This window comes from Pinus tabuliformis, chromosome 3_2 (genome assembly GCF_031772625.1).
Source record: "Pinus tabuliformis cultivar Carrire ecotype Pingquan chromosome 3_2, CPIR1, whole genome shotgun sequence".
NCBI classification, from domain to species: domain Eukaryota; kingdom Viridiplantae; phylum Streptophyta; class Pinopsida; order Pinales; family Pinaceae; genus Pinus; species Pinus tabuliformis.
The window spans coordinates 315,212,553-315,284,641 of record NC_142302.1 but is presented as its reverse complement, the minus strand read 5'-3'; the positions used below and the strand labels follow the sequence as shown (position 1 = coordinate 315,284,641).

Sequence of the window (72,089 nt, the reverse complement as noted above, 5' to 3'; positions counted from 1 at the left end):
GTTTCCTGAGAAATAAGATGCATTATCAAAGATGAGTGCATTAGGTAATCCAAATATGGTAATAATAAATTGATCAATGAATTCGATAATGTTATCAGAATTAGCTACCTTTAGTGGAATTGATTCTACCCCCTTTGTGAAATAATATGTGGTATTTAAGATGAACTTATGCTACTTAAAAGAGTGAGGAAAGATCTCACCTATTATACCCAGTCCCCATTGTTCGAAAGGTTTTTCAATGTTAACTGGCTGAAGTGGTAGGGTTGGTTTCCTTTGTCTTCCTGTAGCGGTTTAACAAATTTTTCATTTTCTCACATAGGCATGTGTATATCTGAACAACATTGGCCAATAATATACGACATGAAGGATTTTATGTGTAGTGGTATCTCCTCCAAAATGTCCTCTAGCTAGTCCATCATGGACGTCCTGCAAAAAAAATTATGCTTCAGATTTTTGTACGCATCTAAATAAAACAAAGTCATAATTTCTTTGGAATAACACACCATCAATGATCTCATACTATTTTGATTCAAGTCTTAGAGCCCTTTTTCTTTTATAATTAAAGACTCAAAAAATTATAAAGTTATGGCCAACTAGGAGAAAATAGCACAATCTAACAAAGTCCCTAGAAGATACAGTCAATCAAGAAACTTCCAAGTATTTCCGTTCTGAGTGATGAGGACCAAACACCAAAATACAAGAAAGTGAAATCAAGGACCTTCCGAAGATATTTTGGGATAATGCTGGCCCAAGCCTACCAATGAAGGTGACATAAATAGTTACGCTGACCCCCAGACAAAAGCCTTTGCCGGTGCAAGTACCAAAGCTTCATAAGGGTACCCTCTAGAAGTAATATTGAAATTTATGCAATGCTTGTATCAGGTGCCATGGGATTCCGCTCCGCAGCGACCTATGTGGTCCCTAGGAATAGAAACTATGGACACCAGTTTGTATCAAAAGCAGGTCGAAACAATCTCGGGGCGAGATCCAACAAGTAGTAGATGGGGTATCTCTCTTTCCTTGTCTTCACTCTCCCTCGTGCTTGACTCCCAGTCATGGAGCTTTCCCAGTATTTCTAACGATACTGGATTTCATTCATTATTCAGCATCTATGTTTAGCAGTTTGAGTGGCCTTGGAGAGTTAACTCTCCACTCACCTATTCCAAGGCCCTAAAGAGCTAGACTTCCTGATGTAATTAATGAAAAATCAAAAAAATGTTCTAGTTCTTTTAAATTATGCACTTGATTTTAAAAGGTTGTTCTTTAGGTCACGGGTAAAATGAGAGTGAAACTTATAAAATATTTTTTCTTTTCTTTTTTAGAAAACACACTCCAAACACTCAAAATCTAACAAAAAGACTAAAATGCCTACAATGCAAACTATAATGATGGAGCAAGATTCTACAGATGCTCATACGATAAGAAAATGTGTTCTTTCACAAGATCAATAGGCCAACTTGACTACAAGGAGGGCACAAATTCAATGACAAACTTCCCTCGAAACCAAGCAATACCAATCGAAAAAAAGTTCATAATTGCTAAAAAATAATGAAGAAACCAAAAACAAAACTGAAAAGAAAAAGAAAGGCAAGAACGATGTTTTTGTCTTTTTATTTTTTAAACAACTCAAAGAAGTTTTTGAGAACACAAAGACTACTAAAATTCAAAGACCAGAAACAAGCATAAAGAGTCCCAAGATTCACAAGTTATGCACATCATTAATATAATAAAACTTGAAATGACAAGGACTACAAAATTGCATAGATGGATCTGAACAACAGTATAAACGACTTCATCAAACCAAAAGAACATCAAGAAATACTTTCAAGATTGCCAAAGAGGCACTAAAAAACCATGAAAAACAAAATAGGCCAACCAAAAAAGGTAAGCAAGGCAAAGCAATCCGAAAGTTGGGCTATAAACAAAACTGCAAGCAGTTTCTTGTTCCGCAAAGTCAAAACAACTAAGAACTTATACAAGAAGCCTTGAAACAAAGCCAAAACTGAAACTTTACTCAAAAATAAAACCCTAGGTTAACTAGTTTTATCAACATGAAGAAGATTAGAAACTGAAAACTTACAAGAAAGTAGAGCTTTACTGACAGTGAACGGCCAAAAAACAACAATAACCACCAGGCAACAATCTTAACTGAGTCCAATATTATGAAAAATTTATTCAAAACAAGGTATACACGACTGTGTAAAGACACAAAAGCGTGTATACATGACTAAAACATAGGAAACTCGTGTATACGCAAGTCTGTTTGAAGAAACTAGCATGCATACGCTTCTGTATCCTCTGAAAAGCACGTATATAAAGCTCAATAAAGAAAAAAAAATCCAGGCCTGATCCAAAAGATCAGACTTGATGCCTAGGAAGCAAACATGTCACAGACACTGTAAAAGAAAGAAATAAATCAAGCAGGCCATGATCAAGAAGAAACAACGCAATATAGGAAAAACAAGAATGCTTTCCCCAGCGAAGTCGCCAATTATGTTTTGGGTAGAATCACCCTAGGGTCTTGGGTTGAGAACCCCAACAAAGTGGAGGGCATACGACATAAAGAGACACGCAAAAAAGCAGTCCTAATACTTAAACTACCGAAGTAGGAAGAAGAAGTATTATCCGTAGGTCCTACATTTGAGGTCGTTCCCGTAGGTCCAAACCCTCCACTTCTTCCAATGCCTTAAAACTTGTAACTCATTCAAGAAAGAATAGACAACAACAATAATAGTAAGCATTTTCATGATATAAGTGTTAGGCCATATAATCATGTAAGCAAATAAGCATTAACGTGAGATTTTATAAGAAAATCATGACATAAATTAATGCATAAAGACCATAATCACTAGGAACAAGACAATGCCTCTTTATTAATGTAATCTAAAGAAAATACGAAATAACTACAACATGAGTCATCCGTCGGCTCCAAGCAAAACAGTCCTCCGAATTCGTCCTACCTAGGCCTCAGCAATCCTCCTCCATAAGTATACGCAAGGATGTCATGAAGGGACGATGGACATCTCAAGAAGGAAACAGGGGTTTCCTATGACTTGGGAGTGCAGAAGGAACAGGGATATATTCAGTCTTGATCAAGGATGTAATCAACTATAATATCAATATCTAATTTTTTCTCCTCCTTTAGGCCTTCCCATAGAGGTTTATTTATACTTCTCCAAATTAGTTTTTCCAGTTGGGAAACAGTTGGGCCACGGGCTATAGTACATGGGTAACAGGTAAAACCCATAAACCCTGCCTGAATTAAAGGATATTATATATTTTTTTAATGTTTTACCACATATATGTGGGTTGGGTATAGACTAACCCGCGTGTACACGCATTTTAGATAGGGAAAAATCACGTATGGGATTTAAAACATTGTTTTTTAGAAAATGGACCAAGTCTGGTAGGGAAGGGTTGTCCCGGGCCATATCATTGAGCATCAAATCTACCAAGGGTGGTAAATGGTGTTATAACAATGCTTTAACTTGTTCATTTGATCTAAGATCACTCTTTGCCTTCAACCTAGTTTCTTCAATCTTACATAATGACCAAAGTTCATTGAATGGAGTGACTTCCTTCTTTCTATAGATACTTGATACAAAGTTGCCCCATTAACCAGATAGTGCATTGATCCCAACGGTGGTCATTTCTATATCGAACATTATTTCTCCTAATTCTTGTAGTTGATCTCTTATTTGAGATACCCTCATAAGGTATGAGGCTACCCTTTCATCCATAGATACCTTCATTTTGTATAATCCAATTATCAATGATATAACTTCTTCTGTAGTGCTTACGAAAAACAATTCTACCAACTTTTCATAGATATCCTTTGATTTCTCCAACTTTGCTACATAAGGGATGAGAGAATCCTTGATTGATTATATGAGGATTCTTTGAGCCCTTATTTTCCCTTTCATATACTTGATAATGTTTGAGCTGTTGTTGATATGGTTTGGAGATTGAACCCTTAACATATTCAATAACTTCATTCTCTATGACGATAAAAACTATCCTCTTTTTCCATGCAATGAAATTTGATGACCCAACCAGTTTGTTTCTCTCGTTTAAAAATGAAGTCATGTTGATAGTAGATTCAGAAATAAATATAAATGTACTTACTTGTCAAGTGAAGATGCTCCTAGATGATGGTATCTTCAACTTGATGCCTTGATGATGATGTTGATTTCTTGATGATTTTCTTCAAGGATGTTTGAGATTTGATCTTTGCTTTAATGTGAGGGAGATCACCTTGATTTCTTTGATGATGATGGAAATTCTTATTCTTCCTTCCTGGGATGATAATGTAGAATGTGGAGGCTTCCCAAGGTGCTTCAAATATAGAGTCCTTCTTTTAATTGAGGTAGAGTTTTTGAGGTCTTTTTATTCTTTTAAGAGTTGTGATGATGTGATCCTTGTGATGTGATAGATGGTCCTCCTTGATTCTCCTTAGTTCTATCGGTCCTTATGTATCCTTATTTCAAGTGGATTATCTTCAAGTTTCCACTTATTGTCTTGTCACCTTAGCTTTGATACCATGTTGAGAAATCTAGGGGCAACTAGATTAGGTGATTTATCTTACTTTGATAATTACTTGTGATTTATTTTTACTGAACTGGATTAACTTCTTCTTTTACTTGATTATTATTAGGTTCTTATCATCAAACAAATACCAAACTATGAAGATAAAATAGACAAGAGGACAAAAAATGTAGGTTGCGTGCCAGGGCCAAAACCTCCCCTCTTGAGAGGAAAACCCACAATAATTCTTCTCTTCTTATAGTATGTTTAGATGATGAATTCCAATACCTAAGTCCCTTATCAAATACACCTCCAAAACCAAGTAAATCCTTCCTTCTTGATAAGCTTCATGCCAACAACTTCTTTAGCAACTTCGATCGCAACAACTTGTCCAACAACTTCAACCCCAATAATTTCTCCAACAACTTCGACCCCAACAATTTCTCTAACAAATTTGACCCCAACAACAACTTTTGCAACTTTGAATACTACAGAAACACTAACTCTTGCACATGTGGGAAAATATGGTGATTTCTTCCCTCTTATTCCTTCACTTGAATTGGTTCTTCCTTATTGAGAATTCAGCGTACAAGGTAGACCTTTTGGTGCTCTATCTCAATGTCTTTCTGGAATTCGGTATATTTATAGTAATGTCACCCTAATATTTTCACGTGTGAGGATATGATATCCTAAAAACAATAATAAAAGACTTTGTTTCTTTCCTTCTTCTAGTCCTCTTCTTCTTCACTCTTTTAGGTCTCTTTATCTTCCTTGATCGAACTTATTGTGTGATAATTAGATGATCTTCAAGTGAGGTCAACATCTCTTACATATAGGCTTCTCTTCTAGGTTGAATAGCCCTACATGAGGCTGACTTGTCATCTTATGAAGGTTGACTTGTTGTTTCTTGTTTGACAAGGTCTTGGAGGGTCTTTATGACACTTTTGACTATAGATTTTTTTTTTTTACAAGATACAACATGCCTAAAGGGGTCTTACATTATGACAATGACTCTTTTAACTTCCTAACTCTATGAAAAACCTGTAAGCACTCAATGGGTGTTTGATCTACAAATAAATTTATCTTGAGCATGAAACCCATGCCTCAAGAATGATAATAATAAATTTCCCTTTTTTTTTTAATATCAAATATATAAATCGTGATTACAATAGACATTATGAATACCGAACCTAGTTACACATTTCAACAATATCTTAAATGAGTGACAGATTAAAATTAGTATCTTCAAGTCCTTGGGCTTCCATTGCCTTCATTTTCATTTTAATTTCCTAAATTGTCTGTTTGGAGGCCCCCGTTTTTCCCTTTTTACACATTTTTAAATAACCTGTAAAAATAGTAGAAAAGAAATTAGAAACAAGATTTGCCAAGATAGTTGAGCAATTTTAAACTGAATTTTTTAAAATAAGCTTAATACCAACCAATACAAATTAAACTTTAATGGAGTTTTACTATTGTTTTCATAGAAAATGAGGAGTTTTTTTCATACAGAGCTTGAGAAATTTTAATGTGGAAAACTCAAGTTTTGGGCATTTAACAACTTCTTAGGAGAAATAATGGCGAATTAATCACAAATAATTTAGAATCGATAAAATTAGAAAAAATATGTACTAGTTCATTCATACTCATTAAACTTGAAATGAAAACCAATTGTTTAAATCTGCTCCAAAACGAGGTCGTACTCAGTCAGAGGTCGGAGATTGGGACTTTATTTGTATTTCAAAACTTAATTAAATTTGATTATTGACTTCAAGACCTCATATGTTATTTCATTAAAACAAAATGAAACAAAGAAATAACGAAAAATTGAGAAAAAATGAAAAGAAACACTTAAGCTAGTCGAAGGTTGGGAGTTGGGATTATTGCAAAAGTCGGGAAGTTACGAGTCAGAGGTTCAAAACCATCAAAAATTGCTATAGAACTCACGCGATCCAAAGGTCAGGACGTTCAAGATAGTCAGAGGTCAGGACAAATTTCAAAATTTTTAAAATGTTGATGACCTCCGACCTTAACATTTATTAATGAATTATTATATTTTTAAAGGTTTTAAATATGTACTTTTGAGGTATTTTAAAACTAAAATAGTAAATAAATAAAATTGGAGGGTCCCTAATTTTTAAATGTTAAAAATAGAGGGAGGTTGTTGTAGACCTAACGACAAATGGCGACATATTGGGATAAATGTTAGTGATATTTAAAAAATCCAATAAACAAAGTTTGAGATTTTTTTCTAAATTATGATTAATTTGTAAATGCTTGATGTTTTGTACATAAGGTAAACAATCAAATAGAAATAATTGTGACAAGAAATGAAAACTTTTTTGAAATAAGAGCCAAAAGATGGGGTTCTTTTATTAACTTAAAACTTCAATTAAATCAACTCTGAACTTTTCATGCTATGTTTTAGGTTTTAATACTACCAAAATAATATTCTTTACTTTTTCATCATCTCTCTTAATCCTGACATTGATTCATTGCCAGCTTTTTTTTTCAATACCTCGGCGAATACTACTTTGTCATCATAAGAGAATTTCCTCACTACTAGTAGGCATGTTCAGTAACTCGACAGATTTTCCGACACTATTTCCCACATTTCATTTATGAAATTTTTTTCAACTCTTTGAACATTTAATATCCTTTTTTTATAACTTTAAAACATATTTCTTTTAGCAAATTTTGATATCAAAAGAGTGGGATGATACGATAGTTATTTTGATTTAGTAAAATTTTGATGTATTAATGATCCTATCTTTGTACTTATTATTCATTACTGATAAAATTCAACTTGTTTGAAATGTTAAAGTGATGGAGCTCTTATAATAAAAAAATAAATGATCAAGCACTTTCCTACTAATGAAAGTTTTAATAAAAGATAAAGTAATAACACTCATAATAGATTTCTCATAATCTCAGATTACTTTATCCTCATCCTTTGAATTCATTTGATGAATAAATATTTATCCGAAAAATATATAGTTCTTAAAAAATGTAACCATTGCTGAAACTATACAATAGAAATAAAGAAAAAATAATTGTACAACAGTTAAAACAAAAAATAAAACTTAAGAAAAGAAAAATTTAAGGACACCCATGTCCTTTATTAAAGCAAGTTATTTACATATGGTTATACAATTTTCTCATGAAAAGTATCTCTTCAAAATCTACCCATTCACACACAGAGTTTCAACTTCGCCTTCCAATGTTTACATAATGTATGTGGAAGGGCCAACCTTCAAGAGATTTGAGAAGGACCAAGCCAAAGATGCTAAAATTCTGAGTGTCTTCTTTTCTCTTCATGGATTTTATCCCATTTAAGCACCAGATCACCAATGGAAAAACCTCTATCAAATTCTAAATGTTTATCAAACCACCTTTTGATAATTTTACAATGTTCATGAAACTTAGCTTTAGTCTTCTATCTTTCTTCCACCAATTTTAACAATGTATATATTCTCACATCCATGTCCCTAATTGAATTTTGATTTATTGATTGAGCTAATTTCATAGATGGAAGAAAAATATTTGGAGGCAAGATAGCCTCCTTTCCATATACAAGGAAGTAAGGGGAATTTCCCAATACTCGCTTTGCAGTAACTCTGTCAGACCACAAAACATTGGATAGTTGATTATGTGAGTTTCTTTGATGGTTTTGGATTGCTTTGTTTATTATCTGGATTAAGTATTTATTAGTTGATTTTGGTAATAAATTACCCTGAGGGTAGTAATTGTAAGAAAACTTAACTTTAATGTCATTGTCCACAAAAAATTCAATCATCTTAAGAGAATAAAATTAAGAGGAATTTTCGAATACAAAATACATAGGAACACCAAACCTAGAAATTATATGAATTTTGAGAAAATATATCACCTTACCATCATTAACCTTTTTCAATGGGATTGCTTAAGTCCACCTAGTGAAATAGTCAATGGCAATGAGAATATATTTATGCAATTTTGAATAATTTAGATTAATCTCATCAATAATGTCCAGACCCCATTGTTCAAAAGGTCCACCAACTTCCACATGTTATAGAGGAAGACATGATCTTTTTTCTTTTCCAGAAGTTGTTTGACATGCCTTACATTTCCTTGCATAAGCATAAGAATCTCTAAAACGACTTGGCCAATAATAAACTACTTGAATAATATTGTGTGTAGTGGTCTCTCCACCAAAATTCCCACTAGAAGGTCCATCACGTAATTCAGTCAATTCACATAATAAACAATAATATCATCTAAGTACACAACCTTGAAATTATTAATGAGTCCATTGAATGCAATTACCATTGCTCGTTGGAATGTTTCTCATGTGTTTATTAGACCAAAAGGAATATTCTGATAAGCATAAGTGCCCCATTTGGTATGGAAATTTGTTTTGATTTGATCCCCTGGTGCAACCAAAATCTGGTTGTAATCAGAAAATCCATCTAGCAAGGAAAGCATTTCACAACCAACAATAACTTGTAAGATTTTCTCCATAGGGGGAACATGGTAGTTATCGTTTTTTGATGACTTGTTAATATTATGAAAATCAATACAAATCCTAATTTCCCCATTCTTCTTACAAATTGGAACTAAATTTGATACGCATTGAGAGTGTCTAACTGGAAAAATGATTCTGGATTTGAGAATTTTATTTAATTGATATTTGATTTGACCCTCCAATCTAGTATGCATTTTTCTGAGTTTTTTCTTAAATGGTTTAGTGTCATGTTTTATTGGAATAACGTGTTGATAATATTGGTATCATATACCTTTAAGTCATCATATGTCCATGCGAAAACATCTTTGTATTCTTTAAATAACTTGATAAATTTTGTTCGTTCAAAAGGGGTACAATTGGTTCCTAAATTATCATTATGTGGATTCCTATCAGTTCCTAAATTTACAACTTCATATTGTATCGAAGAACTTTTTCTCTTACAATTGGTACTTCCTTTGAACTTATTCTGAAAATCATAAAAAATTTCAAGCTGGACTATTGATTTTGGGATAAACAGTTTGTGATTGAGGTTCATCTGAAAAGTTTGAATTTAATTGAAAAACATGTTGGTCTTCATGTATTATTGGTCCTTTAAAAGTGTCTTCCATAGTTAAGAAATATTTTATTCGATCATCATCATAAAAACTCTCCAATAAGAGATGTTGTCCGAGACAGATGGCCTAAAAAGGATTATTATAGAGATTTTTTTAGATGAAAAGTTCTCAACTGGAAAAATCCTGTAGGAAACATTAGCCAAAAAGGTCAACTTCATTGTTTTGTGAATGAGGAATTGAATTTAAATCAAAACTATCAAAGTTTAGGGCTAAATTCCATATCTCTTGCCTATAATATTTTAAATGATTAGAGACACAATGAATGGTTTTATTACATTGTCTAAGAATTATCTTTGAATCATCGAAACAAATTTATTTTTCTTAACTTCCATTTCAATAGCTTTCTAGAGACCTTGAAGTAAGACTTCGTACTCTGCAGTACATTCAAATTTAAGTCTACATGAGAGAAGAAATTTATTACCTTATGGATCCAATAAAACAAAACTAACACCAATGCCTTTTTCTGATTTGGAACCATCAAAGTATAAATTCCAGATATCAATATCATTAGCTAAAATAGAAGACGAATATGAGATTTTCTTTGAGTCTAAGAAAGGAACTATGAGGAAATTCAAAATTTCAACTTCTGATTATGGAATAAAAGATTCCTTAGATGCATAATTACCCATATGATGTCAAAAGAATAATTTCCTAATGAAGCTTGGGAAAACATAATTGGTTCATTACGTTTTTCAAGATCAGATACAATATGTTTCATGTGTTTTTCTCTTTCCACTTTGATCTTATTAGGTCTACCATTTAATGGCAGCCATAAATGAAACTAATCAGTTGAGAAATATCCATTATGTTTTTCAAACTAGTCTCTGCTAAGTAACAAACCATATGATTCTAGGATGTTTGTAACAATAATATCAATAATTTGAAAAAAAATAGGATTAGAAGCAAGTCTTATAAGCATGTCTTTAATTTCTCCAAGAACCTTAACACTTGGTCTATCAAGCTGTATAATTTGAGTAGAGGATTGTATAGGGGCAAGATTTAATAAGCCATTGACAAAGGCATAGCATTTGATGAGGCCCCTAAATCCACTAGACATTTGTGTACATTTCTATTACAAATCTAAAAGGTTAAGAGAAAATAAGGAGGTTGAGAAGATGATATATCTCCAATGATGGTTGCATTTATATTTGATATTATTTTTAGAGGGGATTTTCAGTGTTATTTGAATTGGAAGTTTGAGTTTGAGGTGAATCAATTCCTAAGGCTTTAAGGAGTTTATTCTTTTGTTGAGTTAGTTTTGATAACTAAAAAAAAGAAATATTTTCCGTAGTTTTCTTCATTTCTTCCACCAAATCATACTCAATGTGTTTGATTTGAGGAGCTACATTAGATGTAGTGGTATCTTTATCATAGGTTGTATTTTTCTAGGAGGACTAGGAGGATTGGTAACAACTAGAGTGGAAGTTTGATTTTGTGCTTGATTTTGAATTCTACTCCTAATTTTGTACATGATTAACGTCTTCCTCATCTTCAACTAATTTTTTATAAATTAATCCTCCATGTGAGAAATCTGATCACAAATTAACATACTTGCTAGATTCAACTTCTTCTTTTTTTATCTTCTTTTGGTTGTTCTGCTTCTTCACTATCTACAAAAACTTTAAACATATTTATAAAAGTTGCACATGTTTTCTTAGAATGATTATCATTATGTGCTCTACATAAGTCATCTTATGCATAATCATCAATATTCAACTCCTCAACATTGGTTTGATTAGGGTTAGGATGTTGATTTATCCTAAATGGTCTCCTTGGTTTATTTGTTGAAGGGGTTTCTAAAAGAATGGATTTGAAATTAGTTATCTCATTAGACATTTTATTTATTACTTTTTGAATAGAATCTAAGTCAACATATCATTTCTCTTTTTTCTCTTGAACATATTTACTAGTTGTTGATTTCTTTAGAATATAAATTGTTTTAGTTCTTTCTTGACTTGCTGCTTGTTTTGAGGCTATTCTAAGAATTTGTTTCTCAACATTCAAATATTCTTCCATATTTTGAGCTAGTGTTTGTTTTTCCACTCTTATAATGGTGAATGCAATTGATGAGGGAAGAATTGTAATATAGAGCTCAATCAAAATGTCATCACCTGGTCTTGAATCAGTTGGAATCCTATTTAAATAGAAAGAAATCTATTAAAATCTTTAATTGATTTCTTATGATTCATTCTAATATTTGAGACTTCTAATAGTAATGATGCTTTGGTTTGATCTTCACCAATTTTTTTAATAAATTGATTCTTAAAAACATCCCAACTTGTAATAGAACCATCTGCTAATTTAAAATACCAAGAGGTTGATTTTCCCTCAAATGCGTAAGGGAAAAGTTTACATACTTGATCTTCATATTCTACAACTCCCAATTTCAAAGATAAGATAAATTATTTAATGTGCTTTTCAACAGAAATAGGCCCATCAGGATTAAACTTATGAAGGTATATTTTATGATGTTTAGGAAGATCATGTTGATCCCCAACAATGTTAATTGGACCTGTTGATAACCAAGGTTGACCAATCATAGTTGAATTTGTGGGAGGAGGACTTGAAGATGGTGAAATTGGAGGTGAAGAACGTGTAGGAGGAGATATAACAGGTGGAGAATATGGGGTTGGAGGAATTGAAGGAGGAGGAGTTACAAGCCAAGTGATAGGTAAGAAAAAACTTTGAAAATAAGTAGTAGGATCTATGGAACTTTGAATAGGTGAATAAATACACCATTGAATAAGTGTGGTTGAAGGATGAGTACTCACTGATGTAACTATTTGTGATGCTACAATATCAGATTCCCAATCAATTTCTTTAAAATGAAATAATGGATTTGTTATTGATGAAAAATATGAAGATGACTCTAGATTAATTTGTGATGAAGAAGCAATTAAAGCTTCAACCTCATGTTGAGGTCTTCTGCTTCCAGATATATTAAATCAAATGGGAGATAAACAAGAGAGTTTTCTCTATGAGAAAGTGTAATCTCTTGAAAATTGTAACCGAGGGTGAATAGGGGTGGGAGAAACTTCAACATATTCCTCTGTAGATGACTATGGAATATGTGTAACTGTTGAAGTATATTGTGGTTTACTTGAATGAACTAAAATAGGAGAGGTACTAGTATGAAATAATGTAATAATAATATTAGATTTAAAAGATTTATCAATCATTCATTGTCTATGGCCCTCCTTCCAACACAAAAAATTTTTATGGGGGGGGGGGTGGGGGCGCGGAGGGGGGGAATTCCCAGCTACAACAAATGAGTATTGGCCTGATCAAGGTCCCAATTAGACCCCTATTCGTTTGGGTTGGTTGTATACTCTTTGGAACAAAGGTCCAACTGCCTCTTCTGCTCTAAAACTAAACTAGATGAATCATGAAATTAAAACTAAGTTAGGAAAATATATGACGTAAGTTAATATTTACAATTATCTATAAACAAAAATACACAAACTGTTGTGTGTGTGAAATTTACCTCGATAATTTAACAATAAGAGAGGGGGGGGATGGGAAATCATTCAAACGTAATATTAATGAAAATACTATTAATGTTTGATTTTAACTGGAATATGGGTCCAATTAGCCACACAAAATAATTTTGGGCTCTTTTTTCAAAAGCTTAGGAACTACTGTCTTATATATTTTTATTGTATGAAATTTAACAAAAATAAATAGCAAAAATAAAACTATCTCATAAACGAGAGAAATTCATATAACTATACTTTGAATATTATAAACCAATGTCGATGAATAAAGAAAAAATAATTAATTTGAAATAATTAATTTCGACAATAATTAATGCTAAGTTAATTCAAAAGAAATAATCACAGACACATCCTAATATTCCATAAAATTTAATATGTAACTAAAAATGGAAGAAAAATATTAGAGGTGTCTATTAAGTAATTAAGTAGATCATAAGATATTAAAGTCATAACTGAAAGAACTGATCAAAATCCGAGTTGGTCTTCAAAACTTGAATAACAAAGTACTTGATTACATAATCAAACTCTTAGGTTTCAATAATTTCCAACCCATACTCCAACGTAATGGGTTGTATAAATAAGAAAAGTAATAAGATACTATCTGATTTTTGCTAAAGATAGTAAATATTAAAATATTTTCTCAACTGAAAGAAATATTAAAAATAGAAATCTTATCATATATATATATATATATATATATATATCTTCTTCCTTGAACTAGGTAGGGCATTTTAATCTTCTGACTGAATTTCAGAAGCCGAAGTTGACTTGTCTGGCATCTTTGTAGGAGCATTCTTTTGGATGTACATAGCCCATTCCAAATATTTCTCAGGAATTTGTTGAAGATATATTGACATGAAGTTATCAATATTGAACTGACAAGTGGATAACATATTTTCAATGTACCTCTTGTTGCGGTTATATCTTGTGGAAAACTTTAGTTTCATTTGCGCAAGAGGAAGTTGTAGGAAATTCTAAAAAGTTGTTCATTCCATATGCTAATTTCCTTTATCTTGTTTTCATCTTATGCTCTTTGATCTTCAACTTCTTGTTGATTGAGTATCAATGGAATTGTTTCCATAAGAGGTTTTGGGTGAGGCATATCAAATTTATTTACTATATCCAATCATGCATCCCAAACAAAGTCACAAAGCTTAATTGCATATTCAATCCATTCTTTAATTTCTTTATAATTTGAATCCCTTTGGTTTAACGAAGCAATCATGAGCTTTTTGTCTTTCTTTGAGAATTTCATAACATTTTCAGGACTGAATTACTTTTCCTAATCAACAGTATACCCAAACTTATTATTTATCAATTTATCTTCCTCCATTGTTGACTCAATTCTATCTTTGAGGGATAATAACTGCATGAAAATTATGTAAATTTTATCCATATGTTTATAAAATTTTAGCTAAACTTTCTTTAACCTATGATTTATTTGCAAAGCTTGTTCTTTCAAAAAAATCATACTGGTAGCTTGTTTTTGGCTTTGTTTTAATTGTTGCTGTAAGGATTCATAGTTACTCTTGAATTCTTCTTTTGCTCTAAGTGTTGAAGAGTAAGGGAAAAAACTTCTCTTAGTACTATGGAATGTTTTTGTCATTCTTCCTCATTAAAATATTTATTTATTTCCAATTTTGTTTCAAGTTCTCTTATTTTTTCTAGACTTTTAACATATTCATCATAAATATTATCAACTAAATATTGAGTGTAATTCATGAAGGCCCATAGGACCCAAGGTGATTCTTTGGCTTTTCATGATGCTCTCCTGAATTTTTCCAACGCAATTATGTAATTCCAATAGAATCATCATGCTTCCTTTCTTTTTTCTCTTCACCAGTGATTTGGTTTGTGAGTTGAAATAATATTCACTTAGGAAAGAAACTATTTTTGTGACTGGTTCAAATTCAAATAATGGTCTGAAAATAGAAGAAGCGATTGGAATATTTGTAGAAATAGGAGTTCATTTTATGCTTAGAGGCCAATATTTTGAAAGTTGCATTGAGGATCTAGGTGTCTGTAAATATTTTTGAACTTTCTCCTTATCTTTTTCCTAAACTTTTGGAGTTGTTTCCATTGTATTTTGTTGGATTTCTTTATCAATATCTTGAACAATTGACTGAATGGTTTTTTGAACTTCAACTGAATTTTGAATTTCTTTTGCTCCCAAAATAACCATGCCTATAGAAGTTTCTAGTTGATCTAGTTGGTTGGGTGACTCAACTTCAATCACCACTTTCTCTGTCATTATAACACTGCCCCTTCCCTGAATTGATTATTTTTTTGGAATCTGAGGATTTTTTTCTTTCTTTTGTGCTCTGCTTTCTTTTCCTTTTTCTATTATTCTAGATGAAACATCATATGATAATAATGAAGAAAGATTAAATGTAACTAGGGATTTTAATTCTTGAACATTCTGGTTTGACATAAGTGTAGAAGAAGTTTCTGTAGGAAAATCAGTAACTCAGAAAATTTAAATTTCCAGATATTTTTAATTTTTCAAGAGGAACAGAAGTATTGTGACTTCTTTGTTGAAGATAAAAATTGCAAATATCTTCTCTGAACTTTTGAACCTTCTCTTTCTCTTTAGCATCCATAGAATTTTCCCTTCCAGCTTCTTGGTCAAAGTTGTAAACATGAATACAAACAAAATCATATAAAGGTTGTTGATTCTAAAAACCTTTTGACAAAGTTATTGATTTGAAATGATTGATAATAACATTATTAGGGTCGTATCTAAATTATGGAAAGGAATGTAGACAATTTTTTTGTAGTTTCTCTACTTCAACCAAAACATGTCCTCTATCTTTCAACACCATTTATCTAACTTTAATAGGAAAGCTAGGCCATACCTTCTTTTACATTTTATGAAACATTCTAGCCTGGCCATAGAATGTTGTCTGGTTGGTTATTTCTCTAACAACTGGCCTACCAAGAATATATCTTGGTAGAACATGAGGTCCAACCTCACTTCCAGAAATCATAATAAAAGAAAATTTATCTTCAACAAACCAATCACCAATATTGGAGAAGGCTTCCTCAAGGTATTTACTAATTCTAGGAGGAGTTTCTCTAAATAAAACTTAATGTAAAGGAATCATGATATTGTTGCAAATATCATAGAAGTGTTGTTTGAAATTACTTTCCCATAAAATGGAAGTATAATCCTTTATAGTTTGTTGATGATTCAAGGAATAACTTAATTCCATTAAAGGAAATGGAACTGAGGCCATGACAACATCCATGAGATAGGCAGACATATAAAAACCTTGTTCAAATCTAGGAGGAGAAGCTATGGATATTTTAATGGCTTCTGATATATTTTATGACAAGATATCTACCCAATTGAATCTCTTTCACTGTTCATGAATGCCATGAATAAGAGGAACCCATTCAAGCTTACAATGCTCCAGATTAGCTTCTCCATATAGTATTGATAATATCTTCACTATATATCTATAAGGAGATTTGAGGATTGCTACTGGGTGGTCTTTCCTTGTTTTCAACTTGCAAATTTTAGGATCATGAAGCCATCCTTTAATAACTAAGTTATAATCCTTATTTTTATTTTTGAGAACATTATCATTGAATTCATCTAAAAATCCTTTGTTCAGAAGAATTTCATTAGGATTTAACTTGTAAATATTACTAAGGACCTCAGGCTTTCAATAGGCAATCACATTCTGATTGTGGTCAAAGATAAATAAAAAAAAAAAGAAAAAAAAAGACTTGGAATGTGAGCATGCGTCAAAATCCAACTTATCATGTGAAAGTAAGGAAAGATATTTGGTCCAACTACAATTATATGCAATTCTGTTTTTCTAATAGCCTCAAAGTCAAAAGAATAGTCATCATCAAAACTTTTTGATTATACCCATTTCTTTTCTTCAAAGAAATTAAAGATTTCTTCCCATGAGCTCTTACTTGCATCTTAAGTTCTGCAGGTAGTATTTGAAATGAGCGATGGATTCAAATTAATATCTTCAAGTCCCAGTGCTTCTGATGCCTTCATTTTCATTTTAAGTTCATGATTTGTTTGTCTGGAGGCCTGCGTTTTTCCCTTTTTACCCATTTTTAAATAACTTGTAAAAATAATAGAAAAGAAATGAGAAACAAAATTTATCAACATAGTTGAGCAATTTTAAACTGAAGTGTTTTAAAATAAGCTTAAAACCAACTAGAAGAAAGAAAACATTTGTTGTTTTTGCAGAAAATGGGGAGTTTTGTTCATACAAGGCTTGAGAAATTTTAACATGGAAAACTCAAGTTTTGGGCATTTAGCAATTGCTTGGGAGGAATAATGGTGAATTAATCACAAATCATGTAGATTTAATAAAATCGGAAAAATAATTTTGGTTCATTAATACTCATTAAACATGAAATGAAAACCAATTGTTTAAAACCACTGAAAAAATGAGGTCGTACTCGGTCGGAGGTCAGAGATTGGGACTTTATTTGTATTTCAATTTTTTGTTTGTTTGTTTTTCCATTTGTCTATGATCCTCCAGGCTTGACCCGTGCCTTGAGGAGTCATGACCTAGGGGCATCTAATCCATCAAAGTCACCCGGGGATCACACCCAGCCTAGGTTAGACCAGCCCTAAGTTGACTATATTTTTTAGCATGTCTCCTTCCCCTAGCACAGGGCACAAGCACCCCCTGTGAGGTTTGATCATGGGTCGCCTTGCTAACGAGGCCCATCCTCAACCAATTGTGCTAGTGGGATTTGACTATTTGTATTTCAAAACTTAATTAAGCATCAATTTATCAACTTCCCACCCTCAATTGTTACTTCATCAAAACAAAACAAAATGAAGAACTAACGAAAAATCAAGAAAAAATGAAAAGAAATGCATAAGCCAGTTGAAGGCCACAAGTCTCGATTATTGGAAAAGTCGGGAAGTCAAGAGTTGAATGCTCAGAAATATCAAAAATTGCTATAGAATTCACTCGATCCGAAGGTCAATACATTCAGGATAGTCAGAGGTCGGCATAAATTTCAAAAAAAAAATGCTAACGACCTCTAACTTTCGACCTGAACATTTAATAATGATTTTTTATTTTTTTAAGGTTTTAAATATGTTCTTTTGAGGTATTTAAAACTTAAACAATACATAAAGAAAATTGAAGGGTCCCTGATTTTTAAAATTTAAAAATAAAGCGAAATTGTTGTAGACCTAACAAAAATCCACAAGCTAGAATATGAATGGAGATGTGTGAACCTTCCAGGAATTAGATTTGCTGGAGGTATCAAAAGCATCAATCACACTCAATTCGTTGATGGAACACTCTTGTTGTGGGGGTGCATCCACAATAATAGCTTGAAGGTTTAAAAACAAAAATTGGATTCCTTTCAAGAAGCCTCCAGAGGCCAAACAAACTCAAGGAAATCTTAGATTTATACATGGAATGTATCATTAAGGAAGCAAAGACAAATTGGAATAATTTTGGATTTTCAAATAGTTGAGTCATTGAAGGAATTCAAATATCTAGGAATTCCAATATGCTTGAAATCACATTCATCTCAAGCATGGGAAGGAGTCCTAGCAAAATTTAAAGGGAAATTTTCCTCTTGGGGAGCTGAAGGGATCAACCTTGTTGGGTGTGTTGTTCTTATCAAGGAAATTTTCTTTTCTTTCCCTTTATACATATTCTTAACTCTTCTTGCTCTGCAAAGCATCCTATCATCTTTAGCAAAAGAAACTTGAAAATTCCTAGGGGAAGGTGGCAAGGAAAACTCCAAAAATTCCATTTGCTTAACTGGGATCTCATGAAGGCCCTTAAAAATCATGTGGGTTTGGGAATACAAGATCCATTTCTAATGAATAAGGCAATAGGAGAAAAACTAGTTTGAAGATTTTTCACCCAAGAAGAAGACTGGTGGAAAGAAATCTTGAAGGAAAAATATATTCAAGGAGAAAGAGCTCGATGCCTAGAATACATCCAAATAATGAAAGGATGTTCATCAATATAGAAATTATTTTTTTCAGCATCCCCCTCATCTACTTAGGGGTGTATTGGAAGCTAGGAAATGGTAACAATATTAATCTATGGATTGATAATATTATGGACGAGCAACATCTTGATCAATTTCCTAAATTCCTTCCCCTACGAGAATATTGTTGTGCTCAAAGAAAATTTACATTGTTTAACATCTCTGATTGGGAAAAATATGGAAATTGGATGAATTAGAACTTAAGTAATGTTCCACCAAATCTCCATTGCTTGGTTTCCAAGCTCCGTGAACGGCTCATTAGATTGCGCCTTAGAGAAAGGAGGATGAAGATCAAAATGGTTGGAATGTTTTAAATTATTCAGTCAAGAAAAGCTATGCGAATTTTCTCTTTTAGTCCAACATGCCTCCAAAGCTCAACATTTGGCAAAATTTATGGAAGACCAAAAGTGAATTCCTTCATGTTAAATTGGCAACTAGGGCCAAACTCCATGTGGGTCAGTTTATTTATGGCAGCTGATATTTTTATTGGATCCCTCTCGTCGAGAGGTGTAGGATTGATCCAAAGATCATCCGATTCTGATAAGTATTTATGGAGATATGAATTTATTTTGTTTATGTAATTATTATCAAGCCGACCAGCTCTTATGTAGGCTCTAGAAGCCCAGCCGACGTGTCTATTCAACCTCTACGTTTTTAGTATAAATAAAGGAGGATTTGAAGTCATTTGGCAACACAACCCTTGAGTGATCTCCTCCTCTCCACGTCTTGGGTTTTTGGAGAAAGAGTGAGACACCAAGAGAAGGCAATAATATATGCAGTGGTAATATCTACACGTTGTTCATGATCAGGACGCAGGCAATGATATAATATGCCGGTAATACACACCGCAAGTCCATAAAGCTGAGCCGCAGTGATGAAGAGGCAACGCAGTCTTGGTTATACGTTGGACAGTCATACGTTGGGCAGTCAGGTATTCACACGCAGATTATGGAAACAGTAATACGCTGGTCATGGAGTAATACGCTGTTCATGGAAACCTAGCCGCAGTCACAAGTATGAAAAGAGCCGCAGTTAAGGGAGCCGTCTCTGCAGTGATGTTTTGTTTTGATGAAGAGGATGAGATTCACTGCATGGAAGACAAGGGTAGCGCTGCCTTTTTGACATTAAATGCCTACGAGGAGTCATTACTCAGGGACCAGACCAGTGAAGAGTGGGACAAGGAAGTTGTTCTGCAAACTGAAGACCAACAGAGATATAACGTGAGATCAAGAGCGAGTAATGTCAAAGAGAGTCCTGCCCAAAGAGCTGCAGTCCCCTCAGAGCAGCAGATCAGCAAGCAGAAGCAACCAACAGCGTGGTTGTATGAAACGCTGTCATACCCTAGATCTGGCAGCGTGAGATACGTGGACACATATACATATACACGCTGATACGCAATATGGGAAACACACATATATATACACTGTCCAGAAATAGAACACTGTCATATGTATGGGTATGGAACGATACGAAATATGGAAATAAAGATATATATAATGGAACGCAGTCATGATGCTATTAAATGGAACGCTGTCAACGCAGTCAATATTCATTCACGCAGATTAAGGAAACAGTAGCACGCTGTTCATGAAATCATTCACACGCAGATTATGGAAACATATATACGCACAGCATGGGGCACTTATACGCTATCCAACATAAAGCATAGCCGCAGTAATATAAAGGAAGCCACAGTCATAAGGGTAGCCGCAGTGATATAAAGGAAGGTGCAGTCAAGACCTGGCATGTATGGGAGCAGATCCACATTGCAAAAAGAATGACGTTGATCTCAGGTGAGTATAGGTTCTTGATGTCAAGGTGCAGGTTCAATATGTCTTGGTTTAACATCACTTCGTACCTACCTTCTAAACAGCCTAATCACATGAATATAAATGTATATGGGTAAGCATGCTCTAACACTGTCTCAGCTAAATGGAGATCATGTTAAGTAATTATCTCAGTGTTACATATCTATATATATATGACTGTCTTGGCATAATAGTCATAATGGTGAACAACAGCAATGATAGAACTATGATGGTCAAGAGATTCTTCGTATGCCTGTAAAAGGACTCAACATAATGGAAATAATAAGGATGAACAGTCTCAGATCACAATGATAGAAGCAGCATCATGGGCATGTCAGTAAAGGGCAGCACGATGATGAATGAGACAGCATGATGTATGGGTAGCATAATGATCATAAGCAGCGTAATGATGATGATTCATATCAGCATGGGAAGCATGAAGCATGATGAGATCATGGGCAACTTGATGTATGGGCAACATAGCAATTATGAGCAGCATGATCAATGAGATCATGGACATGAAGGGCAACATGATGATAATCATAATTAGAGCAGCATGGTGCAATATGCAGTGGTGTAGCAGGTGGATCAAGATGCAGCACTTCGATAGGTGAAGCCATCACCTTGGAGAATCAGTTGAAGCAGAATGTCTTCAACTGATCTCATCGTTATACGAAATGATCTATGCTAGATCGAGATAAGTCAAAGTGTTGACTTCTGTTGTAAATGTACTATATCTCTCTCTCTCTCTTTCTCTACTGAACTTTGAAGATAAAAGAAGATTTGATCAAAGGGTTTCCCCACACATTGTGGGGTTTGTCCCTGGCTTGCGCCATATCTTGTGTCCTCTTGTCTTGGCTTGTCTTCTGCATATTATATTTATGTTCTATCTGCAGTTTATCGTAATTCTGATGTGATTGCTAACTGTGAAAATTTAAATAAATTTCTCTAGCATAGAACATACCAAAAATTAACACTTCAGTTGCCTCCTTGCACATAAGTAAATCTTGATAGCTAAGAACCTTAGCAAGAGAGGCATCCATGGCCCCTCAAGATGCTCTCTCTACAAGAAGCAAGCAGAATATATCTCTCATGTTTTTTTGGAATGTGAGTATAAAAAAAAGGTATGAATGAAGGAAACATCTCCTCTCCATAGTAAGGTCTATTAGGATTCCAAGAAACTCTCCTAGGTTGTAGCTCGGAGATGCCTGGTAACATATAAATTCAATTATTGTTGCAAGGTTTAATGGAAGTAATGATGGTTTGGTTCAAGCTAGATAACCACTTCTACTATGTTTCACTCCAGACATGCATGAACACCCTTAGACTACAAGGCTTTAGACCACCAATGCTCATAGTTTAGATATTAGGTGGATATGGAGAATACTAACCACACCAACAGATACACAAGACCATGTGATGGCCGGCTGCAACTAGTACAGAAACCTGCAAATCTAATCTATTAATGCAAAGACAGGATGATAGCTCTCCTGCATTAGATAGAAAGAAACCTGAACAACCTATTCAGTGATGCATTCAATATTCTAACACAAAGATAAGATGACAGTTATCTAGTGCTAAACATCAAGAGATCAAGAACACATCATATCAGGTACAAGCTTAGAACAGAGGAAAATGGACAGTGAGCAGTTAACAGCAAAATAATCTTGTATTTGCTGAAAATGAAGATGAGACGCTGCAAGTGACAAAGTGTCTACAGTCTCCAAAAGTTGAACCTTACATCAAATGCCAACCCTGATTACATCCTTCTTCTGGGTATTTATAAGTTTACATTACAATGGCACCTAGCCATTTAGGTATGGAGGGGTCTTAATTGACCACCAATTGCATTTAGTTGCTTGATGGAGTCTCTGAACGAGGTTGCTTGCTTTACTGTGTAAATCTGATCTGCACAACTGCTATGTTGTCCTTTAGGCGGTTGGAATGCTCACAGCAGTGAAGTCCATGACTGATAAATTTTGTTACAAAGCCGTGCTATGTCCTTTTCTCCCTTTGGCCATATTTTTTGTTTAATGTGGTTGTTGGGGATCTTACTGTAACCAATCCGGTAGAGCTGGTCATCTCCTTCTTCGGGCAACAAAATGGTCGTAGGACGTAGGATGCATGGGTAAGTGGACAGTTAGGATGAGCGAGAGAGATGACCATCAGATCAAGAAAATGAATGGCGGAGATGGCTCGACGAAGGCTATCGGCCGAGGTGGGAGCGGGGTGTGTTAGGGCCGTTGGATCTTCAGTGGAAAGATCAGATGGTCATCGAGCGATGGAGTTGCGCGGGTGCTAACGGGCGGGGGTGGTTAACTTAAGCGGTAACGGTTTTCATCACACCGCTTTCGGGTGCTAAGTGGTAATTTCCCGGGCCGAGCGATTCCACTCAAAGAACGACATGTAGTAGCAGATGAGAGAGAAAAATCGCTCTCATCGCACGCTATCGCTCGATCTAGTTGTCCTCGCAATATGTGCAAAGGCCGTCAGATCTAGTGGAGATGATCTAACGGTGGAAAGCAGTCGAGCGGGTCGCCTTGATCGGGTGCAATGCGATCCGTTGGATTGGCGGGGGGCTAATCAACGGCGGGGATGCGGTGCGATGGGTTACGAGCATATAAGGCATATGGATAAGGTTTTATGGTTAGTTTAGTTTTGTGCTTAGGGCTGAGGCTAAAGGGAATTTTGTCGGATTTAGAAGGTTAATTTTGGAAATAAATAAGATTAAAGGGGAGAGGGGTGAGGAAAAAGGAAAAAGTGACCAATGTAAGCCCCCTTTTGGACACAACCAAACAGACCAAACCTCTCTCTGGCATTAGAAAGTCAGCACTGCATAGTAGAGCTAACACTGGCTCCTTCTGGGGATGAAATCCTCCCTATGAGGTTTCAAGAACCGTACACCACTACCTTCATATAGAAACAAGATCAACAAGATTTCCTAGTATTCCATTGGGCATGGAGTCTAACTAAGCCTACACTAAAAACTGTAAAAGAACATATTTACAATGTTGGGGCCTAAAGGCCTTAAACAACATAAACCTTCAAAAACCGCCCATTAACTGGGCCATCAAAAATTGTTTCTCCTTCCATACTTTGCAGCATGAAAGTGTTGTTCCCCTGGACCTGTACGATGATAGAAGGTCCTGTCCACAGAGCATCAAATTTTCCATGATTGCCTTTCTTTTCTTTCAATGCATTCCATTTAAGAACCAGGTCTCCAATTTGAAAACTGTCCATCTTTGCCTTTCTGTCAAAGGCTTCCTTGATTCTCTTTTGATGTGTTGCAGACTTCTCAATCAATTGATCTCTAATTTGATGCACCTCAGCCAAGTCACTAATCCTCTTTGCCATGTCATTTTCCTCATTCTACTCTTCTTGCAAGAACTTGGCCACAGGAAGGATCAACTGGATTGGGAATACAGCCTCAGTGCCATATACCAGCTTGATCGAAGAATTCCCTGTGGATTTCTTGGTGGTCATCCTGTCAACCCACAATGCAAACTTCAGTTTGGAATCCCAATTCCTTTCGTTGTCTTCCAGCAGCTTTTTGATTATCCTTATTAGGCTCTTATTGGATGATTCTGCTAGACCATTGCCTTGAGGGTAGTATGAGGTGGAATGCACTAGTTTAATGCCCATTGAGTCACACATGTTCACCAACTCTCTTGCCCTAAAGGCTGCTGCATTGTCTATAACCAATTTGTGTGGACAACCAAACCTGGTAAAAATGTTTTCTATCAATAACTTCATGACAACATGGTGATCAAATTTCTTAGTGGGGATGGCTTCAATCCATTCAGTGAAGTAATCAGTGGCTACTAATATCCATCTGTGCTGGCCACTAGAATGTAGATTAATTTCCCCTATGAAGTCCAAGCCCCACCGTTGGAAAGGGTCACTGGCATGTATTGGCTTCAAGGGTAAGGATTTCAACTGCTGTTTCCCTTCAAACCTCTAGCACCTGTCACAAGATTTCACAAATGAAAAGACATCAGAAAAAAGAGTGGGCCAATAATACCCAGCTCTGAGGATCTTGTGGGCTGTGTTTTTCCAATAGTGATGTCCTCCACAGATGCTGGAATGAAACTGATGCATGACCTCCATAGATTGTTCTTTGTCCAAACATCTTAAGAGGATTCCTGATGGGTCCCTCTAATAAAGCCAACTTTCATGAATACAATACTTGGCTGCTTTTAGCTTAACGGTCCTGGCTTGGCTCGAGCTAAGATCGGGAGGAACCTCTAGTTTCAAGAGAGAGTGAGATATTTTATCATACCATTCACAAGAGGCCATGCTTTCAACCAAAGACTAGTTTTGCCCTCGTTCAACTGTTTCTCCCCCTGTTTGTCTATCATCTGAATTTGTGCTTATCCAATTCATGTCCAGCATCCTGCAATTGTCTTCAGCCATTAGCTTAGCGAGGCCCTGACCCTTAATAAGCTTGGTGGGCTTCAATTCTATGTTGAATTCAATAAGCTTTGCAATCCATTTTTCCCTTCTTCCATCAACATCTGGCTACATTAGGACATCCTTTACTGAAGCAGAGGGCACATAGGCAATTACCTTGGAGTGCAGAATGTAGATTCGGAAAGCTTTTAAAGATTTGATAAGAGCATAAGCTTGTTTTTCAATAATATCATACCTTAGTTCAGCATCCCTTAAGATTTTGCTGAAAAATGCCACTGGATGCTCTGAATCCTCATCATCTTTCTACAATAAGACTGTTGCAAGGGTGTCACAGGAAGCAAAGGAGAAGATATGGAACTCCTTGCTATAGTCTGGGCTGATCAAAGTGGGAGCTTCCATAACGGCTCTTTTGATGGCTTCAAAATATCTTCTTGCTGCATCAGTCCATTTGATCTTTGACCCCCTTTTTAGCATAGAGGTGATGTGTTTTACCAATTCTGTAAAATTAGGGATAAACCTCCTTACAAAATTTATTTTTCCCAGAAAGGATTGGATATCGTTTTTTGATCTTGGGACAGACAAGGTCTGTATTGCTTTCACTCTCTCTAGGTCAATCTTGACACCTGCAACAGAAACAATGTGTCCTAGAAGCTTGCCCTCTTCTAAAGCAAATTGTGACTTCTTAGGGTTCATTGATATCCCAAACCTTCTGCACTTCAGAAACACTTTCTTCAAATGCTGCAAATGATCCTAATAGCTACTGGAGTATACTGTTATATCATCCAGGTAGACAAGGACAAACTTATCTTTCTCTCCTATAAACGCTATATCCATGGCTCTCTGAAAGGTAGCCCCAGTGTTCATCAGCCCAAAGGGCATCTTGGAGTACATAAAAGTGCCCCAAGGAGTGGTGAAAGCAGTATCTTCTTGGTCATCTGTATGTACAACAACTTGGTTATACCCTAAAAATCCATCCAGGAAAGACATAACTTTAGCTCCTGAGACTTTCTGTAGCAAATGTTCCATCTTTGGCAGGGGATAGTTGTCCTTTTTGGAACATTTGTTCAGGTTCTTGAAATCAACACACAACTTGATTTCTCCACTTTTCTTCCTTACCACTACCAAATTGGGTACCCACTTCGAATATATCAGCGGAACTATGATTTTGGCAGCCAACAACTTTTTGATTTCTTTTTCAGTCAGAGGGAGGAGCAAAGGATTTATGGGTCTTAGTTTCTGTTTGAAAGGAATGGTGTCTTTCTCCAATGGAATCTTATGCTGGATGATATTTTTGTCATAAGTTTTAAGGTCACTGTATTCCCAGGCAAAGACATCAGCAAAATGCTTCATTAAGGTGCAGTACTCGGAACTTTGGGCAGCAGACAAATGGGTGGATAGATTTATATACTTTGGATGATTTGGACTCCCTATGTTATGCCTATGGACTGCAGACTGATTTTATTTTTGGGAAATCTTATGAGGCACATCGTTATGATCAAACAGCTTCTCTAGAGGCACTAGCCCTTTAGGTATATGATTGCTAGGCAACTGTACAATGCTGTCTTGGCCAATTCTGTTCCTTAGCTGGGGCTGGGGAGATTCCTCCAAGGTTTCATTCTCTTGATCAATTTGCATTTCAGAGAATTCATCAATGACTTGCAGAAACCTATTTACTTCATCATCATCCTCAAAGAATTTCCAGTGATGGACATTATCAGGCAAGGATGGTCTATATTTTACTTGGACTTCATAAGCCAATCTAGGGGGCATGGGAGGGATGAACATGCTAGCAGACACAGCCAGGGAATCGGCAAGCTGATTTTTTACTCTAGGAATATATGAGATACAAAAGTTATCAAAAGAGTCTTTGAGTCTCCATACCTCATCTCTGTACGCTTTCAGCCTTGGGTGCCTTGCTTGGAACGTTTTGTTCACTTGTTGAATGATGAGATCAGCATCTCCAAACACCTTTATGTCTCTAATTCCCATGTCTTTGGCAGCGTTTAAGCCCAATATCAAAGCCTCATACTCTGCTATATTGTTGGTGACTTGAAAAGTCAGCTTAAAAGACAAATGTGTGCTTTCTTGTTTTGGAGATACCAGCACCACTCCTGCTCCTGCAGTTTCCCTTGAACAGGCTCCATCGAAGAACATATCCCAAGCCTGTGTCCCTTCCTCTTCCATGGCCTGGCATACTGGTTTCTTGAGTTGCATCGAGGCCTTCTGGGATTCTTCAATTTGGAGAATACATGCTCCAAAATCAGTGTCCACAGCGTAAATGGGATGATTAGTGGGATTCTTCTCATCACTGATGATATAGGCCAGCTGGGCTTCCCTGTATAGTCTTCTACTTTCTCCTCCAAAAACTAGGATGGTGGCATAAGACAAGTCATTTTGCAATGTCCCACCCAACCTCTTAATCCACCCTCTGGAAAGTAGCATACCAAACTTAGGGGGACATCTACTACCACAATATCCATCATCATGCTTTTCATGGGTAGCTGAGTTAGGGTGATGGTTAAGTCTTTGATCAGCCCTAGACATTCACCTTCCTCGAATTGAAGGAGAACAAGTCATTATAAGGTCTGGTAATATCAAGGCCTAGCTCATCCATAACAGCTTTGGGCATTAGATTATGACTGGCTCCTGTATCCAACAGATAGTTGTGAAGGATTTTGTCATGAATGGCCAGGGAGACATAGAATGATGGGGAATTTTCATCAGCAGGCTCAGTCATTGGGCTAAGCACAACTGCAGGTTTGTCATCTTGTAAATTCACATAGTCATTGGAGGCTCGTGTGGCTTTCAGCTCAAGGGCATCAAGGATGGGCTTCTTGAAGACCTCACTCTTTACAAGTTCTATCAAAGGCACAGAGATTCTCAATTTCTGGACTTCGGATTCAAAGTTGAAAGGGGAAGAGGACTTGTCAGGGCCTCTTACCTCTTGAGCCGGTGCCTTTAGGATGACGGGATCAGCTGTTGGTTGCTTCTGCTTGTTGATCTGCTGCTCTGAGGGGACTGCAGCTCTTTGGGCAGGACTCTCTTTGACATTACTCGCTCTTGATCTCAAGTTATATCTCTGTTGGTCTTCAGTTTGCAGAACAACTTCCTTGTCCCACTCTTCACTGGTCTGGTCCCTGAGTAATGACTCCTCGTAGGCATTTAATGTCAAAAAGGCAGCGCTACCCTTGTCTTCCATGCAGTGAATCTCATCCTCTTCATCAAACTACTCCTCCTCCATGACTACGTTCTGGAAAGGAGTCTTAACCCTTTTTTCTTCACTGGCCTCTTTGCCCCTCTGAATGATCTACAATTGTTCATTTGCTCTTCTATATGGATTTGGATTTCTAGGAGCAAATGTATTAGGAAGCCTTGCTTTCCCAGAACTCTGCTCAACCTTCAGCTTGGAGATTTCAGCAGCCAATGACTTTATCATTTTAGACATTCTGTCCATTTTGGGATCTGAAGATGAAGAAGAAGAGGAAGACTCACCTCTCTACCTCCTTCTATCAGCATGTCCTTTGAGTTTCTCTGCAGCCATGATATTGGATTCCACCTCCAAGGCTGCATCTTGCATCTCAGCTAGAGAAGCACATCTCCTTTCTCTTAATAGCAGGCAGAAATCAAAGTCAAAGGCATTGGCATAGGTGAGTTTGGCAGAGGTGGGGGTAGGCTTCACTTCAGCTGGTATCTTGCTATACATACGATTGAATCTTTTATTGAAATCAGACAATGACTCCCCATTTTCCCTTTTTAGGTTACCAAACTCAGTATGATAATAGAGCAGATCTTTCTTATCCCCCCAATGCTTTAAAAACACATCATCTAATGCTTCAATGTCTGCTATAGACCTAGGGGTCAACTCTCTGAACCACTTTCTAGCCTCTCCATCAAGGCTTTGGAAAAATACTCTCATCCACACATCATCTTCACTGATATCTAGGTTATCAGCATAGCTATAAAAAGACTCTAGGTGCTCTTCAGCTGTTACTCCCTCCGTCCTAGTGAACTTAGGCATGTATTTCTGATATTCTCCTGCAGGCATGGCATTCAAAGGAATAGGCAGGACCAGGGGTCCATACCTAGTAGCTATGATTCTTTCCATTTTGGTGGGGGCTTGTGGGCCTGCCATGACTGTGGTGGATTGAAGAGTGCTGGCAGTCTGAAAGGTAGGGAGTTGAGAAATGACTAACAGGGTTAAAGGACTATGATGGACAGGAGGGGAGGTTCCCTTTGGGCTGAAATCCAAAGGAGGACCTAAAGAATAGGGAGCTTTATGAATCTCTAAAAATTTCTCTTCACTGCTAGTACTAGAGGCTATATTCTCACTATGTATGTACTCTGTTACAAGCCTTTCTTGCAGAGATGTATAAGATTGTTTAGGTTTACCTGATCCTGATGCTCCCTTTTGTGATGTCTTTCTTTGCTTGATAATATTTTTAGGGTCAGGCACTGGGTCAGCTGGTGATTTCTGAGGATTTCTCTGTGTGTGTCTCACAAACTGAGCCAGAACTGTGATGTGGAGTTGCCAAAAGGTTGGTCCTTCAGTAGAGTCTCCAGATAGATAATTACAACCAGAAATGTGTCCAGACTTTGTCTATCATTAAAGCAGGATCTATGTCATCTCCTAGGGAAGCTGAGCTTCAATCTCCTCTCCCCGGCAATGGTGCCAATTATGTTAGGATTCCAAGAAAATCTCCTAGGTTGTAGCTCGGAGATGCCTGGTAAAATATAAATTCAACTATTGTTGCAAGGTTTAATGGAAGGAATGATGGTTTGGTTCAAGCCAGATAACCACTTCTACTCTGTTTCACTCCAGACATGCATGAATACCCTCAGACTACAAGGCTTTAGACCACCAATGCTCACAGTTTAGATATTAGGTGAATATGGAGAATACTAACCACACCAACAGATACACAAGACCATGTGATGGCCAGCTGCAACTAGTACAGAAACCTGCAAATCTAATCTATTAATGCAAAGACAAGATGACAACTCTCCTGCATTAGATAAAAAGAAACCTGAGCAACCTATTCAGTGATGCATTCAATATTCTAACACAGAGATAAGATGACAGTTATTTAGTGCTAAACATCAAGAGATCAAGAACACAGCATATCAGGTATAAGCTTAGAACAAAGGAAAATGGACAGTGAGAAGTTAATAGCAAAAAAAGCTTGTATTTGCTGAAAATGAAGATGAGACGCTGCAAGTGACAAAGTGTCTACAGTCTCCAGAAGTTGAACCTTACATCAAATGTCAACCCTGATTAATTCCTTCTTCTGGGTATTTATAATTTTACATTACAATGGCACTTGGCCATTTAGGTATGGAGGGGTCTTAATTGACCACTAACTGCATTTAGTTGCCTGATGGAGTCTCTGAACGAGGTTGCTTGCTTTACTGTGTAAATTTGATCTGCACAACTACTGTGCTGTCCTTTAGGCGGTTGGAATGCTCGCAGCAGTGAAGTCCATGACTGATAAATTCTGTTACAGAGCCGTGCTATGTCCTTTTCTCCCTTTGGCCATATTTTTTGTTTAATGTGGTTTTTGGGGATCTTACTGTAACCAGTCCGGCAGAGTTGGTCATCTCCTTCTTCGGGCAACATAATGGTTGTAGGATGTAGGATGCATGGGTAAGTGGACAGTTAGGACGAGCGAGAGATGACCGTCAGATCGGGAAAATTAATGGCAGAGATGGCTCGGCGAAGGCTATCGGTCGAGGTGGGAGCGGGGTGTGTTAGGGCCATTGGATCTTCAGCAGAAATATCGGACGGTCATCGGGCGATGGAGTTGCACAGGCGCTAACGGGCGGGGGTGGTTAACTTAAGCAATAATGGTTTTCATCACACTGCTTTTGGGCGCTAAGTGGTAATTGCTCGGGGCTGAGCGATTCCACTCAAAGAACGACACGTAGCAGCGGATGAGAGAGAAAAACTGCTCTCATCACGTGCTATTGCTCGATCTAGTTTTCCTCGCGATATGTGCGAAGGCCATTAGATCTGGTGGAGATGATCTGACGATGGAAAGCGGTTGAGCGGGTCGCCTTGATCAGGTGCAATGTGAGCCGTTGGATTGGCGGGGGGCTGATCAACGGTGGGGATGTGGTGCGATGGGTTACAAGTGTACAAGGCATATGGATAAGGTTTTATGGTTAGTTTAGTTTTGTGCTTAGGGCTGAGGCTAAAGGGAATTTTGTCGGATTTAGAAGGTTCATTTGGGAAATGAGGAAGATTAAAGGGGATAGGGGTGAGGAAAAAGGAAAAAGTGACCAATTTAAGCCCCCTTTTGGACACAACCAAATAGACCAGACCTCTCTCTGGCATTAGAAAGTCAGCACTGCATAGCAGAGCTAACAGGGTCAAATGGCCCTCTACTCTATAAGAATTCTTCTCCTCATGGGAAAAAAAATTACAAAGGCAATCTTATATTGAAACATGTTCTCAAAATGTACTGGGAAGCCATTCCAAACTTTATATGTTGAAAAGTTTGGCTTTCCATGAATAATGTAATCTTTAATAAAAAAGTTACTCCTCCCCAAAGCATTGCAATTAAAGCATTATCACTGTGTGTTGAATTTGAAGCTCAAAAGTAGGATTATAGCTCCCCTATGAAAGAGTTGAATCAAACAAACAAGTATTCCTTAGTAAATTGGTAGGTATGGATACCAAGCCACAAAAACTAGTTGGAATCAACAAAAGGTGGGAGAATCTTGAAAGCTTAGAATGATAGATGTAGAATTCATAACTTGGAAGAATAGTAGACAAGGATGGATTCTCTATTTTGATGGGGCATCCAAACAAAATCCAGGAGTGGCAGGAGGGGGAGGGGCTCTTTATGGCCCCGAGGATGACAAAGTGTTTAGGTACTCATGGGGACTTGGTCATATGACAAATAATCAAGCAAAGATTCATGGTATTTATCAGGGTCTCTTGATTGCCAAAGAAAAGCAGGTGAAAGAGTTCACATTCTTGGGAGACTCCCTGCTTATTTTGCAGGGTTTAGTTAAAGGCTCAATGCTGAAGGAAAAATATATGGAAAATATTATGAAAAGAGCACAGAAAATGGTAAAATACATTCCATCAATAACATACTTTCATGTATTATGGGACCATAACAAAGAAGCAAACAAGCTTACTAATGATGGATGCAAATTGAACACAAAAGAATTGCACATCAGTGGCCAAATTAGGCCTTCAATTATCCCTTAATGGAGCCCAATGAATCAAAAATAAATTTCACCCAGTGCAGATTAGCTCATGAGATCAGGTTGATAGTCATCAAGGACTTTATTATCAATCAATAGTTTTATGTTTTGTAAATGTTGTGTTCTGTTGGGGCAAGTCTATAAGGTATACACCTACAAAAACCCCATTTATTTCACTCAGCAGTATGCTCCTCAGGAAAATTTAGTATTTCTCTTGGATAAGAGAAAAGTGATAGAAATTTTGAAGAAGTTGCTATGTAATTCCTAATGCATTTTCCGTGAGAGAGACATGGATTTATATAATATAAATACTCTTTTTGGTTTAAAAAAACGAGTCTAATATATAAGAATTGAATGAATTAGATTATGTGTGTAATGGTGCTTCACCAATACCTTATAACCCAATGTATGTAGCATAGATGTCTAGAACTAGCAATGAAGCTTAGATAAGTCTAAGTTCTCCACAAGGAGTCATTCATTGAATCACCTTTACCAAGCCACCTCATTCACCCTTCAAGCATTTTTATTCTATTTCATGGTGAAGTCAATGAGCCAATGTTTACAATATGAAACAATTTGAGTTTAGCAGGTGGTTGGTAGATAAAGTGGTGGCTCCATGCAACATGCCAACTTGGACTTCCTGGATTGCCTTTCCTAAAACACGGTAACGTATAACAACATGTTGGCTCATCATAGGCATGCCAACACTTTTTCCTCAATCATAGTTCACCAACATTATCAAATGTAATAATATTTCTAGATATGAACTCTGTGAATTTGTAGGAAACCTCCGACTTTTTCAAAGCTATTGTCAAAAGGATGACTGACAACAACCTAATTAATTGTAACATTATCAAAGGTTGCAAAATGACGAATAAGAAATTTATCTTTTTTAAATCATTTGTTACTTCTGAAAATGGAAAATATTTTTTTTGCATGCACTAAAAGAGTAAAATCATTTGTTAATTCTGAAAATGGAAAATAATTTTTTTTGCATGCACTAAAAGAGTAAAATCACACCACCAAACATTGAATGTATGAGAAATTCTACTTTTGAATCAACTTCATATCAAATTCTAACCTTAAAGCAGTTTCTCAATAAATAGTCCTAAAGCGCATGGCATCCGATCCACAGAGAAGGCGTGTACTCACAAAAACGAATGTCGAAGCATCTCAACTGGTTTGAACAGCCACTCACACTATTCTCATCCCTTTTGCTCTGGAAATATGCGACACCATTATGGCGGTGATGGCTCTGTTTCAGGCGTGTACTCACAAAAACGAATGTCGAAGCATCTCAACTGGTTTGAACAGCCACTCACACTATTCTCATCCCTTTTGCTCTGGAAATATGCGACACCATTATGGCGGTGATGGCTCTGTTTCAGGCGTGTACTCACCAAAACGAATGTCGAAGCATCTCAACTGGTTTGAACAGCCACTCACACTATTCTCATCCCTTTTGCTCTGGAAATATGCGACACCATTATGGCGGTGATGGCTCTGTTTCTTTTCTTTTCTTGTCGAACACGTTTACTTTGCCAAAAACTAAGCTCTAAGCAACGCTACACCGACAATAAAGAAAACGCCCTATGAATTCATACCCACCATCATTTTTTTGTTTGTGCAACTTGTATTAATAAACTGCACTCACAGTCTTCCCAGATAACACCTGCAAGCTCCAACAACATATTCATTTTCTCAGCAAGAATTTGGTTTGCAGTAGCACTTCCACTTCCACTTCCTGATGGGTTTTTTTGGAGCAATTGCAAGGCACTTTGATACATTTGCCGGGTAAGCATACACTCTTTTGTTTTTATTCATCTATTGCCTGAATCCTTCGAGAACCAGAGAGTAATGAGGTTTGCATGATGTTATATCTGGATGAAATGTGATGTCAATGAATCTGTAATTCCCTCAAGTCTGGACACTTTAATGGTTGAGGTAAGTTGTTCTTCTAAGTCATATTGTTAATTTGGATTCTCTTGGTTTGGTTGAGCATATCAACATTAAGGCTTATGTTGGCTATATTCCTAAGTAGCAATTCACCCAGAGAATTGACATTTGGTGGCAGCTTTAGCTCTAGCACAGAAAGCCCTTGATTTGAAATTAACTGTGTATGAATTGGATAGCAAATGTACTGTTCTGCTCTGTTTTAGGGCTGTCTTCCTTTTTCTAGAAGCAAGTATTGTAATACAACTGACAGTTTTGGATTTCATTACCTACTTAACTTTCTTTCATTTTTCTGTGTTTGTTTTTAATGACCCAGGCCAGTGGTGATGCTACTTTATCCTCTGTAAGTACTACAAATCCTACCAAATCTTGTCATTTTTGCAGAATCCAGCTTCCTATGTATATTATGAACTTTGATCTTTTACCATAATGGTTCACAGTAAGCAAGGGATGTGTATGTTTAGAATGCAATTTAACAAATTTAATTTTAAATGGTTTTATGGAAGATTTCTTATGTGGTTGAAATATGTGGTATAATGGTTAAGAACCTGGATTATATGATCAAATCCAAAAGAATAGAGTATGTACATCTCAATAGATTTTAATAGACAAATTCATGTAAGGAATAGAGTATGTACCTCTCGATAAATTTTAATAGACAAATTCATGTACAGAATTAATTGATAGGTGAATATATGGAACATGTTGCTCTGTACAGATATGCCTCAATCAGAGCAATCGAAAGTCCTTCTGAGCTGGATGACCAACAATGGCTTACTTACTGGGTTCTATACTCATTGATTACCCTTTTTGAGCTCTCTTTCTATAAAGTTCTAGCCTGGTAAGCTACCTTTACCTCATTCTTTATAAAACAATTTGAGATATCTGAGAGGAGTTTTTTCTCCATTGAAATTAAAGTTGGCTTCTCAATTATAGCGATTGTAAAGTGTACGCTACAGAATTATTGAAGACGAAACTGAAATGCCATGTATGTGTGACAGGATACCCATCTGGCCTTATGTAAAACTGGTTCTGTCATTCTGGCTGGTCTCACCAATGTTCAATGGAGCAGCATACATATATGAGAACTACGTTAGAAAGCTTGTGAGCAAATATCATCCCAGTTCAAGTCTAACACTAGAGCAAAAGCAGGTGTTTCGAAAGATGAACCCTGCTGCGAGAGCTGGAGTTGAACGCTACATTGCAAAACATGGGCATGAATCATTTGAAAGGGTCATTAAAGCGGTAAGGACTAAACCTATTTCTTTCCACATGGTTTCTATATATATATTTGAATGCTTTTAAGGGTGTAGAAAATTTTATTTCATTTCTGAATCCTCAGGGTTATTTAAATCAAAGACATATCCTCCAGTTTTACATTATATTTTAGTAATTAATATATGTATTAAAAAATACATTTTTGAATAAGTTCAATGTTAAATAACCTAACAGATTTAAAATTAAAAAAATAAAGTTTATACATATTAAATAATGAATATCAATCTGTTTTTGTCCTTATCAAATAATTGTTTAATTTTTTTATATTATACTTTTACAAATATATATTTTATATTTTCTTCACATATTTGATCAAAATTTGCAAAATATAGAAGTTAATTAGAGAAAATTTTAAGGATAGAAATATATCTTAAACTTTAGAAATTTTAGTTAATCTCACTAATTTATGATATGTCATCTATAAAATGTTTGGTGATGTTTTTGTAAAAATACTCAAATTTCTAATAATTTTATATTTGGTGATTTTTGAGATAAAATTATTGTATACTATAAAATTTGGGTAAAACATTTTTATAAAAAATAAGCTAACAAATTTTTTTTGAGATTTTTTTTGTAATTAACCTATATGCAAATATTAATCCCTAAAATTAGAAAATCAACCTATATGCAAATATTAATCCATAAAATGTTCCAGTATTTTTTCAATATAAAATGTCTATATAAAAAAAGACATTAAACATTTAAATGACTACATAAAACTTTACCAACTTTCAATTGCTAAAAATAAGACCTTAACATTTGTCTTCTTATTGCTGCTGCTGCAGGCTGAAATGGAAGCCAAAAAGCAAAAAGGCCCTTCAAAAGGGGCTGACCGTTAAAGATATTATCTGAAAGTGGCAACTTTAATAAGGAATTCCATAAAGTTTTGTTGGGGAGTGGATGATTTGGACTCATTTCATTTCTTTATGAATCATTTTCATTGCAGTTTGTTATTTATATATATTTGTATTTTTTTCAATCAAGGTGTTAATATAATAATGAAGAGTATGTAAGTTTTTATTGTTTTTATATTTATATTTATGGATAAGTTAATTGGGGTTATTTTTGGTGGTTGGGAGGAAGTGAAATTTTCCCCATCCAAATTATTATGGAAAGTGACATGATGGATATTGACAATATAGAATATATAGCATTGTCTTTGTGAAAAAAAATAAAAAAATACTTGATTATCATTACATATATGTTATGCAATAAATTTGATTCAATATTATAGATATTGTAAAAACTAAAAATTATTTTATTTAAATGCATTTCTTTTTATTTTTACTATTATTGAAATATAATATCTAAAAAAAATTATAAAATCAAAATAAACATATTCCATTAATATTTAAAGCAACAATTTATTTATTAGAAAATCCCATCACTTATTCATGTCAACATTCATTTTCCAACTATGGTTACCTTTATTCTACTATTGTCCTATATTATAAAATTGAAAATTATTCAACAAAATAAATTAACTTGATCTTTATCTATTTTTAATGTTTTTAGTTAATATAAATTTAAATTTGTTGTAATAGTAAATCAATTTTAAATTTATTCATATAATAAGTATTTTCATTCTATTTCTCTTTATTGATATTATTGTCATCTTATTTTTAAACATTTTTAATAATTCTATTTTTATTGTATTATATTATCTCTCTTCTCATTTTATTTATTATATTATCTCTCTTCTTATTCTATTTGTTCTTTGACCTCTATTATATATGTTGCATTAGTTATTCACCAACAACAAGAGAGAACCTAATCCTAGACCACAATCTTCAAGACCTAACCTCATTATGAAATGAAAATGATTCGGTAGTTTCTTAGCAAATTTGTAGAGAAACTACCGAAAGAATATTACATAAGCATTACCTTATGATGCTTCAACTATAATAGATAAGGCTTTGAGCCCCGTACTTAGGGAATTATCCATAAATTGTCCTAATTAGTTGTTTTTACTAGACAAGAATGGTTGGTTGTTCCACTACGGGACGGGATAAGAAAGGGTTGGTTGTTCTGTCCTTACTTCCAAAGACAGACAGAAGGTAAGACATACTCTTCTACCTGTCCTAGAGAGGTAGGGGAAGTAAGGATAAGCTTGACCCGTACTCATACTCATTAGGAAGCTAGGTCAGAATGCGATCAGCGTAAGCGTAGGTGTGAGTATTTGCTATAAAGATTAGTGGATAGTTGGCTAGATGGAAGTAGTAGTGGTAGGGGGACGGTTAGAATGGTCTTGGCTGTACTATTTGGTAGGGGTAGTTCAAGTTGCAGTTGATAGTAGTTCAAGTTAGGATCTACCTTCTGATTGTCCTGATTGCTATGCCTCCCGCCCCATAGATAGGGAAGAAAGCTTGTCAGACGAGATAGGGAAGACATCCAAGTAGGAAGGGTTAGATCGGATAGGAAGCTAGATAGATAGGCCAGGTTTATAGATAGGATTTACCACTCCAATCAATAGGCTTTGTAGGAACTTTCTGTCTGTGAAATTAGCTAACTACATATCCGCAGATTTCAGAGTTCTTTAGAAGGGAATTTCTCCGTTAATCATCTGTGTTACGGAGTTCTTTAGAAGGGAATTGCTCCGTTAATCATCTGTGTTGCGAAGTTCTTTACCACCTTGACCCACCGACCCAGAAGAATTTCATTTCTTCCTTCGGCGATGAGGCCCTTTTTCTCTTAATAGCAGAGCTCGGCGATAAGGTTTTCGTGCCCCAACTAGGTCCACTGAATCCACATATACTCCTGCTGGTGGGTCTACTGCTGGATAAACTGCTTAGTCAACGACTTAATCTTATGCTGCTACTGCTACTGTCTTTGCTTCTGTTTCTATCTGGATCTATTGCTGGTTTTGGCCGACTGGCTATGGCTTTGGATATAGTGACTGGTCTGGCTGGATAGGATGGATGGGAGGATGCTGGCTTGGGATGACTAGCCTTGCTTAGTGAGCGACCGTGGGAAATGAAAGAGGGAGAACCTGGCCTTATGACTTGATACACTAACCCGGTGTACCCGTAGTCAAAGTGGAAAATTGAAGAGTGAGAAGGTGGCCTATCAGTTCTCCATTAGTAGCCCTGGTACCCGCTAAATTGGAGAGTTCAACACGCTTGCTCAAAGTGGGTAAATGAAGTAAGAAAAGGGGAATCTTTCTCTGAACTGCCTACTCTCTTCTCAAAACTACCGCAAGTGACTGTTCTCTGTGCAGTGCCAACAGATCTCCTCGCTTATTGACTTGAACCACTGACCTAACGAGCTAACCTAACAGACAGAAGGAACTTACGGCACCTGACAAAGAGCAAACAGCTTATCTCAACTACTTGACTTGAGTCCCAGTACTGAAAGACGTCACTTCAGGAGTTGACTTCGGAAGGAAAGACTATATGAGCAAAACCACTAGCACTAGCACTTGCCCGGAGTATCGGTACCGCAAGCCGAGAAATCAATCAATCACTTCCCTCTGCGATAAAAGGAGTGAAAGGCGATGAAAAGCGACTTAAAAGCCATGAACCGAAGGACTCAAAAACGGAAAGAGCGTGCGAGAGGAGAGAACGAGCCCAGACGCCCCTCTTTCTCTCTACGACCACTTACAGCTGGAACTGAAAGTACAGACTCTCTAAGCAAAGCCACTTGCCGGACTGAAGGAATGAATTCATGAGCTGCTTTCCTGACAGCTAAAAGCCGAAAGCGATAGTACGAGAGAAAGCAAAGATAGACGAAACTACTACTACTACGAGAGAACAATAACTCGACAAGTTGTTTAATTATGTAATAAAATAAACCTTCACATTATCCTCCTTATTTATAAAACCAAATATTGATACCTCAATTCATGAGTTAAATCAATACAGTATACGTATTTTAGTGTTATCACAACAAAACAACATGATTATATAATAGTTTTTATCTTTAAATAATAAGTTCGGAAATAATAAGTTCGGAAGATGAAACAACACCCAACAAAACAAAGCCATGGACTTGAGCATATATAATAAGAACCTCCCTCTTTTGCAACACTATGATGTGGATTTTAATTTTTTTTTACACTCTACATTGTATTTTCTCGAAGTCATTTTTTTTAATGCTTTACTTTTATTTCCTTAAAACAATATACATTTTTTTCATATTATTTATTAATTCAATGTACTAAATCATATTGCATTAGGTTGTGAAATCAATGCATATTATTATTTTGATACACACTAAAACACATGGTAGTTTTTACTAAAATTTACATTTTAAATTTTCTTTATTTCTAGTTATTTTTATTAGTCATTTTGAAGAGCATATTGTTAACCAAAATTTTCTCAATTGTAAATTTAAGTGTTATACAATAAATTATTTATTTATTTTTGCTTGTAAAAGAATTTTAAATGATTTTCTTTTCTAATTTACATTTAATGTATCTTTACTTTATTTCATTTACATTCAATGTATTTTTATTTTATTTCATGGTTTTTTTAATGTATTTTTACTTTATTTCATTTACATTCAATGTATCTTTATTTTATTCCATGGTTTTTTTTTTTCTTATATGAACACATTGAATGTTCTGGTATATATGTAAGTAATTTATTTTAAACATTAATGCTTTTTTCTTGGTGTGTCGTTTTCTATAATTTTTTCTTTATAAATTATTACTAATATGTTTAACATACTATAATAGATGTATATCATGGACAACATGTATGTTTATGTTAGTTATCTACTCAGATATAGTTATAGGATCAAATTAATAATATAGTAGTAATTAAGAATTTTCATATTATTAAATTGTTTGTGATATATTGAAATACAAATGATAAGTTTGTATTCATGATATCATAATATTTGCAACAAAGGTCATATTAATATTAATTTCTGTATATATTTACTTATTGATATATTTATATAACAATTTCTCATTCTTCTATGTTCTCTATCTCCCTCGACCCTTTCCCATGACGGACTTGTCCATCTCTAACTTGCATTGTTGTCATGGATATACATAGCCTCCTCACCTTTAAGAAGTTGGAAGGTGACATCTTTGACCTCTGCTCCCCCTCCCATTCTCTATAAATTCAACCAACCTAAAAGCTAGATTGGTAATGATGGCGGACATAATGGTTCAATACACAGATTTAGTACGCCAAGTCCACAGAAAAATTGTCTAGATTCAGGTTTTTTTGTTGGATATCAACATTGGTCATAATGAGAATTTCATGTGGCACTTCTCCCTAGGGAAATATGGCTCAATTTCTCCATTAGAGATGAATTATGCTCTTCCAAACCTCAATGTAACAAGCCCTAAAGTTTCTTTAGTAATTCCAAAACCTATAGTTCTCCACCTTCCATGGGTTTATTTTAAGGTTTTTCTTTTATATCTATATTCTAGGGTTGATTGGGTTTATGTAGGGTGGTTGGGAGGAATTATTATTATCCTCCCTACTTAGGTTCAATTCCCACAAATGACATGTTAGGCTCATATTGTGTATATTGTTGTAATGAATTTGAGCCTTGTTGTTGTATGATCTTGAACTCTGAAGAATATCTTACTCTTGTCAATGGGTTACAAGGTGGAGTGCTCAGTTATATATATTCTAGGAGTGCATCTTTGAATCTATAATATAAGGTGTTTTTTTGTTTTTTTGTAGAATTTCATAGTCTTTACTACTCAAAATTATCTATTAAAATTATAGGGCCTGCTATCTAGATATGACTCCTTTTAAATAGTCCTATCTATTGTATTCTTGTAGCCATCAGGATGCATTATATATATATCAAATCAATACTCGAAATCTTAGCATATAATAAGTATAATACATAGATATAAAGTGGAGTAATAATATTGACCCACCAGATTCCATCACTTTATTATATTATTTTATTATTATTTGCATCATATGATTTTTTATTTTGATAAATTATTAATGATAAATGTATGAATGTATTAATTGATATGAATCTTGTAATACATAGTCCAATTATAAAAACACCAAATTATAATTTACACTAAAATAATAATGAATTTATTAATTTTTATACATCCAATCATTTTATAAACAATGAAGTCATAAGATTATCTCCTAAAATATTAAATTTGAAATTTTAGAATGTAACCTAATTTTCTTATTTATTTATTTCTTTTTCTCTCTTTGAACACTAAAGAAACTCTCTTTTGCTCCTTTTTTTTAATATCACAATCCTCCATGATACATTTGTGCAACCTCATTTGCTAATACATATATTATTGTAATTTATTGCATATTACAAATTTATATAAATATTACCATAACTCTTTTTTTTCCTTTTTTGAATGGGACATGATGTATTTGTGCAACATAACCTTTTAGATTGTCATAATTTATATATATTTATTAAAATTGAATATATAATTATATTAACTAAAATTAATTCTGGAAAACATACGTTAACTAATACTTATGTGTTTACTTTAACTAAAATTAACTCTTGAAAACATACTTTAACTAATACTTATGTGTTTTCTTTTTAATATCAGGGAAAATTTTAAGGGTTAATATTCGCAGGTGGGCTAATTTTCCATGCTTTTTCCAAAAAAAAATTTGCCAATTTCCAATTTTTTCTAAAATGATTCGCCCAAATTTTATAATACACCCTTATTTTGCCTTAAAAATCGCTTAAATATTATATTGACTAATATAAAATCATTGAAAATCTAAATATTTCTACAAAAATATCACCAAAATTTTTACAATTTACATTTTAAGAATTAATAAAATTCACCAAAATTTTTAAACTTTAAAATATACTTTCATCCTTAAAATTTTCTTTATTTAATATCACATTACAACACAAAATTAACCATATTTATTTTTTTATTTTTTTAACATTACAATTGGTCATAAAACCTATCAAAATATTATTGACATATCTTCATCATCTCAAAATAGCTTTTTACCCCAAAACATGACATATCTTCATTTATTCCTTATTGAATATCATAATGCGAGGCACCCTCTTTTGTTTTTACATCACAATGTGACAATTTGTGTTTGTGTCATATAATTTACTATTATAAATATTACTGTTTATTTATATTAACCCAATACAGTTTTTGGAATCGCGGGTTACTTAAGTCACTTTTATTTATTTTCTTAATAATTTCATCTATATTATATCCGAAAGCTTTCAATTTATTTAAAAAGCAATCAACCATTTTCTAAATTAAACAAGCATGTACATTGAGCTTTGAAATATTAATGTTTTTATTTCTACACATAGATTTGAATGACCATAATAAAATTTCACAAGTATAATCTAACATTATAACAAAATTAACAATGATAAAGTATTCATAATTTGAACCAATATGAATGGAGATAGTAAAACACCAATAAATATTTTATTCACGTTGATGATAATAGTAAACATGGTCTAAATAAAAGCAATCCATACTTATTCATATTAATGATTATATTAAATATTTTTAATCAAATACATTTATATTTTTTATTTTTTATTTTATCTTTTTTTACATTAAAATGGTTAATTTTGTATTAAAAGTGTTGTATAATAATACAGAAATATATGGTTGTTCATGAGTCAATTTAGCAAGAAATGTCCAAAATTTTAGAGAACTTATAGTAGAGAATAATCTTTTATCTATTTCAGAGTGAAAATTTTGAGACTTATTTGGATATACCCTATTATATTAGTCAAAATTACTTTGCAAATCATAATAAAACCTAGATTTAGATAAAAACATGCTCAAGGTGGGCTTCATTTTATTCATATGGAGAAAGATTGCTCTTGACCCATATCTCACATCTCTACTTCTCCATGTGCCCACTAGACTAAATATTCCTCTTTTTCTCCTCAAAGTGTTGAGCCAATTGACATTATTTGTTGAGACAAATCTCTTGACCAAGCCTACTACCATTTAATGAAGCATATTTTCTCTCCTTCTAACTTGTCAATTTGCCTTTTTTGTTGAACCATAATCTCTAAGATTTCTACATCCTTAAGATTTCGAGTTTCTCCTTAGAATATAATCTATTTGTTAAATTGGAAATTTAATTGATTAATTGTGAATAAATATCATTCCTCTTAAATACACACAAGTTATCGAACACCTTATGTAAATCATATCAACCTTGTTAACTATAGTCCACCATTGTCATAAAAATATGAATATTTAGACTTAAGGGAATAAGAAATAGAAATAAGTTCAATACCTCACACTAAATCTAGATTGAAGAGAATACCTAAATCTCATTCATAGATAACCCAACTTCCTAGAATTTGAAATGATGATTCCTAAGATTTATCTACATGGCATAACTCACTAACCAAAACATGAAGGTGGGATTTCCCACCTTAGTTAGCCATATTAAAAAATGGAGACATATAATGTTACTCCACCATCAAGTTTGAAGTCTAATAGCATAACATGAAGTTCATTAGATTTAAATCCTATCCTTTCTCATTAATGTTTATCTACCACTTGCCATTTTTTGGTTCCATTTATCTTGATCCTCGAATTTTCATTTCAAACCTTTTTTAGTCATGTATTGCATTACCAAGGGATTGGATTATCTGATGTCCTACATTTTGTTCTTAATTTCCATTCTTTCAAGTTGGAGGCCTCATTTTCCAAATGATATGCTTGTTTATTTGGGCTCTCAACATGCAGTAATACTCAACTAGTTCAAAATAAAATTCCTCTTATTGTGTTTCTTGATATGATGCTTTCTCAATTACAATACACTAGAATAGATGAGTTTTACATGTGTCTTATGATAAGATATTAATCATGTATGACTATCAGGTCTTTGATTAATCTTGAGATCTCGATAGAAGGAAAAAATCTTGGCTTAATTATTTGTCACTTCCCCAAGGATCCAGTAATAAATTATTTTATTTGTCCATTAGCATCATCAACAATCCCCCTACAACCACCATGCCTGACGAAATCCATATTCTTAATACAATATGCGAGAGAAAAATACCAAGATGGATAACCAAATAAATTCATACTCTGTAAGTAAGTAATAGATATTACGAAGAAAAAATCATGGTCCTATTGGAATGCATCTCTTTGGATGGTAGTAATGTCTTGGCTATGTCAGAAGAAACCTTGGATTTTTGTGTAAAAGAGGTATACCCCACATTCAACATGGAGTAAAATACCCTTGTAGAATATCTTATGTAAAGAAGTGAAATTATGTTATCACACATGTATTATTGGGTTGTAATTCCTTAATATCTCTTGTTATATAATAGAGGTAAGGGAGACCCATGAGATATACAAAACAAAATAACAAAGTATTATCTTTGTAAAAAGTTAAGCATTTGGATTGGTTCTCTTTGTAACATTGGTCTAAAGAAAATAAAGACGTTATTACCTTCCCATGGATGTTTCCCCTATTGGTGTTTTACCATGTAAATCCGATGTGTTATTTCCTTTTGTCTCCTTTCTATTATTAATTAAGTGTTTTTATTATGCTTAGGAGGTCAATTTTACATACAAGCGAATTTTGCTTACAACTTGATTTTTTTTCCATGGTTTCTAACTGTTTTGTTTGTTGTATGTACAATTTCACCAATTTTTTGCTACAATTTCTCTAGGCTTTGATGCTAACATTTTTTGCAAGCATAGTTACTAATGTACATTGACATATATCTATGACTACCTAGTTTTCTTAGAGGGTGCAATCCACAAGGGCTTCACTGGGGGAGCAAAACCATACCACGTGCATTCATATTGGGGGATATATATTGAGAAAACATGACATAATATATTGGGGGATATATAGGTTGTAAAGGGCTTTTATATTGGAAGGTATGGAAAATGGAGCTCAAAATTAATGAAAAATATAAAGGGGTATAAAAAATGTTAACGAAAAAATTGATACCTACAATATCTTGTGAAAGTAGGGGTTTTTTCAATTGGGAAGGTGTATTGAGTTCATATTGGTAGGGGGTTAAATATTGTGATTTTTATAGGTATTTTCCAATATGTAGTCAAATTAAGGGCATTGTTTAATATGCCACGAACGCACGTGATATGTCATAGGTTCATTAAGTCAAGCCCCCGTGGTTCAATCCAAGTTATATAAACAATGCCAAAGCCACCACACTTAATATAATCCGCAACAAATTTGGCATTTTTTCGTTGATCCAACTTGAGGCTTGGGATGTTGATTTGGCACCGGTGTTGTAATATTTAGCCAACGACGCTCTCCTTTGTTCCATCACAATTCATGACCTATAACAATTTATTGCACAATTCTTTTTTTCTTAACACTTGTAGCTAGTACGTACGGGTTTTGCATGATATTATTGTTTTGTATGGCCGTTTTCTTACTATAGAGGGTTTGTTGTTTAGATCTGATTTTTTTACTTTGTTATATAGAATTTTAAATTGTTGCATGAAATCTATACGATCGTATGGATGTGGTGTGGGGTTGTTGGTGTTATAGCATGCAATATGGTTGTTTTAGATTCCCTATTTTCCATTGTTCTTTTTTACATTCATTCATGTTATGTTATGGTATTAATATGTACTAACATAGATGCATCTAATTCTGGATCTACAAAGTGCTGAGAAGCATCAAATCTCTCAAGATACAAACCTATTTTTGAGTGTAGAACTTGAGGAAAGTTTGCATTCAAGAGATTTGATTCCTCTTAGCTCTTGGTAGATCCAGAGTTAGATGGATATATGTTGGTTTTGAGTGGCACACACTCTCTCTTTACACATACACACATTGCATATTTTTGTTATCAATATTTTTTCCTATATGCATATATTTAATCATTTTTATTATTAATATTTTTTAAAATGTTATATATCAAATCCAGAGCTAGGATTACAAATCTCCCTCATACCTTGAATTAGAAAGCACCTATTAATGGAATAATAATTCTCTCACTCTTTCTCTCTTTATATATGTTTAATGTTAAGATGTTTTACTTGACATATAATTTTTTTAACTTAAATTACTTTATTTTTCTTTAATATGGACATTGAAATATCTTGTTTATGGCTGATGGTAAAATATCTTTTGCTCTTAAAATATATATATATCTATATCTATATATATATATAACATGCAAACTAAACATAAAATGAATTAAACATCATGTAATATATGTAGAATTAAACATAAAATGATACAAACCTATTTTTGAGTGTAGAACTTGAGTAAAGTTTGCATTCAAGAGATTTGATTCCTCTTAGCTCTTGGTAGATCCAGAGTTAGATGGATATATGTTGGTTTTGAGTGGCACACACTCTCTCTTTACACATACACACATTGCATATTTTTGTTATCAATATTTTTTCCTATATGCATATATTTAATCATTTTTATTATTAATATTTTTTAAAATGTTATATATCAAATCCAGAGCTAGGATTACAAATCTCCCTCATACCTTGAATTAGAAAGCACCTATTAATGGAATAATAATTCTCTCACTCTTTCTCTCTTTATATATGTTTAATGTTAAGATGTTTTACTTGACATATAATTTTTTTAACTTAAATTACTTTATTTTTCTTTAATATGGACATTGAAATATCTTGTTTATGGCTGATGGTAAAATATCTTTTGCTCTTAAAATATATATATATATATATATATATATATATATATATATATAACATGCAAACTAAACATAAAATGAATTAAACATCATGTAATATCAATACTATTATTTTCTATCAATTCCATATCACGGGGGCTTCACTCAGTGAACCTATGACATAGCACATGCATTTGTGACATACTAAACAATACTCTTAATTTAACTACATATTAGAAAATGTGAAAGTTTATCTATTGCAACTACTAGAAATTATTCTTCTAACTCAAAAACTAATTATGTAGTTTATTTGCTACGACAAATAATGAATAAAAGCAGAGCTGCAATTTTCACCATAAAAATACCGTGGAAAATAAAATACTGGAAACTGAGAAATTCTAGCAAACATAGAATAATTTTAACACAGTTATTTTTGGACAATTGTCCCTAGAAAAACTCAACTTGGGAAAACTAATGCAATAGATGAGGGTTTTATTATTAATATTCAGAAGTAATTCTGAGTACAATAATTTAGATGCCTGGCTAGAAATCTAATTTGAGGAAAATACTGGAAAAAATATTGTGACAATTTTCTCTCACACCACAGTTATTTTCAGCCTCCGAAATAGCTTCCCCAGCCTCTGCGCTGAGCTCCCTGCTTTAGCCTCTACATAGTGCCTACGTTGGCCCTCTGGAGATTTCAAATTTCCTTCCTTCGACTCTTTCGAGAATTAGAAATCTTCCTCCTAGAATGTTACTTCTCTCCTCTTCCACCTGCTACTCACCCTTTGGTTCTATCTTCTCTATTGAGCTGCTACTACTGAGAAAATCGAACTACTTGGGCAACTAAGTATCTGCACTAGATGATTTCTCCATCACCACATTGACTTCCTTTTATAATCCATTGTTGAAGCACCAACTACCAAGATTAAAAATTAATCAATGGATAGGATAATCTCCGTATCGATCTGTGTGAGTTTCTAGATGATTCTCACCTTATCTCAATTAACACTGATTAATTAACCATATTCCCTAAGTTTAGACTTAGAAAATATTTAAAAATCAATTAATAATCTAATTGAGACACTTCTAGGAGGAATTTCCAGAAACGATTTTTGTGTTTTGGAGATCTCATTTATTCTAGCGTCTCCACAAAATTTCAAAGGTAGAACACATCTGATGCTACAAAAACTAATAGAAAATGCCTCTAAAAACCACTTGATTTAACACCCTACCAATATGAACCCAATACATCTTCCCAATTTCAAAAAACCCTACTTTTACTAGATATTATAGGTATCCATTTTTTCATTAACATTTTTTATACCCATTTATATTTATATCCCTATTATAGTGACATGATACCTCTCTTATGACCCGACATGCATTCTACAATGCACCTTTCTTCTTTTGATATACATTCTAAATGCATATTAGTTCTCCCAAAATACAATTACTCAACCCACTCTCAAGCACATCTCACTATGATTTGCAAAATTTAATGGTCTAAGGAACACAAAGATCAACCATGTTTTAGGAAGATTGATTATGTGCATGTATATAAAATGACATATAAATTAATCTATATGATGATAAAAAATCAATTCATGAATCTTTATGAATATTTTTGCACCAAATAAGGTTTTCAAGCACAAGTCTAGATGTTTCGTGTGGATTCCGAAAGAAATCTATCTAAGGCTCATGTTCCTACTGGTGTTTTAGGCTAGGAACAAAAGCCATGAACCAAAATTTAGAGATGGATAGGTCACGAATTCAGACTTTAGATAATCATGAATTCTAATTCATGGGTTCATTTTATGTATGATTCCAATGCAAGGTGTGAATGTACATTTTTTTATGAAATAGATTAAAATGTTGCAAGATAATCATTTCCTTAACTAAGCAACTTAACCCATAGGGTGCATGAAGGAGAAAAAGGTTTACTGTAGGCAACCTCCAAAATGGTTGCATGAGAAGAACACTCGAGAGATTTTACCACCAAGTGAGTTGTGATAACATGTAAAGCACGCTCATGGTAAGAAGCCTTATGGAGAAAGAAGAAATGTTAGGTTTAGGTGCAATATGGCAACGATATACAATACTTTGGATGAGAACATAGAGCACAATTTCAAAATGTAGGCCATATCTATACGATAATCTCTTCACAACACAAATAACTATTAGTTCACATAAATTAGAATTAAATAAATGGAGTTGCCAAGGACTACTTAGAGAAGCATCAAATATGAATTCATAGTCTATGTATTGAGAACAAGGTGAAAAAGGGAGTTCGTGATGATAGACTACAAAAATCTTAAAGCATCTATCAATTTGGTCCCATATTTTAGTTTTGGTAGTGGAAAAATAAACATTTATAATGACATGGTTATTGTCTTGTTGGTACTTGTGAATAATTATTTTTCTATTTTTTGGATTTTGATTGAATTAACTTACCATGCATGCTTTTATCTCTTACACACATACCGTACATTTAGTGCAAAGGAAACTATGGTTTGTAAGCTATATTATGTTTGTTATACGAATATATAAAGAGCCATAAGTGAAAGAAAAAATGTGTATAACATTTGATGCAGGGAACACGAAGTTTCTGAAGAATCTGTTATTGAATGGGAATAGGTACAAAGAGTGGTTTTAGACATGTATACTCATAACCTAGAGAACAAGCTAGAAATCAAAAGTTTGTGATTACAAACAACAAAAGTATTGAAATTGTTGTCAATCTGGTCCCACTTTTTATTTTTGGCATTGGAAAAATATAAACTTATTTAGTGACTTTTCTATTGTCTAATTGGTTCTTATGAACAATGCTTTCTTGTTTTTTGGTTTTTGTGTGCCATTCACTTATTATGCATTGGTCACATAGACCATATTTATTGCAAAGGTAACTATGGTTTATAAGTTGTATTAAGTACCTTATACAGACATGGAAGGAAAGATAGATGAAGGAACAAATGTGCACAACTTCTCATGTAGGAAACATGAAGCTTATGAAGAATATGTTGTTGAATGGGCATCTATAAAAATAATGGTTTTGGACATGATTGTTATTGTTGCTCAAATAATATAAGTCAATGGAAGGAAGTATGTACTTCTGCATAAAAATTTGTAATATTTGGCTCTCTTCAAATGCAGTGAAGAAAGATTTGTTTTGCAAGCATACTTAGGGACCAGGGAATCTAATTTATCAACCACTAACAAAATATATAGATCATGCATGTTATTGCACAATCACTAGCATGTTGGTGAACCCCATTTTAATTAGTTATTGAGTTGAAGGAAATCGAGGATCACTTGTTGAATGTCCTATGATTAAACTGAAGATGCTTCTTTTAGCAAGTATCATAGGATATTTCTTTATTCTTCTCTTTCTCCGAGATTTCTTTCCCTAATACTGTTCCATTCTCTTCTCTCTGAAATATGAAACAATAATCCTGACAATGATAATGTTGTTTGCAATCTTTTTCCTTTTTAAATAGCTTGCAGGTTATAGGATAAAATTGGGCTCTCAACTATTCAAACATAATACCATTTCCTTGGTAGGCGACTCTACTAATTATCATAATTTATATGGATGGATACTTTTCACTTAGGTTTACTGGTAGAGATATAATAAAACCAACCTAGATATATCTTAACTCAAGATCTACCAACCACCAAGTGGAATCAAATCTCTTTTCACTGTAAAAAAAAGTTTTGCATCTCAAGAGATTTGATCCCTCTCAACGCTTTGTATATCGAGAGTTTAAATGGATCTAGTATAGTTTAATTATTAGTTAAAAATACAATTATTAATTTTATGTCTTTTATTTTATTTTATTTTATTTTAATTTTAGTTTTGTTTTATTTTGACCTAGTCAAAATGTTAAACAGGACATTACATTACATCTCTACCATACTCGACTAGAGAGAGTCTCTCAACACAAAGAAGACATCACTTTCTAAATAAAGGGTTTGTCCTCTTAGTATTTTATCCCACTTAAATAATTAATATGGTGTTGTGTTTCCAGGTAAGTCTTTAAGTAGCGTCTAAGAAAGTACATCTTCAGTAACCTTTGAGTTCATGAAGGATCTATTTAATGTGTTCACTTTAAAGAGAAATGATAACTTCGTAGTAAACAAAGTATCTCTTTTTTTTAAAAGTAAAGTAATGACTTATATTAGTGAGTTTGGTTATAGTGGGTCCATCTGATACTCTTTCACATGTACCAATGATGCTTACAAAGACAATGATTTATTTGTTGCACCACATAATATCATTAGTGTTCATGTAATCAAGTTCATTGTGTTGCCATGTTGTTTACTATCATTGGTGTCACACAAGTATCCTCTAATTCTCAAACATTGTTTGGAAATCAATAATAGTGACTCTCAATGAAAATGCAAGGAGATGAAAGAAGTAAATGGACACAGATTCTAGCAGACAGGAGCATATTTTATTTTGAGACACCAACAAAAGTGTGGATGCAGAAAAATAATTGCAATAAGAATAAAAGAAACACATTCTTACTTAAAGATAATAACAGAGGAAATTGAGGGAAGCAGAGGGAACCAAAAGGAGATAGACACCATTGGTGGGAAATAGACCCATTTCATTCCATTCAAAACCACAATTCCCTGATATGTTAGAGAACATTTATCATAAGAACAATGTCATATACATTTCATCATAGCAAAAACATGAAAATAAATGTACATTATGTATAGTATGATCAACTAGATGTACAATATTTTTGGACGTCGTACTGAAAATTACAAGTTGTATGATCAATAAATAGATGTATGTACAATATTTTGGTGGGAAATAGACCCATTTTGCTCCATTCAAAGAACCATGAGAAACATAACCACAGTTTAGTGATATGTTGGATCACATTTATGAGTAGAACAATTCCATATACATTGCATCCCAACAAAAACGTGAAGAGAAATGCACATTATGTACAATATCATCAACTAGATATACAATATTTTTTCCCTCTCTATTTTTGGGTGTCTTTCTGAAAAATAACTGCGTGAAAAATTTAGAATATGATTTCTTCTTGATGTCAACATTGATTTCAAAGCAATTTTCACATAAGCATGCATAGTGAGGAAAACACACACCTTATCATGAACATAAAAAAGCAAATGTATGGAACTTTGTTGAAAGTCAACTTTCAAGCTAATTTTTCTACAAATCAAGATCATGAAGCTAATGAAGCAATTGAATGATAATATTTATGAGTTTGTTTTCACCAAATAAGGAATGAAATCCATGAAGTAGAATTCTTGATTATCTACAGTCTAAATTTGTATATATTTCTTTGAAGGCTTGTTTACATTCTCGCATGGGTTCATTGATCTCACTCCTCTAAGAGGTATAGCGACCTGCAATATCCAATCCAATAAATCAAATATTAGTTACAAATATCTGAGTATTGAAGGAATTTATGTTTAACATAAATACTCAAGAAATGCAAGCTTCATAAAAAACATTTTTTGGAAACATGTAAAAGATTTCTTTTGGAAACCTAGGAAAGGGATATTGTGTAATACACCCAATAAAAAGGAAACATTAAAATAAAGTTGAATTCACAAACATTAGTCTGGAATTAATGTGATAATGTATGTATTACCTTGTAGTAGTTGCAGGCATTCCTTCCTTGAGAAGATGTGAAGGAGAGTGGATAGTCACTACAGAAGGCTACATTTTCTAGTTGATATGAATAGTAGCCTTGCCACAAGGCCACCGTTGGTTGAAAAGTAACAAGATGAATTTTTCAAGATCTTCTTTGTTGGACCAACATTAAAGCTCAGCTTAAACATTTTGTCAACTCCACCTTGAGCTACTATGTTGGTCCCAAATCTCAGCTTTTCCCATATTGTTTTAGACATGCTTCCCCCAAGCTTCAATAAACACAATGAAAAAGAAGATTCATTCTATGAGTAGTATATATTGAAAATCCTTTACTCACTTTGCATATAATGCAATCTCAATTTTTACTCATATTGAAATATTATGCAAACATAAAGGTTTATAAACTTATTGTGAGCCCAAAAATTTTCAACTAGGCGATCAACATTTCTGCTCCATCTATGCAAGCACTCTAAGAATGCATCTACCTTAGTTATACACAACACAAACAAATCCATAACCTAGTGAAGATCATTATCTCAGAACCCTCCATACTAAAAGTCTATAACTTCAAAGCACAATAAAAAATGATAATTGCTAGAAAAAAATATTAATACATATAAATAACATGTATATTTACCCTAGAGAAAAGATGGGAATATGAGCAGCTTGGTAACATTGTGCTCGAGTTGCCTCTACTTCTTATTGCTTTGACAATAGTTGTTCAATCACATCATCTAAATCATCCACCTCCCCCTTTTCACATGTCTAGTCCTCCTTGGCATTATCTCCAACAGCTTCAGTACTTGCATCTTCATAATCGTGGTCCTTTTTCTTTCCTACATCTGCTACACCCTGCATTTTCTCTACCTCAAAAAGTGATTCAACCCTTGAAGTTTCTAGGTCATCTTCTAGGAATTGTCTTAGTTATTTTTTTATTCCTACATCCATAATAAGTGCCCACAACTTTGTCCAGGATACTACACTACTATAAAAATACCTTCTTCATTACTTTTCTCAATATGCTCTGCCAACTTGGAATTCACCACATTGTAGTGGTACCTAATCAAATACAAAGCAAAAATGTGAGTTCAAGGTTTTTTAAATTCATATCCTAAACTAAAAATAGATATAAGAGGTATCAAGTATAACCCATAATGTCTAAGAGATCAACTATTAATTCACAAATGGCACTCCAAGTGACATAACAATAATTATCAACCATGAAAAAGAAATTCACATCCTAATGTAAAAATAGATATAAGAGGTATCAGATATAGCCCATAGCATCTAAAGTAATAACCATTAATTCAAAAATGACACTCCAACTGATATAGAAGCAACTGTATAACATGGAAGACATTTTTCTACTACAATATGAAAGTTGTCCAATAGGTGTTCAACTTGAAAGGTATTTGTTGATGGTGCTTAACGCGCCAACATCAAGGGATCACCCTGGTATGAGGTCACAACTAGACCTCACACCGTTTCGTGTGGGAGTCCCATCCAGTATGATGGCCTGGTTGCCATTGTCTTAAGGATTTGCCTCAACTCTTTCTTGTTAGTGCAGGAGAGTGGTTCACTTTGTCTTTGAGAAGTGAGGTTTGTGTGCCTGGTGAGTGTAAGTGTACTTGTGTCAATGATTCTTTCACTGTGAGGGGAAGAAGGTGAAGGTGAGTTCCAGGTTGAAAGGGATCAGTCCCAACTCGGCTAGGAATACACAACACAAAATGACATACACATCTTGTGGCAGAGCAATCCACTCAGATGCAGCAGCCACAACATACTAGGTAAGATAACATGTACATCACTCATGGATCAGTCCAAACGAGTGCAACGGTTGTTACAGAAAGGTTCATGTGAAAGGTCTATCTGACGTCTGGTAGAGTAGTCGACACAGACGGGACAACATTAATAGCACATACAACACATTTCCATTAATAGATTATGCATTACAACAAATGGATCAGTTGAGATATAGAACACAGGTTAAAGCAACGTGCATTACAAGTGTTAAAGATCAGTCTTACAACAAATACAATACATGTGTGAAAATGTGTTGGCTTGTTACAATGCTTCTGAATTAAGTGAAAGTTCCAAGACACATCGTTACACCATACATCATTAACCCCGTCAGTGGGGCATTGGAGCCATTACTTACTCCTGAAAGAAAATATTAAAGACTCTCTTGGCTATGTGGGAGGAGCTGAGGTGAAAAGTCCTTTGCATGTATAAATGAGGGTGTATTTATAGCCAATGGTGAAACTGACCCTCGTGGTCGTTTGACTACCCTCATGACCGTTTGACTTCCATGACTCTTTGACTTACATGACTCTTTGTTCAACAAGTGAGTCTCTTGGAATTCCACATTACATCGCATTGATTGACAACAAGTCCATAGTGAGGATGTGGGCGACATGACTCATGATGTGAATCGACGTGACTTGACATAAAAATGTGTTGTAGTGGCTATAAATACCCTCCAAAATTTTGCGTTAGCCTATTTTGGAGCCTCCCTACCAACCTTCACAACAGCTCGCCTTGCTTCGTCAAGTCCTCAAGCTTCAATGTCTTTCTTGCTCAAAGGCAGCCTGTCGATCACAGTTTGATATTTTCCCTTCACAAGTTGCTCACCCGGATTTGGTCCAGCTACAGGCTGAGCAGCTTCCCCTTGAAAATTGCGCATTTTTGGAGGGCAACCAGCCTTCCCTCCAGAAATTGTGGAATCCTCTCTGACAACTTGTTGGGCTCCAAGATTGTGCAATCCTTCCAGCCAACCTTCCTAGCAGGATTTGCACAAATTTCCTAGCAACAGGCTATTCAGCCCAAGATTTGAGCAAATCTGGGCAGCAGTCAGCTGCTCTACCTAGAAATTGCACAAATCTCCTAGGCAGCCAACCCATCTCCCAGCCAGAAATGTGCATTTTTCTCCAGAAGTCAAGCAGTCTTTTGCATGTGCAGCTGAGTTGACCGGTTCCCTCCGAGATCGAGCAAAATAGAATTGCATGCATAGGTTGCTTCTCCCAAGGTAGCATGCAAAGGCATCCCTTTTTTCAGGGATCTATGTTTAGTAGTTGGAGGTTACATGCAAGGAGTCATTCCTAAACCTTCCACCAAGTGTCGCTTCCCCTAGATTCATGGCATGCACATCACAACCTCGGTGTTATCAAAACTCATCAACCGGATGTTGCAGAGCTCATTCCTCACATCAACCTTGTAGCTCTGACATCCCACATCACATCTAGGAGAAATCGGCACACTCAGCTCAACTGTTTTGTGGTAAGCTCGCTTCCCATGCCTTGTGCTGCATTTATGTTGCTTTTTGTGTTTTTGCTTGTGGGAGTACTATTTTCTTGATTTCTTTGAATGCTTGTTGTCGTTTACATGTATACTAGCTTTTCCAAGCTCTGTTTCAGTTTTTGTTTTTAACTCATTGTTGTCGCATGCATGAAACTGTTTTGCACAGACGTTCACCCAACCGGTGAACTGCCTCACCCACATGCATGTTGATATGTTTGGTGAATATTTCATTCATGTTTTTCAAGCATTGTCAATCACTTCTACTATCACTTAATGTCGCCATGATTTCATTGACTTACTTGCTTCCAATTGCCCGTCGGAAAGTTGGGCCAACCTTGGCCCAGGCTCTGCCTTCACCAAGGATGCATTACAAAATCTGGGAAAGGAAGGCTCACCTTCCTCTCCAGATTTGCACATTCCTACCTAGAAATAGCCTCCAGGACTGTTTTGCGCATTTCTGTAGGACAGTGGCTGATTGGCTCAAGAAATTGTAAAAATATGTCCCTGGGCTAGCAGTCCTTCCCAGCTGGAATTGCACATTGCGCAATCCTAGCAGTCTGCAGTCAGATTGGACTGTGCATTACATAGTTCCAGCAGTCAATCAGTCTCCCAGTAGCCCAGACTATTCCTTGTGCAGTCTTGGCAGCCGCTCTCCCGACCTCCCAACTGAAATGGCACAAACTTCATGATCATTCACCCAGGTATGTCACAAGTCAGTTCTCATGTTCATTTTGGTTTTCAACTGACATATTTCTTACCATGAGTGTTGCCATGTCTACAGGTATCGCATGTGTTCATTTGCCTCTCAAAATTATAGGTACAATGGTTTCCAAGAGAGCAGAGACGAAGACACCGTTCAAAGCACAACTGGGGATGCAGTCGATCAAGTGTCCATGGACTTGCCTACCCACAAAGACATCAAGTTGTTCATAAACAAGGACATAAAGATATGACAGCAGTAGCATCACATCGAGAAACATCATGAACAATAGTTGAAGACAACATACCAAATGCAATGAATTCAAGAGGAGGTTTTTTGACAACACAGAGGCAGAACAAGGTTGCAAGCTCAAGCAGGTCCATTGATGATGAAAGAAACTTTGGAGACTCCGGTTATGAACTGATGGCGCGACATGAAGATCGTGCGAAGGTAGAAGATGGAACAAAGAAGGAGTTGCATGTGCTAAAGCAGCAACTCAAGAAAAACATGAAGCTACATAGACAGACGAATGAGTTATAGCAGGAACAGGAACAACAGTGGGTGCAACGTGCACTCACGGATGAAACTACACCCATACAAGTTAAGGATCCATCCTAGTAGCTGACACAGAGCAGACATGATGAGTAGTGTTATTAATTGAATGCAAGGGATTTAGTAGCATGCATGTCGTTGAGCGGGCGCATGCAATCCGACCCATTCAACACACTTACCAAGGCGAAGACAAGAAGCAAGTCCAACTGGAGCTGAACATGTACTTTGGCAAGTTGATGTGCATGACCACTAGTACACACTTGAAGATCATCACATAAACCATGCATTAGTGTGTTTTTGATTCAACCGTACCCAAGAAGACCATGCGCATGTTAGCAGACGAGTTGGATGAATGGGCCAAACCAATGCACCGGTTGCAACGGAGGCAAGAGTTTGCTTCAACAATATGTTACCATGAGGTGCATACACACCATCACGGATGACCGAGCTTGGCATCAGCTCACCACCTTCACCATCACAAGCATGTCAAAGAGTTGGTCTGATCTCAGCGAACCGAGTGTCAGTGATTTCTTGCAAGAATTTCTCAAGCCATGTTGTCTCACATGAGTACATGTTCATTGTAATGTTGAGTCATGTCAAGTGTAAGTCAAGTGTCAATGGTTGGATGTAATAGTCATAGAGTAGTGGAAGAGTCATGAGGGTAGTTGAACTGTCACAAAGGGGAATGTCAAAGGTCACCCCACCCTTTGGTATAAATAGTCCCTCATAACTCATTGTATAGGTTTTGGTCAGCCAAGCTTCTAGTAAGACTATTTTGAAGAAGGCTTGGACAATATTGTAACATGCCTTGGCTTCTCCACTGCATGGAGCTAGTACATCTCTTTGGAGGAGCAGGTTGATGTGGTGTAACGTTCCACTGTTGGGGCTAGTAGGTTTACATGGATGTATTGTATGATTGTGACTTACACTTCTTTATATAATAAGATCCAACACATTTTCATGCATATGTTGTTATTCTAGTTGGAATGCTCTGTTTTCTTTAATGATATGTGTTGTTTAACTTACATACTTGTGTATGAACTGATTCACATGCAATTATATGAATCTTGTTGTTAGTGTGTTGCATATGTTGTTAATGTTGTCACCGTTTGTGTCGAATGTTCTGCTGGATATCAGACAAACCTTTCACTTAAACCTTGATATAACAATTGTCACACTCATATCAGACTGATCTGTGAGTGTTGTACGTGTTATCTTACCTTGTATGATGTGACTACCACATCCGAGTGGACTGCTCCATCGGAAGATGTGCATGTCCTTCCGAGTTGGGACTGCTCCCTTTCAACGTGGAACTCACCTTCACCTCCTTCCGCTTTCGAAGTGTTGGAACCTCTCATACACCTTTCTTGACTCACTGCATCAGTCACATCCTTGTTGCTAATAGAGTTATTCTACTTGCCTCTATGTGACACCGCAGTCAAGGCATTACCTTACGACCCACTGCTGGGACTCCTACACCAAACGATCTGAGGTCTAATTGGGACTTCTAACCGGGGAGATCCCCTTGACATGTTGGCGGGTCCAGCACTGTCAACACAATGCTGGTACATTCGTTTTGTTGCTGGACTGCATGTCGAGCTATAATGCTGCTGGGTGATGGATGTCTTCATGGTGTATCATAGCTTCACCTCGGCATGGTGAAGTGTGCGGAGTCTTCGATGGTCCTTGGTTAGCTTGATGAATCTTTAGCATGTTGTTCCTTACTTGCATGTTGGAAAGCTTGACAGATTCATCTATTTGCAAAGGTGCTTGTTTGTAGCATTCGTCTGCTTCACATGCTTCATTCATTCGTCTGTTGGTGAACCTGTCATTTTGCATGTGTTGAGTCTTGAAAATGTCATTCATTTCCATTATACTTTCACTATTGTGTCCATTATATCACCTCCATTTCACTTCCATTTCACTACTATTTCACCACATTCATCCCACTTTCATTATCATTGGGCCACATTTATGTTTTTCCAAACTTTATTAATTCTAAACTTTTTAAGTGAATTTGTGGTTAAAAATTAGAAAATAATGTGCGTATGCTTATACCTAACAAATGGGTTGAGATTTTTGACATGTGTAGGTTGAAAGGAGGCTTCTAGAAGATCCTTATGTGGCACTCTAAGGCCAAATTCGAATTTGAGTGGAAAGAATCATGGAATCATGAGGATATGTGTCACATCTCCTAATTATATTGTAACTCTAAGAAGACATGTGTCTTATCAGTTCCTATTTTGATTAGGACTTTAGAGGTAGAGGGAGAGATTCATGGACTCTCATTAATGAGATGGCTTCTCATCTTTTTGTATAAATAGGAGATCTCTCTCCTTCATTTGTTATCCTTTTAGCTTGTGAGTCTTAGCTTGTTAGTTTTTAAGCTTGTTATCTTGTGAGATGGTTTTGGAAAGCTTTGGAGAGCTTTGTTGTACTTTGTAATTTTGAAGAATTTGAATAAAGCTTTGATGTTCTCAACATGGAAGGAGATGTGAAGTAGATGTCATGGAGCATATTAGAATGTAAGGTAGAGTAGATTTCATTTTGTAATTTTGCTTTGATTTCATTATGTTATTTGATTGCTTTCAAGTTTGATAAATTAGATTTTCCATTCATGCAATTTTAATTCATGTAAGTGTGTTCAACCTGTTGATGGTAGATTAGTTTTTCTTTACATGCTTTTGCATCAAATAGTGACATGAGATTTACCTCTCTGCTGACTTTGTTTTTTTTAGCTTTTCAATTTCAGTTATGCTTTGATTTCAGTCTTATTCATTTGCTTTGTTAGTTAGTTTAGATATCAGATTGCTCAAGTTATTGATGATTACCTCCGAAAGCCATAGCGAGACTAACTGGCGAGGGGTCAGACTATGAATTGATGTGATTTGATTTTAAGTTTACTTTTCTGCTATTAGATATCATATTTCTCAAGTTGTTGATGATTACCTCTGTTATATACCTAGGGGGATAATATGGGGTACCAAGGGAGGTACCCAAGGTAATAATGTAATAATGGGATGGGCCATAGTAATAAATAAGGTGGTTAACCCATATCATGTAAGGGACCACAAGTAGTTAGTAATAATGTAATGGGCCCATGGTATTAGTCGATGGTATGAGGGAACCATGGTAATGATCCATGGTATTGTATGTATGAGGCCTATATAGAGGCTAGAGACTCCACGTCAAGGAATATTGTCAAGGATTATTATATGAACAAGCATATGGCTTGTGGAGTGTTCTCATTCCTTAAGGAGTGAATGTATGGTGTTGCCTTACCTTAAGGGTTTGATCAATAAAGAAGCATTTCTATCTATTTCTATCTTATTATTTCTGGGTACATTAGATGAGGGCTCAGTGGTTGAAGTCATATTGGAAAAGAAGACACCACAACAGGCACCACAGTAGGGTGAATTAAAGAAAAAGACATTGTGGGTTAAAACTTCAACATATCATCACCCACATCACCTCGCAAGAAAACAACCAACAAGATGGCAACCAATTAGCCACAAGGACAACAACCCCCGTATGACGGACAACAAGGCGCCAAGATCCACCCACTACACATCAACAAAGAAGAGCTGCCACGGTCAACTTCCATCTCAAGCGAGCGAGGCACTAGCGAGATCGAGGGTTCACCTTTCTCTTGGATGGCTAGATGCATGTGCATGGTACCAGTGGACTAGTCTTTTGAGTAGATCTTATTATTTGTGTTCTTCCCATGTTTCGGGGACAAAACAAGCTAAGGGGGGTGGAATTTTATATACCTAGGGGGGATAATATGGGGTACCAAGGGAGGTACCCAAGGTAATAATGTAATAATGGGAGGGGCCATAGTAATAAATAAGGTGGTTAACCCATATCATATAAGGGACCACAAGTAGTTAGTAATAATGTAATGGGCCCATGGTATTAGTTCGATGGTATGAGGGAACCATGGTAATGATCCATGGTATTGTATGTATGAGGCCTATATAGAGGCTAGAGACTCCACATCAAGGAATTTTCAAGGAATTGTGTCAAGGATTATTGTATGAACAAGCATATGGCTTGTGGAGTGCTCTCCTTCCTTAAGGAGTGAATGTATGGTGTTGCCCTACCTTAAGGGTTTGATCCATAAAGAATCATTTCATATTATTTCTGGGTTTATTTGCATTATCTCATATTTTCATATCAGATCTATAGTATTTCTGGGTTAGATTTATAACAACCTCTGAAAGCCATAGCGAGACTAACTGGCGAAGGGTCAGACTATGAATTGATGTGATTTCATTTTAAGTTTACTTTTCTACAATTAGATATCAGATTGCTCAAGTTATTGATGATTACCTTCGAAAGCCATAGCGAGACTAACTGGCAAGGTGTCAGACCATGAATTGATGTGATTTGATTTTAAGTTTACTTTTCTGCAATTAGATATCAAATTGCTCAAGTTATTGATGATTACCTACGAAAGCCATAGCAAGACTAACTGGCGAGGGGTCAGACTATGAATTGATGTGATTTGATTTTAAGTTTACTTTTCTGCAATCAAATATCAGATTGCTCAAGTTGTTGATGATTACCTCTGAAAGCCATAGCGAGACTAACTGGCGAGGGGTTAGACTATGAAATGATGTGATTTGATTTTACTTTTTATTGGTTTGTAGTTTTTGATTTGTTTGAGTGCAATAGATTAAATTTTATTTCCGTATTTAGACAAGCAGCAGAGACAGTGATTTCATGATCAATATTTCATCTTTTGCTTGATTAAAGTAGCTCCATACTTACACTTTTTTTTAAGTACTAATTTCATCAATAACATGTTTTAAGATCTTTTGAAGTGCTAAGTTTTGGAAGTTACCATTAGGGACATAGACCTTGCCTTGAAATCTACATCCATACTTGACCTTTAAAAGTATTCTTAAGACCTTAGAATAGGATTTCCATTTGCATTAAATACTTTAGAAGATCAACAAGAACAAAACCCCAAAACAAAATAAAATCTATAAAACAACGAAGTAAGAAAAAGGTTAACTAAGCACATATGGTGCACCACACTTCATCAGTTTACAATACCCGGATTGATAATTTATGTAGAGAAATTTAAGATGTTAAATTGACTAGACATTTTGGCGCCATTACCGGGGAAGTGTAATTAGGAGACCTTATTTCTTACATCTAAAAAAAAAATTAATAATTCTTGAGTATGCTCTCCTCTTGCACTTTGTGTGATCTGGAGGATCAGAAAAAGGATTGTTATGTAAAAAAAAAAATTAATAATTCTTGAGTGTGCTCTCCTCCTGCACTTTGTGTGATTTGGAGGATCAGAAAAAGAATTGTTATGTAAAAAAAGAAAAAGAAAAAAAGAAAAAAAAAGGAGACAAAATAAACTTCATCATTTCAATTGATTCAATTAAAAAAAAAAATGTAACCCAACTGCTTTGATAGGTTCAACTGTCCAAGATTGACTGGCTATGGTTTGTAGTGGTCCTCAAAACACTGTATCTTGTTTTAATAAGGTTGTGCAACTTAGCTGCGGAATGTAGCCTGATTCCGCAACTAGTTGAGAATTCCGCAGCTGATTTCAAGGTTTAATAGGTTACATGGGTTCAACGAAGAAACTGACCACATGGGAATTTCCGGAATTGTCCCGACATGAATCCTAACCTAGTCACCCAGCCCAGATTGATAAAAAATCAGCCTAAGACCTCCGTCAAAGTCCTACTTTTAGCATGTTTTACTTGAAGTCTTTGCTACCTGAAATTGAAAATCATTAATCCTTCTTATAAAAATTTACAATTTCAGAAAAAAAAGAAAAGAAAAAGAAAAACAATCTATGGCTATCTTCAATCCGAGCTTTCACTGTGGCCTCAGTAGAAAATCCGCGTTCCTGCTTGAGCTTTAAACAAACCTGCAAAAACATTTAAAAAATCAAAAGTGAAAATTCAACACATCAAATTACATGGGCTGTTGTAAAGAAAATAAGATGAGGTCAATTGAAAAAAAAAAAAACCCTTGTGTGGCTTTCAAAAGAGTGTATGTGCCATCCAATTTATGTGGTATTTTTTTTTTTTAAACCTCCCAATGTCAAAACCTGAAAAATATGCATACACATTGATTTGATGTTCTGGCCTCTTCATGATTTCGTTTCAGTGCATCCTCAACCCTTTGTAAGCAATCCATTTGCATTGATTTGAACTGTGCATCTTATTCATATAGGAAGCTTTTGGTTTTGGAACGTTTTTGGAAAGCCAACATAGGAAATTTCTCAATCATAATAAAATCTGAAACCTATGGATGGCCTACATAAACTGTGAAAATAGATTGAAAATAGAAAATTAAGGCATGCTGCAGTCACTAATACTCAGAGAAAATGTTGAGCTCATGATCTCCATTGTAAGCCTCACAAACTTCTTTGAATTCTTGGTTATTGGCAATTCACTTGTTCACCATATTTGTTGTTGACTGTATCTGAAAACAATCTTTCTTTGAAATCGATTTTACAGAGCATTCCACTTCACGAATTTCATTTAAATCCCTGAGGCTAAAACCAAATTATGTGTTTCAACATTGTGCATACTACCACTGGAAAATAAAGACGTATCGTCCTACCTCTAATTCGAAAAATTTTACAGGCCGAATGCATTAACTCAGAAAAACATAAACAGAGAAAAACGTCAAACTTTGAGAGCACGATTTGGCCTAACGGAGATGAATCTGAAAAAAATAAAACATGGGTTTTTTTTTTTTCCATTAGGGTCAATTAGATAACCTAGAAACGGTTTTTATCAATTCGTGGCAGTTTGGGAGATATCCTTGGTTATTTGGAGCACATTTTTGCCTGCCGCGTGAAAAAAAATGGGATTTAATTAATGAATAGGCTGTGATTTAATTCGGCGTGCCTGAGAAAGGGGAATTCTAATTTGATTATGTGCTGGAACTTACTATACCACATCTTCTACCCTTAATGCCACCCATTTGTAACTCATTAACACATGTTTTTTTTTTTTTTTTTTTTTTTTTTTTTTTTTTTTTCTGTGTAAAGACTAAGCTATTGTATTAAAAAAAAAAAAAAAAAATATTTACAAAGAGGAACTAGCCTCTGAGGATGCATAAAGCCACCCTCTGTCAGAAGAACATAGCAGGTGCGCATGGCCACCTGAATTACAAAGATAGAGTCGATAGATATGAGCACGGACGAAGCAGTAGCATGTGGCCCTCTGAGTTACAAAAGAGATCCCTACAAAAGAACAGCAGCAAGCATAATTAAAGAACCATTGATCCATTGCATGCCTCTTGTGTCTTGCTGCTGGTAGCATTGTAACATAGGAGAGTAGAAGGACCATTGTTTCCAGAGTTCTGGAGACACCACGAACTCTGGAAGGTCCCCTACCCAAAGTCAAAAAACTGGGCACCTCGGAAAGAGAAGAAACCCCTCCAAAACTCCAAAACATGACCATTGAACGGCAGAAGAAACAGGAATTAAGCCTTTGGAGGCTCACCTTGTGCATTGTTGTCGATTTCTGGCATGATAGCATCTTCGATCACTTCCAGGCGGAAATCCGGTGGGTGAACTGGCTGCTGAAGCGAACCCAGACCAAGACCAAGTTCCACAGGATTGATATCGTCTGGAGGAGGATTTTCAACATTACCAACCTCCGCCATCGCTCGGGCATTACCAGTATGAGCCTGCTCCCCATCGTCCTCCTCCTGGCTGTCCAAGTCCTCCTCTTCCTCCGTAGAAATTACAGTTATCAGTAGAGAGACAAGTGACTGATTTCTCCGGCACCTGAAGGTAAAGCGTGAGGTATGGACTTGACTTTCTAAAGGGTCCGACTCCTCTGAGGGAGAAGACGGAGGTGTCACAATGGCAAGCGGCGGAATTGCTCTTGCTTGAGCCTCCTGCCGTCAACTTATCCCCCAAACACCCCTTCTTCGCGGGACTCCTCGCTGTCTCGGCGCCATGAGCAGGGGAAATCTCGTGCTTTTTACAGTAGGAGGCAAAGTATCCAGACGAAGAGCCTTAATTCTTCCACCCAGAACCACCTTAATAGAAACCAGAACCAAATTATGGACCCTCGCGATCCCCTTCACAAGCAAGAGCTGAGAGAGCGCAGACTGAACAGAGGTGAAGCCTCTGCCACTACTCACACCGCCAAAGCTCGGCCTCTTTCCAACCTTCTCATAAAACAACATGACAATATACCAGACATACCACACCTGGATCAAATGCGCCATTAAATAGACCTCTGCTCTGAACAATCTGGATGCAGACAGAACGAACCCCATCGTATCAGAGTACAGGGCTTTTAAGTCCTTGCTTGAGACCATCTCCCTTCTGCAAAGCCATCTCCTCAGCATTTAAAGGCATTAATGTGTAGCAGAGCCGACGAGTGTAGCCGTCCTGGCAAGCCACCTCAAGACGCCAGCTGCCCATCACGACAGGCTCAAACATTTGTCAAGTTGCCACCCGCATCCGGGTGTGAATCATCCTGTGTTTGCATGTCTCTGTCTAGTATTGCTTGGAAGGTGGAGAGATGATCCGCCGAAACTGTATCATGTAGAGGGCCAACTGAGAGCTCTTTCTCATTGTCCACCCCTAAATTAGCTAGGAAATCAGCTGGCTTGTTCCCTTCCCTTTTTATATGCTTGAAGGAAACAGCTCTGTTCTCTTGCAGCCAATGTTGAACCTGTTCCAATCTGGAAGCCAGTCTCCAGCTGCTGCTGACCTTATGTATTTGGGAACCCTGTTGGAGCTATAAGGCCATGTTTATTAGAATTTGGGAATCCCCTTCCACAATTAAAGGAAGATAATTACCCTGCTGCGCCAGAGTGAGACCTTTCCATAGACCTTCCAGCTCCGCTGCATTGTTGGTGTTCCACCCTATTGTTCCAAAGAAGGTAATGTGAGGTTTACCCTGATGGTCTCTAATAATGCCTCCGTAACCAGTCTGACCCGGATTGCCTTTCGATGCGCCATCGAAATTCAGATGGAACACGTTGATGGGTGGTGGCATCCACTTTACAGTATGGGTTTGGTGCTTTGCTGGGCTGACCTTGACCGAGATCTGATCTTGTATCTTTATCTGCCAATTGTTCCAGATAGCCAGTTCCTGAGGTTGCTTTGGGAAATCATCTTGGGACCAGTTCTTTGTGGAAAGAGTTTCACTGATATTGTTATGAATTCCTTTCCATACCTGCTCCAGTGTCATTAATTGACCTTTGAAGATCCTCCGGTTCTGTTCCTTCCATATATTCCACATCAAGAATCCCGGTATTGTTTTCCAAAGGATATTTAGGATTTTACATTGGTAAGGATCTTGAGGCCATTGGCGTATTGTGTCTTTGACATCCCCCAGTACTCGGCCTTCCTTTTGACACCGAAATGCCACTTTTTCCCATATCTTTCTGCTCAGCTGGCATGTCTGCATTAGGTGTAGAGCTGATTCTTCTTCCTGATTGCAATTGAGGCAGATGGAAGGTCCCAAGAAACCCCGTTTCCTGAGGTTATCCCAGGTTAGGATTCTATTGTATGAAAGAAGCCACAGAAAGGTGGATACCTTCGGCCAGATTGGGGGTTTCCATATTTTGCTCCTTATTTGATCTTTGTCCATTCTGTCCCTTATGATGATCCTGTAGGCTTCCTTTGTAGTGAATGTACCCCTCTCCTCATAACCCCATCTCAATGTGTCCATTCCTGCTTGCTTTAATATCCTGCGATTTTTTAACTCTGAGTGGAGAGAGAGTTGGTTGTGATTTGAGCTTCGTGGTAAGATAAGGCTTGTTTCTTTCCATTCTCCCTGCTCTTGGTTATTCGGTTCTTTCCAGAAATTGCTTATTTTCTCCTGCAGAGTTATCTCCCCTTCTGGAATAGTTTGCATACTATCCTTGAGATTTGGTAGCTGCTGCCAAGAATCTTCCCAGAACTTGGCAGTAAGACCATCTTTCACCTCCCAAAAGCTATGTTTTTGGATGAGATCTCTATGCTGAATGGCCGAGTTCCACATTAGCGATCCTTTACTGATTTCTGACATTCTGATCCTTTCTTCTAGGGGTAAGTTCCTTGAATACTTTGCTGTCCAGAGACGTGCCCAGGGGGTATTAAAGTTTGAAAGCCACCTCCACCATATTTTCGCTCCCATGGTCTTGTTACTTTGTTCTGGGTCTCTGAGTCCTATTCCTCCTGCCAGTCTAGGAAGACAAGCCTTTTCCCATCTAATGAGAGCCCATTTTTTGTTTGGTCCTGAGCTACCCCATAAGAAGTTCCTCTGCAATTGTTTGATGGCCTTAAGAACCCATTTTGGCGCAGCTAAGATGGAGAATAAGTAAAGCGGCATGGATTGCAAAACAACCTTGATCAGCACAATCCTACTGGCCATATTAAGCGATCTATAGGTCCAATGGAGCAATCTGGCTTCTAATTTTTCTAGCAGGATTGTCCACGAAGAGTGCTTGAGGGCTGAAGCGATAAGAGGAGCTCCAAGATAAGAGGAGGGAAGGGATGCCTTAGAGAAGCCAAGGATACGCGTTATGGCTCTTTGGGTATAAGGAGGGGTATTAAAGAAAAAGACTTGGGATTTGGCATTATTGATGAGGGCTCCAGAAGCTTTTGAAAAAGAGTCAAGGATGGATTTGAAAGAGCGTGCTTCTTGAACAGATGGGTGGCCGAAAAGCATGTTATCATCAACAAATTGTTGATGAGAAACTGCTGGTGGATGGTGAACAGCAATTCCTTTGAGTTTATGTGCTTGAATGGCAGCTTTTATACTTCGCCCCAGACCTTCAGCGAGGATAACAAACAGAAAGGGTGACAAGGGGTCTCCCTGCCTAATGCCCCGGGAGGGACGAAAGGTGGGAGAGGGAATCCCGTTGATGAGGATGGAAAAGAAAGATGAGGATATAAGACTGCTAACCCATCTGACCCATGGGGGAGCGAAGCCAAAAGCCAGGAGAGTTTTTTGCAAATAATTCCAGCTAATACTGTCGAATGCTTTGGAGAGATCGATTTTGAGTAGCATCCCTGGCTTCTTCAATTGCTTGAGTGAATGCATTATTTCATGGGTTAGGATGATCCCATCAGTGATTTGACGCCCTTCTACATACCCGGATTGTTCGGGAGAGATGATGAGGGGCAGCAAGGGCTTCAATCTTAGAGCAATCACCTTAGAGACAATTTTATAAATAATATTACATAAAGCAATGGGCCGATACTTATCTCGAGTGTTGGATTCCGAGGATTTGGGGATTAATGCTAGAAATGTTGCATTCATGGCTAGATACATCCATCTGAGTGTCCTTGATTCCTCCACGACCTGCCAGACTTCCCATTTAATTAATTCCCAGAAATGCTGAAAGAAATTTGACGTGAACCCATCTGGGCCAGGCGCTTTCCCTGCCTTGAGTTGATTCACCGCTGTTTCTACCTCTTGAAGACTGATCGGTTTGAGAAGCAGAGTATTCTGGTCTTCGGTAATTATTCTGGGGATATGCCTGGTGATGTTATCAATGGCTGCAGATCTGTTGATGTTTGGTTCTTGATTCATCTGTTTAAAGTAGTTGACGAACTCCGTTTCTATTCCTTCATGATTTTCAACCTTGATTCCTTGCTCATTATTTACAAAGGAGATTTGGTTGATCATGCGCCTTTGGACTGTTGTTTTGTGAAAGAATTTTGTATTCTTTTCACCTTCCTTCAGCCACCTAATCCTCGACTTCTGCCTCCACAAGGTCTCTTCCTGCAGGTCTCTTTCCAGTATTTGCTTTTCTATAGCTTGTTCCTGTTGTGTCAACTCCTCAGAATGGCCATAAGAAATTATTCTTTGTTGAGTGTCCTTCATTTTTTGAATGAGGATTTCCTTTGATTTGAAAATATTACCAAATGTGGATTTATTCCAACGTTTTATTTCCTCTTTGAGATACTTCAGCTTCTTTTGGAACAGGGCCATTCTTGTCCCCTCCGATGCATTAAAATTTGTCCAGGTTGTCTTTATAAATTCATGGAAGTCCGGATGCGATAGCCAGAAAGATTCAAATCTGAATGGCCTCCTTATACTTTTGCCTAGTCTGTTCCAGTTTAAGGCAACAGGCCAGTGGTCCGATCCTGAATATGGTAGTATTGAGGCTATAAATTCTCCCCCCAAATGCACTGCATTGTCAGAAATTAGGAAACGATCCAGTCGCGAGGCCACTTGCGTCGGTTCCATTCTCTTGTTACTCCAGGTGTAAAGGCCGTTTTCAGTTGGAAGGTCTATCATCCAAATGTCTTGAATGAAATCTTTGAGTAAAGTACCGTCTCTGTTGATTCTGCATCGTCCTCCTCTCGTTTCCTCCAGGGTTGCTATCATATTGTAGTCTCCGCCGGAGATCCACAGCGGATGCGTTCGGTTTGCATTAAGCTGTGTTGATTCATCCAGTATATCAGCTTTCTGTTGGCTTTCTTGTGGAAAATATACATTTGTTATATGCCCATTAATGTTTGTGCCAATTAGATGAAACTTGGCTTGGATGAAATTTCTGTTTGCATGTATAGTATCCAACTGTATCATTCTTGCGTCCCAGAGGATTGCCAAGCCTCCTGAGGCGCCCTGAGCTTCCACTGCTGTGACCTGCCCTGCCGGCCAGGCCTTGGCTGCTACTTTTTCTAAAACTACCTGTTTACATTTAGTCTCTTGCAGGAAAAGAATTGCTGGTTTTTCTTCCATTATCATGTTTTTTAGGAGTCTACCTTTCTTCTGGCCGTTAAGCCCTCTAATATTCCATGATATCAATTTCATTGGGAAGGTTTGGGGTTGATGTTAAAATACCTGGTTAGCTGGGCGTATTTGCCTGAATCCACCAGGACCTCTCCAACCTTGATGGTTCTCTCCAGAGTGGACTTCCTTCCTCTCTTTTTGCTGTCCTTTGAAATAAACTTCCCATCCCATTGGCTGCCTGTTTGAACCCCGAGCGAATATTTCTTCTGGGCTTTATGCAGAACCTCCACCAGGTTGTCCACTTGTGTTTCTGTTATCTTATTGAAGTTCCTAGTTCTACAAGCATGCTCCAGACCAAGAATGTGCAGTTCCCCTATGTCAAATGTTTCTGTATCTTCATCCATGTTTTGGGCCTCTTGATGGCTTTCTTCTTCTTCCTGTGCTTTTACAGAACCTGAATCCGTTGTGTCTGTTTCCATCTCTGGTTGGCTCCAGATTTTCGTTTTGGTGCTATGGGTGTTTCCTTCCTGTGCCTCATTTTTTCCTTGAGATGGCGCTTTGGGTTCCTCAGACTTTTCCAGATTTGAGATGCGCTTGGATGAAAGGGGATCTTGGACGTGTTGCGCATCCTCTGCAAGAACAGCAAAGCTGTTACTTGTTGAAGGCTTTGAGGGATCCTTCGGGGCCTGCCTATTCTGAGATGGCTGTTTCTTATTTCCTCTTCTACGGTTTGCTACTTTGGTAAACCCATCTGTCGTTTGTTTGTCCCGATCTTGTTCCGTGGACTTACTATTTAGCGAACAATCTCGGAACAGGTGCCCTAAGGCATGGCATTTTCTACACCTAAAAGGCACATGTTCATAGTCTATTAACTGGATCGATTCTACATCTTCATGAGAGAGTTTTACCTTGTCAGGCAGAGGTTCCTTTAGGTCCATGTAGACACAGATCCGGGCACAGGAGGTGTACTTCTTCATCTTAGTTTCTTCTGCTACCCTGACAAAGTCCCCCAGAACCTTCCCAATCTCCTGAAGCGATTCTTCCTCCCAGTACTCCCATGGCAATGAGTATAGCCTGATCCAAACTGGTGCCCAGCTCAGATCCTCCTTATCTAGGTTAAATCGTTCTATCCATTCTCTGAGAAAGAGACCCGCTGAGTTAAAGAAGTAAGGTCCGTCCTCAAAGACCCTGTTTCTATCCTCCAAGCAGTTGAAGACTGCTGTAAAAAAACCTTTTGGTCCCAAATGCAGGGATATATGTCCTTTCGGGTGCCATTTAATATTAATCCATGTCCTCAGGGCTTTCTCGTTTGGCCAAATGCCTATAAATTTGCCAATGAGGGCATGATCCTTCATATATTGTATTCTTGCATTGATTCTGTGACTGGGGAACTCCACTGTTGGCGTGTGCTTAGCAACAGGCTTGCATGTGGATGATCTCACTCTCTGGTCCTCTGGCTGAGCTTGTTCATTCTGCCTATCCGGCATATCCTCAGTATCCTATTCATTCGTCCTCTGATCCTTCCTTGAGTCGTCCTGATTTTCTGTTTGCATTTCATTAGTTGGGGGATCCCCTCCTGCCCCCTGGTGGGGGTGCATTTTCCGCTAATGCCAACTCCCTACGACTGTGATCTGCAGCTTTGCCGCAGTGGGGTGGGCTTCTGCCCCTATAGTCCGCCTGCCGTTGCAGGTCTGCACCTAACCCTAGCCGCTGTACTCCGCTTCCATGCTTAACTTCGCGCGCTCTCCATCAAAACCCCAACTCATTAACACATGTTAACAAGCAATCTCAATTGAATACGAATCTGTTTAACTCCATTACGTGAACTAGTTCAGTACACCTTTTCCAAACTGATCTGTCAAATCGAACTTCTCC

The 72,089-nt window shown here is 36.1% G+C and overlaps 1 protein-coding gene across 1 annotated transcript; it reads left to right on the top strand.

The window, feature by feature from the left end:
- The first annotated feature begins 34,095 nt into the window (after positions 1–34,095).
- Positions 34,096–36,839, top strand: LOC149180795 (HVA22-like protein f). The gene is made up of 5 exons (XM_089416298.1): positions 34,096–34,354; positions 34,830–34,856; positions 35,232–35,354; positions 35,515–35,758; positions 36,577–36,839. Exons 1-5 carry the CDS (start codon positions 34,308–34,310, stop codon positions 36,628–36,630), a joined length of 495 nt encoding a protein of 164 aa, XP_089272424.1. The 5' UTR covers positions 34,096–34,307; the 3' UTR covers positions 36,631–36,839.
- The last annotated feature ends 35,250 nt before the right edge of the window (positions 36,840–72,089 follow it).

What these genes read in the sequence shown, in the direction of transcription:
- LOC149180795 (XM_089416298.1), top strand. Translation starts at nt 34,308, where the DNA reads ATGGGTTTTTTTGGAGCAATTGCAAGGCACTTTGATACATTTGCCGG. An exon ending in GTGATGCTACTTTATCCTCT is followed by an intron (nt 34,857 to 35,231) that starts GTAAGTACTACA and finishes TGCTCTGTACAG; the next exon opens with ATATGCCTCAATCAGAGCAA. An exon ending in TTGAAAGGGTCATTAAAGCG is followed by an intron (nt 35,759 to 36,576) that starts GTAAGGACTAAA and finishes CTGCTGCTGCAG; the next exon opens with GCTGAAATGGAAGCCAAAAA.